This window comes from Bos indicus x Bos taurus, chromosome 13 (assembly GCF_003369695.1).
Source record: "Bos indicus x Bos taurus breed Angus x Brahman F1 hybrid chromosome 13, Bos_hybrid_MaternalHap_v2.0, whole genome shotgun sequence".
NCBI classification, from domain to species: Eukaryota; Metazoa; Chordata; class Mammalia; order Artiodactyla; family Bovidae; genus Bos; species Bos indicus x Bos taurus.
The window spans coordinates 39,320,595-39,392,683 of record NC_040088.1 but is presented as its reverse complement, the minus strand read 5'-3'; the positions used below and the strand labels follow the sequence as shown (position 1 = coordinate 39,392,683).

General features: G+C 38.4%; 1 long non-coding RNA gene across 1 annotated transcript; it reads left to right on the top strand.

Annotated features, from left to right (window-relative positions):
• Positions 1-19,802: 19,802 nt before the first annotated feature.
• LOC113903399 lies at positions 19,803-69,629 on the top strand. Its single transcript, XR_003514098.1, has 3 exons — positions 19,803-20,202; positions 35,761-35,858; positions 66,671-69,629. It is a non-coding gene; the product is annotated as an uncharacterized LOC113903399 (long non-coding RNA).
• The last annotated feature ends 2,460 nt before the right edge of the window (positions 69,630-72,089 follow it).

The following is a 72,089-nucleotide window of genomic DNA, read 5'->3' as shown; positions in this document are numbered from 1 at the left end:
AAAACCAGAATTGAGAAGTAGATATCCCAGCTCTTGTAAAGGATTTGAGTGTGTTATGCTATTTATTGTAGATATGAAATTATATAATCCCAGTACTCTTGCCTGGAGAATCCCATGGATGGAGGAGCCTGGTAGGCTGCAGTCCATGGGGTCACTAAGAGTCGGACGCTACTGAGTGACTTCACTTTCACTTTTTATTTTCGTGCACTGGAAAAGGAAAAGGCAACCCACTCCAGGGTTTTTGCCTGGAGAATCCCAGGGACGGGGAGCCGGGTGGGCTGCCGTCTATGGGGTCGCACAGAGTTGGACATGACTGAAGCAACTTAGCAGCAGCAGCAGCAGCAGCAGAGCTTCCTAAAGCTGCAGCTGTTATAATTTCACACCTCCTGATGGTACTCACTTCAGGATCCCAGGGTGCTTCTTCAGAGAGGTGTCCCCAGAACTGACTCAAACAAAAAAGCTGGAAGGAGAGCAGCTTGACGTTCACCAAATGAGCTGGCAAACTGAGTCAATTAGCAGCCTCATTTAGGATCAAGTTTTCCACACTCCGTGCAATGAGGAGCTCAGTTTTGCAGGGCAGTTTGTGCGAACCGTGGAATCGGTAGTCAGCTGAATTTATTGCACTCGGCCTGGGAAGCCAGAGGACCGGCATCTCATTTAGTGGACCATGAACAGAATCGGGGTGGCTCACATCCAGCTGGTACCATTAATTGTGCTGACTGCCGAGGGACAGTGCCCTGTCCTGTGTCAGGGGCCCCCAACCTCCGGGATCTAATGCCTGCTGATCTGAGGTGGAGCTAATGTGACAATGAGAGACATAAAGTGAACAATTAATGTACCGTTCTTGAATCGTCTCCAAAGCGTCCCCCTAGCGCACTCTCCGTTCATGGAAAAACTGTCTTCCACGACACCTGTCCCTGGTGCCAAAAAGGTTGGGGGCTGCTGCTGTATGTTCATCTTAACACCTTGGAATATTTATATTAAAATCTCCCTTCCACATTCCAACAACTTTAAGTGTAAGCATATCCTTTAATTCTTTGGCTCTTTGTACTCTCACTTTCACACTCCTTCTTCCATTTTTAAGTTCTATTATAGAATGATGTTAAGAGAATTTTTGAAAAAATGATCGTATTATGATCAGAAAGAAGTACATTTATTTAAAGATCCTGATGTCCCAGGCATTATGCTAACCACTGTGTATAATTTGGGACATTATGTGAAGTGGGTGTTACTATTATCTGCATTTTAATAATGAGGAAATAGAGACATAAAATTATTCACTGGTCCAAGTTTTAAAAAACACGAGTTAAACTGTTAACCAGGTCCTTTGTGATCTATCTCTGCTAAACTCTTCAGCCTTGTCTGGAATGGTCTCCCACCTACATTTTAACTGTATGAACTGCCATGATGCAAAAACAAATATACACTATGCAGGAAGGTCACTGAGATTATTCCATCAAGAGATGTCTAGGGGATATTAACTGTATGTCATTTAAAATGGGTCAAGGGACTGCCCTGGTGGTCCAATGGTTAGGACTCCATACTTCCAAGGCCAGGAAGGAACTAAGATCCCTGGTCAAGGAACTAAGATCCCTCATGTCATGCAGCTAGAAAGTTTAAAAAATAAATACATAAAATAAAAATTGGGTCTTTAAAAAATTTTAAAAAATTAAATGGGCCAAATGTCTTGGATATACTCTGATTCAGTCAATTATTTTATATTGATAAATGTAAGAGTAGCACAAGAACTTTTGGTCTGCCACATGAAACCTTGGTCTTTTTGAGTCTCATTTTTATTTAAAGTCTCAAGCTCAGTAACTATCCACTCTCTTGTGTGTGTGGGTGTACACGTGTGCTCAGTCGTGTCTGACTCTTTGTGACCCCATGGACTGTAGCCTGCCAGGCTCCACTGTCCATGGAGTTCTCCAGGCAAGGATACTGGAGTGGGTTGCCCTGCCCTTCTCCAGGGGAACTTCCTGACCCAGGGATTGAACCCATGTCTCTTACGTCTCCTGCATTGGCTGGTGGGTTCTTTATCACTAGCATCATCTGGTAAGCACTTACCAGGATTTTATTTGTTTTCCTGAGACTAATATCACTCTGTATGAATAACTATGCTCAGTATCTTTGCCTCCACTTTCCAATTCCACACCCTATTCATTAAATGTTCACTTCAGATTCCAATTAGATTTCTGTCTTTTTTTCTTTTTTTAACAAATCTCTTTCACCACTAGAAAACACACAAGTATAAAAACACATAGCAAATGCAAAACAAAACAGAACAAAAAGAGCAGAACTGGAATTTGGACTCCTGTTATAGGATGCCAGATACCAAACTCACAATCCATAAACCATATAGTTAATTTTAAACCATATGGATTAGAAATAATTAAACTGTTAAAATGCCAGCAAGAAATAAGATTTTAGGCCTATGCTCAAGCCTCTATTAACAAAAGATCTAAGTATTTAACAAATGCATGGGAATAAATAAGATAATAAATGAGGTATTTTTCAGGATAATTAATGGACAAGTTCAATGATACATACATTATGTTCCAAAATTATGTAAAAAAATTTAAATGTGAAATATATGTTTTGTCTGTTTTAGACATTAATATGTAGATAGCTTCAGGACATATATCTTCAGGTCTTTCTGAATAGTGTAAAGGTACCTCCCTTTGTTCTTTGTAATAGAACAAAGTTGCTATTATGCATGTATATTTTATACACACATGCAACAAAATGTATAAATATGTCTATCCAAAGCTGCTTGCTTTCTCTGGAGGATGCAGCAAAAGACAACAAAGTCGAGATGCCCTCCTGATTCTGAATTTCCCTTCATCCCACAGTGCATCCATCCATCTGACAACGAGCCAGCATTCCTGCTTCAGTGGCCACGTGGGGCGGGGTTACCTGCAAAATTAGAGTACTAAACAGAAGGAAGTTACAGTCAGCATGATAGAAACTCAGATCCTTCTTAAGAGCGTGCGAGGTTTCTCTCATCTTTGTTTCCTGTTTAATATGTGGTTTGGACATTTTGAGGAAGAAATCTAATTCAAAGTTGTCTAAATATGTTTAGTGACAAATATTGTGTTGTTTGAAAGCTCATCACTCTGAGTGACATATGTCTTGTGCACTACTTACTGGTAAGCCCAGAGCTTTATTCGCTAACAATTTTCTTTCTGAAGGAAATATTTTGCTATTTCTGAATAACTAAATAGCAAAGTTATATACTATGGAAGCTATGTACTAGAGAAATGGCATGTTCTAGAAACTATATCACAAGTTTTGGCTCTGAGAATTTATGCAGAGTTAATGACTGACATAAAATAGATAAGTAATAAGGATTTAAAAAATTGTTTTTTGAATTTGTTTATTTAGTTTTGGTTCTGCTGTGTCTTGGAAAAGGCAATGGCAACCCACTCCAGTACTCTTACCTGGAAAATCCCATGTGCGGAGGAGCCTGGTAGGCTGCAGTCCATGGGGTTGTGAAGAGCCGGACACGACTGAGTGACTTCACTTTCACTTTTCACTTTCATGCATTGGAGAAGGAAATGGCAACCCTCTCCAGTGTTCTTGCCTGGAGAATCCCAGGGACGGCGGAGTCTGGTGGGCTGCCATCTATGGGGTCGCACAGAGTCGGACACGACTGAAGCGACTTAGCAGCAGCAGCAGCAGCTGCTGTGTCTTTGTTGTTGCGTGCAGATTTTCTCTAGTTGTGGCAAGTGGAGGGTACTCTCTAGTTGCGGTGTGTGGGCTTCTCCTTGAGGGGGCTTCTCTTGCTGTGGAGCACGGGCTACGTGGGTTCAGTAGATGCAGTGTATGAGCTCCGTAGTTGCAGCTCGTGGGCTCTAGAATGTAGGCTCAGTAGCTGAGGCATAGGGGCTCAGTTGCCTCCCGGGGAATGTGGAATTTTCCCGGACTAGGGACTGAACCTGTGTCCCCTACATTGACAGGCAGATTCTTAACCACTGGACTGACAGGGAAGCCCAGTAACAAGGATTTACTGTATAGCATAGAAAACTATATTCAATATCTTGTAATAACTTATAATGGAAAATAATCTGAAAAAAGTATATCTAGTGAACTTCTATTGCCTTCTCTGAGTGAACCACTACATAGAAGTAAATTATTTTCATGAATTTTGTGAGCATTTATAACCAAATTGGAGAAAGAATGGCAACCCACTCCAGTACTCTTGCCTGGAAAATCCCATGGATGGTGGAGCCTGGTGGGCTGCAGTCCATGGGGTTGCAATGAGTCAGACACAACTGAGCGACTTCACTTTCACTTTTCACTTTCATGCATTGGAGAAGGAAATAGCAACCCACTCCAGTGTTCTTGCCTGGAGAATCCCAGGGATGGAGGAGCCTGGTGGGCTGCTCTATGGGGTCACACAGAGTTCGACACGACTGAAGTGACTTAGCAGTAGCAGCAGCATAACCAAATTATTGAATGTGAGGAAGGGGCTGTGGGGACCCATGGTTTGTAGCCAACTCAGAAGTGTGGGTACCTGGAGACCAGCATCTAAAGTGGGGACAACTCTGTGGGCCCTTAACCAGTGGGGTCTGCACTGACTCTGGGTAGTCGGTGTCAGAAATGAATTAAAATGTAGGACACACCACTGGTGTCTGCAGAGAATGGGAGCACTAGTTGAAGTGGAAAAGCCACACAATTGGTGACAGAAGTGTTTCAGGAAAGTGAATTTTCTAACCTTCGGTTAATACAGAGCTGCCCAGCAAGGCTTGTCAGACTCCTTAAGAGGACCTGTTGTGAGACTTGACCCGGCAGCCTCACTGTGGCTCACACGGGTCCTTACTTGGGCCTAGACTCTCTCTGCACCCGTAACTCAGCATCCTTCACACCCCACTGCCTTCTCTGCACCCCATCTAGACTGCCTGGACTCTCTGCTTTTCTTCCAAACCTACAGAAATAGCGCAGCCTTGGAGCCTCTGCCTGCAGGGCCCTCTGCCTGGAATTCTCCTCCCTGGCCATGTCAGTGCTCACACTATTGCTTCCTTCAGGGTTGGTGGAAACTTGACCTCCATGGAGAACACTCTCCCTCCCTCTCGAACAGCTCCTCTGCCTCCCTCTTCAATTGCTGTCATCTTTCCCACTTCATTTTCCTCCACTGGACTTATGGAAACCTGACTGCACATTTTGTGTCTAATGTTTGCATGATTATTCCTCCTCTACCCCCCTCAACTTGCTACATGCATGATGCCTTGGAGGTCAGACATTCTGGGTTTGCAATGATCTTTATGTAGATCTCCTGCACATAGCCTGCCACCTTCTGGGCTCTCAAAACTATGTGTTGAATGAGTAAACTGCAGGCAAGTAGAAAACTTAAAACACATCCATTGTGTGGTGTGTATTTTCCCAAAATATTTAAATGATCAACATCAGAAAACTTGGCAAACAGTGCTTCTGTCATTGCTTTTCTCATGGTGAGATGCTTATTTGAAGTCTGGGATAAATATAGCAAATCAACCCTTTGAGAACGTCAGCTGGTTTATTCTGGGTGTCTGTTGATCTCAGTGACACTACGTTAAATTCAACCATGAATCTGAAAGAACATTAAGTCGTAGTCTATAACAGAGTATTCTGTTGTTGTTATATGTATTAAGATGATTTTTAAATTGAATCAATCTATTATTGCTGTTGTTCAGTAGCTAAGTCATGTCTGACTCTTTGAGACCCCATGGACTTCAGCAAGCCAGGCTTCCTTGTTCTTCAATATCTCCTGGAGTTTACTCAAACTCATGTCCATTGAGCTGGTGGTGCTATGCAACCATCTCATCTTCTGCCGCCTCCTTCTTCTTATACCTTCAATCTTCCCAAGCATCAGGGTCTTTTCCAGTGAGTCAGCTCTTCTCATCAGACGGCCAAAGTATTGCAGTTTCAGCTTCAGCATCAGTTCTTCCAATAAATATTCAAGGTTTATTTCCTTTCGGATTGACTGGTTTGATCTCCTTGCAGTCCAAGTGACTCTAAAAAGAGTCTTCTCCCACACCACAATTCAAAAGCATCAATTCTTTGGCGCTTAGCCTTCCTTATTAGTATGAAAAATAACTTTTAATTCTTCTCCTGCTCTTCAAGACTGATTTCCCCTGTAATTTCAAAGTCTCGCAACCTGCTGTGTCACTTTCAGTCCTTCCCTCTAGTTGTCTTAACCATCAGAGGTTATTCTTCAATGAAAAACAATCACTTGATAGCAATTTCTGTGAACTGTTTTTCAGTATACTATAAATAGTCACAACTGACTCTGATTCTTTTGTTTTCCTACATTTTTTTATGGAGCTGTAAAAAAAACCTAGCACACCTAGAGATGTTACTGCTTACATTAAAAGGGTATAAAATGTCTTTATGGAATCCCAGGAAATCCTGAAACTAAAATTATACTATTGTATTCATTCATTGACTCAACAAATGTTTATTGTGTCTCTGACATGAGTCATGCACTGTGGTAAGTGATGATGCTTAAAGGTAGATGAGATGCAATCCACTCTATTACAAAGCAAACCATTGTCTTAATGTGGGTGGTGCTCTGTCCTAATTTTCCTTTTTTCCTGTAATGATGCAGTCAGAACAGGTTCAGAGACACAAGCCGACATTAAGTCTGCCCTTTCCTCTTTTTGAGAGCCCCTCAACCAAGAGCTTACATCTCTCATGTGGCCTTGCTGTAACTTTGGATTTTTTTCTTTTTTTTCCCCTGCCCATTACTCATATACACATTTTCAAAGCCCCCCAAGCCCTCATTTCAGCCATGTGTACTGAGTTGCACAAAGAAATCCAGTAACTCTTTCATGAGGTCTTGGCCAAAGATGATTGTGTTGGATGGCTTTGACCATTAGGACAGACTTGCTACAGTACCGTGCTGTGCCCCACGTGGTCCATTTTCATACTGGAAAATTGGAGGCTTCTGGAAGACTATCAAATAAAATAATTTCATATGAGTAGAGCGAGCCCCATCTTAAACACAGTTTATTCCTCAGCTCCATAGTTGTAATCTTCCTTTATGAACCAAAGAATTATATTCTCATTGAAAACCTGAGATAAATGGAAGGTATTGTGTTCCCAATAGTTATTCTTAAAGATACTGTCTAACAACCAATGCCCGCCCCCCAACCCTGTATCGTATCCACAATAATGTCTTATCCTCTCTTCAAGTGAAAGTGAAGTCACTCAGTCGTGTCTGACTCTTTGCGACCCCATGAACTGTAGCCTACCAGGCTCCTCCGTCCATGGGATTTTCCAGGCAAGAATACTGGAGTGGGTTGCCATTTCCTTCTCCAGGAGATCTTCCTGACCCAGGGATTGAACCCGGGTGTTCCCTGGTGGCTCAGATGGCAAAGAGTCTGCCTGCAATGGAGAAGACTCAGGTTTGATCCCTGGATCGGGAAGATCTCCTGGAGAAGAAAATGGCAACCCACTCCAGTATTCTTTTTTTTTTTAATTGAAGCAGAAAAAGACTTTATTAAAATTGTTCAGAATGTGAAAGTAATGGGGGATCTTCCTATTTCTATTCCCCTAGGGATGGAAGCTTTGTCCCCTGTGCTGTAAGCTCTGAGTCTTAACCACTTGGAAAAACCCATGGATGGAGGAGCCTGATAGGCTACAGTCCATGGGGTCGTAAAGAGTTGGACACAACTGAGCAACTTCACTAATGTCTTATCCTCTCTTCAAAGCGTCATATAAAGTCTCTCTTCAGTTTCCAAAAGAGAGAAAGGTTATGAAACTGAAGTGCAATAATAATAATAAGCAAAAACACAAAAGTACATAAGCAGTTTCCCATGCTGAGGCCAAATCCACATGGGGTAAATAAGAGATTAGAGCTTTCGGAAAGAATATTCATGGTTTCTTATTTTCAAAAGAAAGGCTGAATAGAAAGCTTAGTCTATAGGCGAGTGTATAGCCAGACTCTTAGAATAAGTGTGATGATCAGTCAAGGGCTGGGGTGGGTGGGGACGCTAGAAAGCCCCACTGTGTCTCATCTCTACCATGTCCTCTGGTTGAGACCAAAATGCTTTTCTATGCCCCAGGAAGGCACGATGATGTAAGTACCCTTCATGCTTCAGTGTGAATTAAAGAACTGATTAAAATTTTAACAAAAGGGAGATTAGGTATAAGGACACAGGTTATTGTAGTCTAGCAAATTCCTCATAAGAAAGGATTAAGACTATAATGATAAAGAAGGTTCAAGAAAAAACACTCTGGAAAGTTGTTTCAGATTCCTCTAGCATGTTTGAACAACAACTCAGTGAATATATTAAAACGGTGCATGATGCAATTCTAATGCCTTACTCAAATGGAAGCTAAGATGACCCACATTTATATTCTCATACTGCATTATCAAAGTCAAAAAAATATTCTCCTTGTGTTGTCAAGATTTTAGTTCTTAAACTCAAAATGGGCTAATGCACAATGATTACTACCTTAACATAGATGATATACATTTTAGCATACATTATTCAGCTACAATGATTTTTAATCCTCAGGCACTCTGATGATTATCTGATAAAAGTTTAATGGTACATTAGAGTAGATAGGTTAGATTTATTCCTACAAATATCAAAGCAAGCCTTGGTTGAACCTGTCTGTCCATTATCTTTAGGGGACTTATAAAGTTTTCTATTACTTATGTTATTATTTTTGTGTTTTTGTGGTAATCAGAGAAAAACAGTTTCTACTGGAATTTATTATTTTTGTTGTTGGCTTAAAAATGTTTTATTTATGCAATAGGGTGTTGATGTTTAGTTGCTAAGTCTTGTCCAACTCTTCGTGCCCCATGGTCTGTAGCCTGCCCAGCTCCTCTGTCCCTGGAGTTCTCCAGACAAGCATATTGGAGTGCATTGCTATTTCCTTCTCCAGGGGATCTTCCTGACCCAGGGATTGAACCCATGTCTCCTGCATTGCGCTCAGATTATTTACCGCTGAGCCACCAGGGAAGCCTTCACGTAGGGGACAGATAGATAAATGTTCGGCTGTTGAATTGTAATTGCTCACCAATTGTTCTAATGAAGGTTGACTGAAATGAAATGACATATAAAATGAAATATATGAAATGACATATAAAAATATCATTTCACTCACCATTGTTTAAACGAACGTAAAACAAATAATACTGTATACTCAGACATTTTCTTTCAGAAATCAGTCCAAAGCTGTATCTTTCTCAATACTTCCTTATCCCCTTGACTGTTTTTACATCTTTCCTTTCCTAAAACAAATAATTTTAAATGTTTCCTAAAACAAATATTCTCAAATATTCATTACAACGATCATCTAAATAACTAAAATAATGAAATTATCCCCTAAACACCGTCTGACATTGAACAAGTCTAACTCACAGCAGCTATTACTTTATGACCTGCCCTGTGCTGACATGGGAATTCCAACAATGTCAACATGGCCTGGCAGTAGGAGAAATTGCAGTTCATCTGGCAATTATGTTGGTTTTTTTAGTTGGGTTGGTTTCTGTGGATACACATGACAACAGATTTTTTGAATCTTGAGTTTTTAAAAACATTAATTCAAATAACCTATAAACCTTTCAACAGAGAGAATTAAATTTCTAAAGGAAAACCATACAAAAACCTAAGAGTTTTGAAATAGCAGCATATATTCACTTCACTTTAAAAAATCCAACTTGAAGACAAAATAAGGAACTCCTAAATGTTTTAGATGGACATTTTAGGGGAGAGATAGTTTCATAAATTAAGTGAAAATTCACATAGTATTTTTGATGCCTTCATGTCCTCATAAAAAACACTCGGGAGAACCAATGTAGCTTAAGATATTTCTTCTTTTTCAAAGGTATAGTCTTTTTTACAGGTAAATGTAAAGCCCTTGAATCTGATTTTTACTTACACCTCTAGCATGTCCTCGAGACACAATGAGCAATACGCTTTGACCTAAGAAGCAGTGGTAGTAATGGAGTGGGTGTGGGAATAAGGGGTATTAGGAAGGAGGAGAGGGTGGGGGTATGTAATACTTAATGAGGGCATGTTTTCTCACAGTCCTTGTCATAGGTGCCAAGGATGTACTAGCTAATTTAATCCTCTCTACAGTTGTGGGAGACAGGTATTTTTATTCCCAGTTCACAGATGAGGACACAGTTTCATCAGATCTTCTGCCTCATTCACTGTGGCCCAACCTGAACTCCAGTCTCCTAAAGGCTTTGTTTTCTTCTCTCTCTTTCTTAGCTGGTTGTTATATTGAAAAGATAAGGCAAATAATTTACCCTGAGGTAAATAACTGGTGGTGCTAGTGGTAAAGAATCCACCTGCCAATGCAGGAGACACCAGACATGTGGGTTTGATCCCTGGGTCAGGAAGATCCCCTGGAGGAGGAAATGGCAACCCACTCCATATTCTTGCCTGGAGTATCCCATGGACAGAGGAGCCAAGCGGGCTCTAGTCCATGGGATTGCAGAGTCAGACACATCTGAGTGGCTAAGCACACACAAACTATCTAAATCAGGTATGAGTTAAATTTGCTATGCCTCATTCTGGGTCAAAATTTCTTTTCATCCAAAAAAGCTGTGAAACTAGAAAACAAATTATCTGTTTCCACAATACAGTAATGGAACAGGCACAAGATCAACATTCGTATTTCTAAAGGGATAAAATAGAGTTAATAAAGGGGTCAGGTCATCAGTACAAGTTCCATTAGGTTATAAGACAATTCCCTGTGGCTTGATGCTCAATCCTCTGAGTTCTCCAGGATAGTAGCTCTGCCTTCTCCGGACTTTGGGTCCACAGTTCTGCCTTTGGAGTGGTTTCATCCTTCATTTCATCTCATTTCTGTTCCTCTCAGTCCAGGCTGGCTGTGTTTCTGCTCTTATAAAGTTCTCAAAAACATTGTGAGTTTCCCATGGAAGGCAAAGGGATCTACAATGATAAACAAGGGCATTCTACACCAATTGTCCCTGGATCACCCATCTCTATTCCTGATGTCTGCTGAGAAGGTTGTTTGAATCCATGAGTCATGCATCTAGTCTCTTTAGCAAATGGTTTTCCAGTCACACCCTTGGCCCTAGATCCAGAGCACATTATCTGCAAAGACCGAGAATTTTCCAGATCATCAAATGCTGGTTCCTTTTTGCCTAACAGTTCATTGCTCAGTTGATGTCATTCTTCTAGCATTTTACTACAAGCAGCAAGGAGAAACAAGTTCACATCTTCCAGCCTCACTTGGAAATCTCAGCTAAATATCCAAGTGTATTAATTACAAGTTCTTCTTTTTCACTCATTGGTAGAAAACAGTATGGCCAAGTTTTCTGCCGCTTTTAAACAAGGTAGCCTTTCTTCCAGGGTCCAGTAATATATTCTCCATTTCCTCTGGAGACCTTTGTTTGTGTCTCTTGTTTCTATTTCCTCTTCCTTAGGGTGATTTGTTCCTATGTTGTAATTTTTTAAAATTCATCTTCAGTTGCTTTTGTTGTTCAATACATCCTGTGTTGTGGAATATCCAAACAATTTGATTTTTTAATTCTCATATGTGTTTAGTGCTTTACTTTATTATATTCCTCATTTTGCTTTTTTGTTCATTGTATACAATAGTACAATTGATGTGGTATCTTTTTAAATTAAATTTTGAGTTTTGAGATTAGTAGATTCCCTAGAATACTTTGTGTAAACATTCATGTCATTTTCCCCACTGTCTTTCATTGCTCCCTGATGATTTAAATACTTCCCTTTTGTATCATTTTTCTTCAACCTGAGGAATTTACTTTAGCATTTTGTAAGTACAAGTCACTAATGAATATTGTCCTTGTTTTCTTTTATCTGAGATTGTCTTTATTTCAGCTTCATTTTTGACAAATATGTTTGTTGGATGTAGAATTGTGGTTTGACAGTTTTTTTCTTTATCAGTTTGTTATGTTGTTCTATTTTCTTCTGACTTTCAAATTTTCTGATAAAAAATCAGAAGATATTTGAATCACTTTTGGCATATAGATAATGTGTCATATTCTCTGGCTTTAAAAAGATTTTTTCCCTTTGGTTTTTAGCAGTTTGACTATGGCATGCTTACTCATTTTATGCACACCCACACTTGGGATTCACTGAGTCTTTTGATTCTGTAATTTATATCTTTCAGCAAATTGAGAATTTATTATTAATTCTTTCATGTCTAGTTTTCTCTTTTCTCTGCTTCTGGGACCCCAGCTATACATATGCTGGAAATTTAGATACTTTTTCACAAGTCCATAAGGCTTTGTTCACTTTAGTTTTTAAGTTTTTGTTGTTCTTCAGATTGAAAAAGTTCTATTGATCTGTCTCCTTATTTAATGATTCCTTCCTTTGTCAATTCCATTCTGCTGTTAAGTGCATATGTGTTTCATATACTGAATTTTTCCTTCTTGAGTTACCATTTGAGACTTTTCATAGTTTCTATTTTTTGATGAAACTTTTTATATTTTTATTTATTGAGAGCCTATTTTTCTTTTTGGCATTGAAAATAGTAAATATAGTGAAAATAAAATCATGTCTGTTTATTCCTATATACGTTCATTTAGGAATTGGTTTCCATTGATTGATTTTTTTCTTAAGAATGTATTAAATTATCATCTTTTTACCTGTTGGGTGACTTTGTATTGTTTCCTGAATATTCTGAAGGTACAGACTCTAAATTCTATTGTATTCCTAAATAAAATGGTGATTTTCTAAATTTTGGCAAGCATTATCTTGGACTCATAAAGACTGTCTCTCTGGCACAATTCAAAGTTTGCTTTAGTTTGCCCTGTTTGTGCATGGCTCAAAATCAGCCAGTAAGTTGGTAACTTCTTTACATAGGGATTCAAATCTGTACCTCTCTATCACTCTTTCTGAAATATATATGTATACATACACATATATATTTCATGCACAAGTCTTGATTTAGTGTGTAAAAACATTAAATTACACACACAATGATTTTTTTCTGTAAAGCTTAAATAGAATCTTAAAAAAAAAAAATCACTATTCAAGGGACTGGAAAACAAGCTTTTAATAAAATATGGTGGCAATATTTACTCCATACTATGTCCTCTGGTTTTTTAGGTCAGAGAAATAATGAATTTTCCACCAATGTTTTTACTTACAGTGCTGATTTCAGCCTGTTCTCAGGCTTAAGTCATTAAAAAATAGGAAAATCACCATCCACCATTTTGACTTCCAAATAGATTCTCTGCTATAATCTTCCTTTTTTTTTGTCTTCTCTGTTCTAATTCCAGGCAGTTAAAGAAAATCATTCAAGTTTATGACTTTTTTTGTGTGTGTGGGAAAATTGGTTTAGCAGGAACTTCCCTGGCCACACCTAAAGTGGAACACATGCAAAGTGATTTTGCATTTTTCTTTTTTTGCTGGAGCCACCAATAATTCATCTTTCCCAAATATATTTTCTCTTAATTTATCAGCGTGGAATTTCCACAATGCTTTGATAATGTTAGTTTGATCTCTATAGTTGTGAAATTCAAACTAGGATTTAATTTCTCACAAAAAGTATTTTTACTTTAAGTAAATGAGAGTACCAAGCAGATGGCTTAGTTCCCTTGTAGTATTTCTGGTCATTTGGGGGCATGTTTCTAGCACTCTTATTATGAATAGTATTCTTTAAAGAGTCCCAACATTTGCAAGTATCTATTTGAAGTTTGCATAAAATAAGACATTGACTATACTATCCTCTCCTCATATGGATGCTAAAATACCAACCACAATATACACTTTTGTTTTCATATCAAAGAAACTATCTTACACACACTAGACATTCACAATCTTTAGAAACTGGAAGTACTAGAAAACTGTTAATATAGGTATCCAGTTACCTTACACAAGAGACATCTTGATAACAAACAGAAAAAGATAGCCCCTGCCTGATGAAACCACTTAGAAAGTGATACAATGACCTATTTTCTGAGTATATCAGAGCATACACGTTTCTGGATCCACTACAAAGACAAGCCTCAGTCACACAGAGTTTATGGATCTTACAAAAATAGCAGGTCACGTACACTGCCAGAGTCACCACCCTGTGTACAAGTCACTCTCTGAGATAAGAGAAAGGGCCAGCTGGAATCATGGGAAAGTGATAATGTTACTTGTTACGTATTTTGATGTTGTTTAAAAAGAACTTCAATATAATTTTTGTGTAAGAATGTAAAACATCAGTTGATATGAATTTGTTTGAAAAGTCAAAATCCCTATAAGAAAGTACTGCAACATTAAGAAGAAAGTTATCCTAGGACAATGACTCATTTGAGTGCCATGTGCTTAAATGCTGAGAGCATTCCAAGGAAATCTTAGTGGTTTGGAACATTAGTTTTATTACAGGTTTAGCGATATTTTTGAAAATCCAAATATGTAATTAAAATGGCTAAAAGAAATATATTAAAATAAGCAGTTTGGGCACTTGTTGTGAACAGGGTATATTTTGATAACAATGCCTAACAGTCTATTATCTGCCTACAAACTCTAGGCAATATTAACATTCATTTGTGATTCATGTTTTCCTGATAATAATGCATTCTTTATTGAGCTATACTCTGTGACCTGCAGAACAAAGATTTTACTCCTGGTTGTTATCTAAAAAAATCAAGTAGGAAAATAAAATCTGTATACTCTAACTTGGAAAAATCCCTTAAACTATTTTTTTTAATTTTTTTTTAAATTTTATTTTATTTTTAAACTTTACAATATTGTATTAGTTTTGCCAAATATTGAAATGAATCTCCCACAGGTATACCCACGTTCCCCATCCTGAACCCTCCTCCCTCCTCCCTCTCCTACCCTCCCTCTGGGTCGTCCCAGTGCACCAGCCCCAAGCATCCAGTACCGTGCATCGAACCTGGACTGGTGACTCATTTCATACATGATATTATACATGTTTCAATGCTATTCTCCCAAATCTCCCCACCCTCTCCCTCTCCCACAGAGTCCATAAGACTGATCTATACATCGGTGTCTCTTTTGCTGTCTCGTATACAGGGTTATTGTTACCATCTTTCTAAATTCCATATATATGCGTTAGTATACTGTATTGGTGTTTTTCTTTCTCACTTACTTCACTCTGTATAATAGGTTCCAGACGATTTTAAATTTCATGGAAGTTCAAGAAATCAGAAGATGTATTTATCATTAAAGTTATTTTCAAAACCAAAGCCTAATAAAATGAAAAATGAACTTTTTTTTTTTTTTGACTGCACCGAGAGGCTTGTGGAGTTTTAGTTCCCCAACCAAGAACTGAACCCATGCCCTTGTTAGTGAAAGCATGGAGTCTTAACTACCTGGACCACCAGGGACTTCCCAACAGATTGATTTTTGAAGCCTGATTCTATTATTTGCTAGTTGTGTAACATTGGACATCTTATTTAAAGTCTTCATTTTGTAATTTGTAAAACAGGAATTTTTTCTATTCTTTGAAAGATTGTTGGAAGTAACAAATTTACATGACATGTGAAAATTAATCCTAGGCACAGTATCTAGAACATGGTAGTAGATGCTCTAGAGATGCTGCTGCTGCTGCTAAGTCACTTCAGTTGTGTCTGACTCTGTGCAACCCCATAGACGGCAGCCCACCAGGCTCCCCCGTCCCTGGGATTCTCCAGGCAAGAACACTGGAGTGGGTTGCCATTTCCTTCTCCAATGCATGAAAGTGAAAAGTGAAAGTGAAGTCGCTCAGTCGTGTCTGACTCTTCGAGTCCCCATGGACTGTAGCCCACCAGGCTCCTCTGTCCTTTGGATTTTCCAGACAAGAGTACTGGATTGGGGTGCCATTGCCTTCTCCTCTAGAGATGCTAGCTTTTTTTTTTTTTTTTTACCCTTTTCTTTTATATTCATAGTTTACAAATTTAAATTGCATTGTGCTTTCCAAAGTAGACCATGGAATTTTGTAATACATCTGATTCTGCTTTAAATGGATTTTAACCACAAGGTTGTTTGAACTATGTAGCTTCTTCAGATCAATAATCATAATGAAGGATAACAAAATTTGAGTTTGAAATATCATAGTAAAAGGCACTAGCTAGGAATTCAAAGATACAAGGAGAATTCTATTGTGAGAAGTAACAAATTCAGCTCATTTGGTTTAAGCGATATCTGGAAGAGGAAGAGAATAGACTACACTTAGTTGCCCAGATTTATTCTGGAGGATAAATTATATGCTTACATTGAAACCAGGAGTGGTTTGCTCTGCCTGTAATCAATATAGAGATGACTTCCAAAAATGTAGCTTTCCCAAGGTTAAGAATGGAGCTTCTTATTTTATTTCTAGAATAATGCATATGCTACTTAGTCAAATTAAGAACTTAGCATTTTAAGGCTATTTTCTCTAGGTTCTGATGAACTCAAGTAAGGGAATTATTTATTAATTTGAAAAGATATGGCTGCACGATGTCAGGAGGAATGACAGAGTAAGAACTTTTGAAAATTTTCTATGTTATAAAATCAATGAGAATGTTGGCAGAAACGATCAGAATAGACTTTCTCAGATCTCAGAAATTAATCAAAGACAACAATCCAGGGTGTGTTAATTCAAGAAAAGCTACCTAATCTTGGGAAGAAAAGCAAGTCTGTGGAGTCTTATTAGAACTTCTCTCATCTCTCTTCCTCCCCTCCCAGCTCCATGGTAACCTTGGAAACAACATACATCTTGGGGAAAACCAGCAGCCTGGCAGCCACTGATGGTCCAAGCCCAATTCCCAGGGAACTGTCATTATTTTAATTGTCTATGGTTCCCCTTCTCAGCCTTGTCTTTATTAGACTTGACTCAGAGTCCCTCAGAACAGCAGCCTTTTGGCAGGGTATTTGCTGAAAACAAACATTGCTGTAGCAATATTTTAATAATTCAGTGATGAGGAACAGGAGGGAAAACAACAGGCAAATCAAAAATGTGAAAAGGAAAAGTTGGGGTAAAAGATGCTTCAGGGAGATTTATAAAGCTATGACATATCTGAGAGTCATGGAGCCGTGCACATGCCCAGGGCTGTGCTCATGCATAGAGGTAAGCCCTAAGCTGTAAGCCATAAGCTCTCTCTTCTGGCTGACCTTGAAACTCTGCTCAAATAAAAGTAAGGGATAAGGCAGAATTTCCAAATGCCAGCTGAGTCTTGAAGGGACACCTGCATACCAACACAAAACCCAACAATCAAGATGGGAACTCACTGCTTCTAGGCATTTAAGGAAATTTCTTTTGAATCACTAACTAACCAGTGAGCTAACAAAGAAGAGTATTAAAGACATCTAGTCTCATGGACTGGAAGACTCAATATTAATAACAAGATGCTTGGCTACCCAAATTGTTCTACATATTCAATACAATCTCTATCAATATTCCTCTTGGCTTTCATTGCAAAAACTGACATGCCGATACCAAAGTTCCCATGGACATGTAAGAAACGAAGATAGCCAAAACAATCTTGAAAGGGAGAGCAAACTGCTTATCCTCAGTTTTAAAACTTTCCAAGCTATAGTAATCAAGAATGTGTGGTACAGGCATAAGAGTAGACATAGAGATTAATAACAGAATTGAGGCTTTAGAAATAAACCTTGACACACACACACATACATATATATATAATGCCTAATACCCAGACAGCGTATTAAAAAGCAGAGACACCACTTCGCTGAAAAAGGTCTGTACAATCATATATGTATATATGAAGTGACAGTGAAAGCCACTCAGTTGTGTCCCCCTTTCTGTGACCCCATGGACTATACAGTCCACGGAATTCTCTGGGCCAGAATACTGGAGTGAGTAGCCTTTCCCTTCTCCAGGGGATCTTCCCAACCCAGGGATTGAACCAAGGTGTCCCGCTTTGCAGGCCGATTCTTTACCAGCTGAGCCACCAAAAGCGTGAGTAGTAAAAGAAAAATTAGATAAATTGGAATTTATCACAATCCAAAATGATTGTGCACCAAAAGATACTATCAAGAGAGTGAAAGGACAGTCTACAGAATATGAGAAAATATTTGGAATATCCTAAAACATGGATGCACCTTGAAAACATTATGCTAAGAAAAAGAAGCCAGGAATGTTAATACGAAATATTCAGAAAAGGAAAATCCTCAGAGATAAAAACTATCTTAGTGTTTGCCAGGGACTGAGGGGAAGGGGGAAGGAAAGTTAGGGCTAATGGGTGTGTGATTTTTTTTCTTTTTTTGGTTTGAAAATATTTGGGAAATGCATAGTGGTGATTGTGTATATGCTGAAAACTCCTAGAGTATACACTTTAAAAATGTGAATTTCATGATATGTTTTAATCTCACTTTTTAAAATGTATAAGAGAAAACATAGCCATGACAGGGCATCTGGTCCCATCACTTCATGGAAAATAGATGGAGAAAAAGTGGAAAAACAGTGACAGATTTTATTTTCTTGGGCTCCAAAATCACTGCTGACATTGACCGAAGCCATGAAATTAAAAGACACTTGCTCCTTGGAAGGAAAGCTATGACAAACCTAGACAGCATATTAAAAAGCAGAGATATCACTTTGCCAACAGAGGTCTGTTGGCAGTCAAAGCTATAATTTTCCTGGTAGTCGTGTGTGGACGTGAGAGTTGGACCATAAGGAAGGCTGAGCACTGCAGAATCAACACTTTCAAACTGTGGTGGTAGAGAAGACTCTTAGTCCTTTGGACTGCAAAGAGATCGAACTAATCAATCCTAAAGGAAATCAACCCTGAATATTCATTATAAGGACTGATGCTGAAGCTCCAATATTTTGGCCACCTGATGCAAAGAGCCCACTCACTGGAAAAGACCCTGGTGCTGGGAAAGATTGAAGGCAAGAGGAGAAGAGGGCAGCAGAGGACAGATGGTTAGAGAGCATCACTGACTCCATGGACACGAGTTTGAGCAAACTCCAGGAGATAGTGAAGGACAGGGAAACCTGGCATGCTGCTGTCCATGGGGTTACATAGAGTCGGACACAACTTAGTGACTGAACAAGAGCAACAATACAAACTGTTTATGGCTGGAAATGAACATATCTGGACATAGACTTTTTTTTTTTTAATATACAGAAACACTACGAATACTCATTTTCTATATTCCAAGAAACCTTAATTTTGTTACAAAACTCACAGCGACATTTATTAAATAACCATTTAAAAGATACTGATTTAAATGAAGTCACTGTATCTTTAACACCCGTTTATTTATGTGTTAGTCATGAAATCTCACCACAAAACTCTAAGCCTTAATCATAACAGGATTTGACATATTTGGGCAGTTGTTGATATATGTTTCATATCACTTCATTTCAAACTTTTGGCAACCTTTTCACATGGGTTCAGGCTCTTTTGTTCTCCTCTTACATATAAGGAACTCAAAAGAACAGAGCAGTTAAGGGGCGTATTCAAGAATAAATAAATCATGGAGACAGCACCAGTCTTCTGATTCCGATTCTTAAATTATTTCCAAAACACGTGGAAAGGAGAACTCACCCACAGAAAAGTCTCCACTAATTTAAACATTTGGTGAGAGCATTTTTCCTACAGACTTAAAAAACAAAACAAAACTAAACAAGCCACTATATAGTTTCCTCATTGTGAATGAGATATTCCCGCAGCTTTATTTTTAAAGCCATTCTTTTTTGAATGGCTCGAAGAACCTTTAGTAGTTATCAGTTCTACACCATGAAACAGAGTGTTCATAGCATCCTGTTACTCTTTAAAAAGACATTTCGAGTCTGGGAGGGTTCACAGATTGGAATACGTTAACATGCAGGACATGAATCTGTGTACACAAAATACCAGGGCAGATGGTGAAGTCATTGTGAATAAAAATAGGTCTATTTCTCACACAAATTCCTTCACAGAGGCATTCAGAAATCAACAAGGAAACTGAAAACACCCGGTGAAACCTGGCCGGGCGCAGTGACACCCTGCCCTTCGGGGACACACAGGATAGTGACAGGCAAATCTGTTTCAGCCTGCAGCTCTATCTGCCGAGGACTCTCAATAATTTCTATTATCGGTCGTTTTTGTGCCACCTAGCTTCCTTGGCTGTGTTGCTGGAATCTCTGAGTGGAGACTGAATGAAAGCAGCGTTTGTTTGCTGTGATTGGATCAGCTGTGATTGGATCAGTTACTCAGGGAGCCGAGCTGTGCGAAGGGCCCGAAACCCACTCCACCCTGAGTCAGAGGTGGAGCATCCCTGGAGACCTGTTCTCATGACTCACCAGCTGCTATCTGCAAACAGCCTCTGGGGGAAATGCCAAGTAAGTGTTTACTCTCCACGGTTACTTCACCCTGCCACTCTTGCCTTGTTTTGGTTTGAACTGAAGAAACAACAACTAAAGTGAGAACAAAATGTGACCAAGAATGTGTGCTTTCTCCCGATTATGAGGCTCTTTGGAGAGTCGCATGTGACTTCCCTGGGCTGGTATGGGGATTTGCTTTTAGAGGGAATATGACAATCCAGGAAACAAAGATAGAAGTCATCAATGTGAGGGAAGAGCTGGTTGGGATGGTGTGTGGTGTGGTTGATATACTTGTAGTATAAATCATGTTTATTGGTGCCATTCTTAAATAGAAGGCATTATAAATGAAGTCACATGATTTTATCTTTTTTTTTTTTTATACTGCTTTTAGGTTAACTGTTTTTTTAAGATTTTTTTTTTCAGAGTAGTTTTAGATTTGCAGAAAAATTGAGAGGAAGGTATAGAGATTTCCCATATTCCCTCTGTACTCCCCAAAGCCTCCCCATCAATATCCCTACCAGATGGTCCCTGTGTTACAGCTAATGAACCTACATGGACACGTCATCATCACCCGGAGCCTATAGCTGACATGGGTCACTCTCGATGTTGTACGTTCCATGGGTTTGGATAAACATATAATGACATGTATCCACCATTACAGTGTTAAAAAGTAGTTTCACTTCCCTAAGTATACTATGTCTTCTTCCTTGTCCCCCCCTTCCCCACTCTCTAAGCAATCCCTGATACTTTATATTCTCTACATAGTTCTGCCTTTTCCAGAATATCATAGGGTTGGAATCAAATGTTTGTATAGTTTCACTCTACACACTCTTAGAGGGATGGACAGGTTAAATACCAGGCAAGTGTTAAATGAAAAACAAAAATGCTTATGCTTGGAAATGACAAGTTCTTATTTATAAGTGTCACAAAACTTCATCCTATGTATTTCTGAATCATATGTTCTACATATATATGGATTCATTTTAAAGGAATTATCCCAGGTTTTAAAAGCAGATTTAAGAATATGATATGGTATAAAAAAGTCTAGACTAAGTTTTAATATTTGATGATGAAATCTCGTAAAATAACACAACAACTGTTGAGGTTATTAATGCTTGGTTTTCATGCCTCATGGTTCAGAATCTGCCATCAGGAAATACTGTGTAAGCCTGTTTGCTTTCAAATTTAAATTTTTCCCCTTGTTTTCTTTTCAGTCTATTTGGTTCCCTAACTACCACTGTTGAGGCAGATATTTTAATTTGGTTATGGCCAAGGCAAGGCTGTGTTTATCACATTGCCCACATTTTTCCTTCAGACCAGCACATGTAACTGAATTCTATGGGTACTATTGAAAGCATGTCTAAGAAAGGCATTGGGCTTCAATGTCTTTTACTGACTGTAAATAAATTGGTTGTGAGACTGGAGATCTGAAGGCTTTATTATATCAAAGCTGGCTCTGAGGAAATGCTGAATTTCATAAATAATAACAGCCAAAAGAAACTCAGATGTGTCAACTTCTAAAGCAAATTGGGACTTCGAATAACTTCCCAAGGAAGAAATGCTTTTACCAGCTGTAGAATTAAAATGCAGATGTTAGTCACACTTTGGGCTCTTCATTAAAATAAAACACTGACAAATGCAAAATCGTTTGTAAAAGTATGTGTGTGTGTGAATGCTGTGTATATTCTACATAAGTGTTAGTCACTCAGCCGTGTCCAACTCTTTGTGACTGAATGGACTGTAGCCCGCCAGGCTCCTCTGTCCATGGGGCTCTCCAGGCAAGAACAGTGAAGTGGGTAGCCATTCCCTTCTCCAGGGGATTTTCCCAACCCAGGGCTTGAACCCCCTCCATCTCCTGCAGCTCCTGTATTGGCAGGTGGATTCTTTACAGTCTGAGCCACCACATACATACATACATACATATATATATATATATATATCATATATAGTATATACATCATATACAGTATATATACATACTGTGTACTCTTCATATAGAAAACTACATCTATATAAATATATACACAAACATAGACATGCATTTAAAAAGCATAGTACTAGGAAAAGTACATATGTACAAAGCTTATGAAGTATATAAGATATATACAAGTACAGTAAAGTATATATGCAATATAAAAGTACACATGTAACATTAATATTATTAATACATATAGTGTTTTAACACATACAATGTAACATTGTTAATATTAATAGTGTATACTCAGTATATAGACTAATATATTTTAAAATATATTCTATATTAATGTATAATCTTCCAATGCACATCGTACTATATACTAGTATGTTTTTAAAAAATGGAAAGAAACTTAGGTTCTCTGCGTGTCCCTATGTGTGACATCCATATTTTGCCTGGTTTATCTATCTGTGGTCACGATATTCTTTATCTGAGAACACATTTCTCAGTGCAGTCCGAAGGTCCCCAGGCTGGGGATCACTGAGGAGAGGAGGAACCACAGGAGTTTGTGATTTTGTAAACAACAATCTCCTTGGATCTTCCTACTAAGAACGGATGAAAGATCACCAGGTACTTACTGAAGGTGAACAGTAGGGGGCAGAGGTGTCCACAATTCTGTTTTGCCCGCTCTGCTTCTCTGAGGCCAGGAACTCTGACTTCAGACTACTTACCACACAAGAGTTTTCAGGTGAAGATTTCTTGTCTGTTCTCTTTCCAGCCTTGAAACAAATAACTTTTTATCTTGGTGAAGGTAAAACAAGTTCACCGAACAAAATTTGAAAAATATCTAAGGTACAAAAATAGAAACAAAACCAAAAATGACCACTGAAATTTCCATCGTCAAAGAATAAATATTTTGATAATATTGTTTTAGTTGGCCATATACTTGTGTGTGTATATGTACACATATGCAAAATTATAGTATGTACATAATGAAGTGAAAGAAAGTGAAATGAAAGTGTTAGTTGCTCAGTTGTGTCCAACTCTTTGCAACCCCGTGGACTGTATACCACCAGGCTCCTCTGTCCATGGAATTCTCCAGGCAAGAATGCTGGAGTGGGTTGCCATTTCCTTCTCCAGGGAATCTTCCTGACCCAGTGATTGAACCTGGGTCTCCTTCATTGCAGGCAGATTCTTTACCATCTAAGTCACCAGGGAAGCTTATGTACATAATACATACAATAACATATCAAATTACATTTTATATATCCTATTTATATCATATTATATATATCATATTCATTCACACACATACAGTTTTCAAAAATGCAGGTTGCTTTGAAATATTCAATTACATTTTGTTTCCTTTCTCACCTAAATTATACTTTTTCTGTGTCTGGGTGACCAACAGATAAGGTTCCTTACAAAATATACCAGGCTAAGCACTCAACAAAAGGAGTTCAATACTGTAGTGACCTCAGGTCACATGAAGGGAAAAGAAGATGTATTTCCCTTTTCTTTTTTTCAGAATGTCTGGGTCACCGAGACCCAGGCACCAGTTCATTATAAAGTCACATTCTATTATATTTGTTCCAGAAAGCCTCAAGTTGCTTGAGAATGTCAAAATCTTAGCACGTCCTATTGTCTACGAGCTCTGGTGTGATGTTCACTACTCTTGTATGAATTTTGTGCCTTAGAAATGTCTGTCTTGGATATTTTACCCTCCTGAAGAGATGTTTCCTTCAGCTTTTACTTAAAATATTTTTTAATCTTTTTTGTTCCCTATTGAGTAACTAGGAAAGCTTGACTAATATAATTGTTTAGACTGCCAAGAGTCAACAGTCAGAAATTAGATCAGCTAAACTTACTCTTTCTCTTAATAAATATTTTGTGAAATCCTACTACCATCTGATTTGTGGACGAATATTAAACAAGGTGGACTCTGCCAATGTTCTAGCCTGTACCTGAAATGTCAGTCATGGCAACAAAGTGGTGTTTTCCCCATAACTTTTATGTACGCTTAGAAAAACTTTATTCTGAGTTTTACTGACTCAGGGACACAAGCCTTTGAGAATTTGTAGGCCTACAGGGAGGCTGGAGATGTAGTTAGTCCCAGGGTTACACCTCAGAGCACCTGCCTTGTACTCTTGGGGCCCAGTGAAGAGTTGTAAGGCTTTCCCATAAACACCAAGCCAATTAATTTAATCAAAATTAACTTAATTCAGTTAACATCAGATTCTGTGAGAGAATTTGTTAGGTATTCTTGTGGATTAAAAAAAGATCTTCTTCTCATTCAAGAAATGTTACTGGAAATCAGATACCCATGTGCAAAAAGTAAATGATATTAGGAAATAAATCGTACTTTATGTGGAACTGGATGTAAAAAAGCAAAACTTTAAAAATGTAGAAGAAAAATATAAAAATCTCTTTATGTCCAGAAGGGAAAAAACAATTACTTAAACCAACTGTAAAGGAAAAAAAAAATGAATGCAGTCAATTTATCAATAAACAAAAGTTAATATATTAAATGGGCTTCCCTGGTGGCTCAGATGGTAAAGAACCCACCTGCCAATGCAGGAGATGGAAGAGATGCGGGTTCAATCCCTGGGTCAGGAAGATACCCTGGAGAAGGAAATGTCAACCCACTCCAGTATTCTTGCCTGGGAAGTCCCATATGGATAGAGGAGCCTGGCAGGCTATAGTCCACAGGGTCACAAAGAGTCAGACACGACCGAGTGACTGAACAACAACAGCAATATATTAAATATTTGATTAAATGTCCCCAAATAACAAGCCACAAATGGGAAGAATCAATAGATTGACAGTGCATGTAATCTCTAAATAAAACTAGCAGTCAAACTATTTGAAGTTCTCTAACACAGTTCTTAGAAAAAGAACAGGAAAGAGGGGAAAAAGTGAAGAATAAGAAGAGCAATTCACAGAAGAAGAATTTTTATCAGTCAATAAAGTGATTCAGAAGTGTTAAAATAGTGAAAAAAAAAAAGGAAATAAACTGAGTGTTGACTAGCAGAATATATGAGTATAGTTTTGTATTTGTAAACTATGTTATTCCCTGAATTTTTGTGTTCCTGAAATTGTTTATTAAAATAGTCTTGGTTGCCATAAAATTTTTTCATCTTGTTTTATGTCCCTGGATATGTTCTAGTGTTTCTGAGTTTATAGTCTATGGAAACTTGAATATAATTTGTATTCTACTGTGTTTAAAAATTGTATAAATCTTGATTATGTTGAATAGGTTCATAGTGCTTTTCAGGTCTACTATATCCTTCTCCTTTTCTGTATATTCATTCTAATAATTTTTGAGAGTTTGATATAGAAACTTCAACTAAAAATCTTAATTTATCTATTTAAAAAATAATTGTAGTAGAATTAAGTGGAACTATTTGTAACCTTGTTCTATATTTTCCAAGTCTCCTGTAAATGTGTTATCATACTTTCATAGTTTAAAAAATAAAAAAAAGAAAATATAAAAAATTAGTCTTGGTCCTTCTTCCAACAATTTATAAACAGAGCCGCTAAAAGGTTCTGGTGCTAGCCACTTAGGTTAAAATGTATGTGCCAATGGGGAGAAGTGGGTTTAGTATAACTTTGTTTACAATTTCTCAGGGAATATGATTTTAAGAACAAAAGAATTGAACTAAATTTATACAAAAGAAAATGTGTGCTTTTGATCAACAGCCTGATGGCCCTGAAATCTTAGGTATCTTCTGCCCAAGGAGGAGAGATCTAAATGGAAAGTTGCTTTCTAATCATGCATTTGTGTTTGAGTGAACTCTAATCTCAGCGAAGAGTGGAGAGTTCATGGAATATTAAGATCTGAAGAAAGGTAATTCCCAGGAAAAAAAATATGAACCAGAAGGAAGGGACAAGATGATATTAATATACTTGTTTGGAAGATAGGCAAGGTGGCAAGCCCTTTAGTTTAAGGGCTGTGAGGAAGGTGATTAGGGAAAAAAGTCCAGACCACTGAGTGCAGAAGAAAAAAAAAAAATCCAGTTACCATCTTCCAAAAATACAGATCTGATCTTACTTGCCTTCAATAGCTTTGCCCAATTGCTTATATTTTTGGTTTCATACTCTTTCCAGAGCAAGTTTGGTAAGACTGAAAAGTTATTACTGTGACTCCAAAGCTTTGGCATAGATCATTTGTATGACTCTGCCCTTTGCCTCCTCTCTGGACACTTCATGTGCTATTCTAGCATTCACTGAATATAGTGGGCAAAAAGATGATGTTGCTAATGGCTCTGAGATTCCATCTAAATTTAAAAGAGCTCCTTACAATTAACTCATAGGTAAATCTTTTTAATACCTTAAAATTCATATAGGAGGTTCCAGTCCTGGATCCTGTGTATGACTCAGTGTTGTGCAGAGCCTAAAACCTCAGGGTGGGACCCGGGACATGCCAGACCAGTGACGACAGATGGAATTTCCTCATCTTTTAATTATTGCTTGTGAAGCAGATCAGTGGCCGAAGGGAATCGCGTGTGATTTCACAACGCCATTGTGTCCTCGAGCTACCATGCTGCACAGAATTTCACGTGGTGGTAGTGATAGTGCTGAGATTGCTTTTCAGGATTATTTTATTAAATTTATCTAGTCTTCAGATTAAATAACATTAACTTCACAAAAGGATTATTTGGTGCCATTTAGCAATAGGCTCAGAGAAGGCAATGACACCCCACTCCAGTACTCTTGCCTGGAGAATCCCAGGGACGGGGGAGCCTGATGGGCTGCTGTCTATGGGGTCACACAGAGTCGGACACAACTGAAGTGACTTAGCAGCAGCAGCAGCAGCAATAGGCTGTGTTGCATTGAAATGTTTTTATATTACAGGCAAAACAATGTAAAAATTGGACATCTTATCAATCTATGAACCTCTATTGAGTGAGGTACAACCTTAACACTTTACAGAATTCAGAAGCAAAATCTATCGAATCTGTTTGAAAACATATATGCATGTATTAAGCAAGATGTGAGTTTATTTCTCCACTATGTAGCTGCAAATTTCTTTTTCATTTTCTGTATTTAATTTTTATTAATGGAGAACCCTTCACTTTAAATTTTAACTCCACATTTTTACATAGTTCCTAAGAGAAAATCAGTAAATAAAAACTGATGAGAGCAATAGGTGCTTTTCTCCCCAGCAACCTCCGCTACATGGGGGATAGCCAGCCTCCCTTATGTCACAAAAACTGAGCTGAGAGCTTCACGCTTTACTGGCTTGAGAGACCCTTGGTCTGTCAATCCCCAGAGACTGCTTTGTTTCCTAATTTGCATCATAATGGAAACAGAAGACTATTGGATGAAAGTTTGGAGGATAGATTCTAGCTGTATAAGGTAGTGAAAGCTGGCTGACTATGGAGAGCAACATGGAGTTTCTTTGAAAACTAAAAATAGAACTTCCATATGACCTGGTGATTCCACCCCTGAGTATATATCAAAACAAAACAACCAAAACTGCTAACTTGGAAAGACACATGCACCCTAATGTCCATTGCAGAACCATTTACAACAGCAAAGACATGGAATCAACTAAAGTGTCTATCAACAGAGGAACGGATAAAGAAGTTGTGGTACATATACACAATGGCATACTACTCAGCCATACAAAGAATGAAGTAATACCATTTGCATCAACATGGATGGACCTAGAGATTGCAGACTAAGTGAAGTAAGTCAGATAAAGACAAATATCATATGATATCACTCACCTGTGGAATCTAAAAAAAATTGTTTAAATGAGCTTATATACAAATCAGAAATAAACTCACAGACATGGAAAGCAAACTTAGGGTAACCAAAAGGGAAGAGGGAGGAGGGATAAATTAGAAGTTTGGAATGGACAGATACATACTGTTGCTGCTACTGCTAAGTCGATTCAGTCGTGTCTGACTCTGTGTGACCCCATAGACGGCAGCCCACCAGGCTCCCCCGTCCCTGGGATTCTCCAGGCAAGAACACTGGAGTGGGTTGTCATTTCCTTCTCCAATGCATGAAAATGAAAAGTGAAAGTGAAGTCACTCAGTCATGCCCGACTCTTAGCAACCTCATGGATTGCAGCCTACCAGGCTCCTCCGTCCATGGGATTTTCCAGGCAAGAGTACTGGAGTGGGGTGCCATTGCCTTCTCTGATACATACTACTATGTATAAAATAGATAACCAGCAAGGACCTACTGTAGAGCACAGGGAACTATATTCACTATATTGTAATAAACTATAATGGAAAAGAATCTGAAAAAGAAATATTTGTATAACTGAATCACTTTGCTTTTCGCTTGAAATTAACACAAAAATTATACTGCAATTAAAGGAAGAAAAAAAAAACCTCTCTGTCTAGAGGAAGCAGGTAAGCAAGGGAATATTCAGCAGAGGTACACATCTCAGTGGCCTGGGTGATGGGCATTGATAAAAGGTGAAGTCAGACAGTCAAGATGCTGCGTTTAGGGAACACTAGTCATGCCCAAGTATTGCTCAGGTGGAAATACCTTCCTGCTCATAAACAAGCCCTGCCTTCCTGAGGAAGGAGGAGGTCCTGGGAAATCAGTGTCGGGAAAATAAAATGAAAACATAAGCTGAAATGGAGCTTTTGGATGGTGTAGTATATTGAGAACATTAGAAAGCAGAAGAGAGTGGTGATCCAGGGAGCTGCTTACCCATGAATAAATGAATATTTATTGAGCAGGTTAATCGTCCCCTGTCTATTGAGGCAGAATCCGGATTAGTCATACACTTCAGGTGACAGTCTTGCCAAAATACCCTCTAGATTAGCCAAGGGGGTGCACAGCCTTGCAAAGCAAATTCAAATATTACAGCAAACATCTTTCCAGAAGGCACTGTCTTTCCCCTGACAAGCCTGCTGCCTTCTGTTTTCACCTGAAGCATTATGCTTGAGATGGAAAGCGACAGTGTGCACAGCCCTGCTACGTTCACGTCAGGGGACTGATTACAGTGACAGACAGGTTTAGAATGTGTCATGCTTCCCAACATAAAAGTCACATTTCTCCTAAAATCATTTAATATTTCATTCCTAGAATACTCAGTGATGCCAACAATCTGAGCCCTTTTACTTTGTGTTGTATAAAAAAAGAAACAGAAAACATTAATATCCATCAAAATCCCACAGCTGTCACTTAAAATCAAGTAGCAGATAATAGCGCCTGGCAGCCACCAGAATGCTCAGTATTTTTATGATTCAGAAAACATCACAATAAGGTTAAACAAATAGTATTTTTTATTAAATGTCACTCAATCCTAGGGCTGCTTATTCATCTGTTCATCTGTGTTCCACTCAAGTGACTCAAAGATGGTAGTTGCAATCAAAAGGCATCTTGAGCAGATACCTGAGAATTCTATCTGTCAGTCTTACTTAGGAAGTAAAAGAATAATAATAAAAAAATCCCAGGGGCAGGTGCAAAAAATGGCCTGATGAGATAGAAGGTGAAAACTTTGAGTCGTGCATTGAAGTAAAGCAAATACTTTTTAAAGGTTAAAATTAGTTGGCAAAGAAACTTAGGAGTCCTACATAGCTCTTTCCTTTCTGAATCCATGCATTTTCTAACTATTATATATAGAATAAATAAACAACAAAGTCCTACCGTATAGCATGGGGAACTATATTCAATATTTTGTGAAAAACCATAATGGAAAAGGATATGAAAAAAAAATATATATGTATTTATAACTGAATCACTTTGCTGTACAGCAGAAATAGCACAACATTGTAAATCAACTCTGCATCAATAATATTTAAAAAAAGAATCCATGCATTTTCTGCATAAAGAAAAACACAGGTAGTGTTTCTTTGACTGTACTTTGCAGATATTGCCTTTTTTTTTTTTTCCCCCACAAATTGAGGGTTGGTGACAACTCTGCATCCAGCAAGTAATCAGCACCATTCTCCCAAGAGCATCTGTTCCCTTCGTGTCTCTGTTGCATTTGTGAGAGTCATTCATTCGTGTCTGACTCTTTGCTACCACATGGACTATACAGTCCATGGAATTCTCCAGGCCAGAATACTGGAGTGGTAGCTGTTTCCTTCTCCAGTGGATCTTCCCCACCCAGGAATCAAACCAGGGTCTCTTGCATTGCAGGCAGATTCTTTACCAGCTGAGCTACTAGCGAAGCCTGGTATTTTGTAATTCCAGATATACTTCAAACTTTTTCATCATTATCATATTTGCTATGATGACCTATTATCAGTGATCTTTGCTCTTTTATGATTGTTTGAGGGGCCATGAAGTGAAGTGAAAGTCAGTCATGTCTGACTCTTTGTGACCCCATGGACTATACAGTCCATGGAAATCTCCAGGCCAGAATATTGGAGTGGGTAGCCTATCTTTCTCCAGGGGATCTTCCCAACTCAAGAATCGAACTGGGGTCTCCTGCATTGCAGGCAGATTCTTTACCAACTGAGCTATCAGGGAAGTCCAAGGGGCCATGAACTACATCCTTAAATGATGGTTAACTTGCTGAATTGCTGAAATGATCACAAGTGACTTAGATTACCACATGAACTTTGTTGATAAAGCAGCAGTCCTCTGACAGTCCTTGAGTAAGCTGTACCTTTCCAATCTGGTGATCTACATTTTAAGCTTAGACATTATGCCCTTTGTGAAATCTTCCTTGATTCACAGACATGCCTCCTCCATCAACTATCAGGATCCAGTATTATAAGGATCAATTCACTGGTTTCCACTGCTAGACTTCCCAGGTGGCTCCTAAAGAATCCGCCTGCAGTGCAGGAGACACGAAGTCTCAATCCCTGGGTCAGGAAGATCTGCTGGAGGAGAAGATGGCAACCCATTCCACTACTCTTGGGAAAATCCCACAGATAGAGGACCCTGGCGGGCTACAATCCGTGGGGTCACAAAAGAGTCAGATACAACTTAGTGGCTAAACAACAACAACAATAACAACAACTCTTAGACTGCACTCCTGGTTTGGGATTCAATGGTGTTTGATAAATAGCCTTTCAGTGAGGGAATATGTCTACATGGTACCTTGAAAGGAATTTGATTTTGTTGTTTTTAATCCTGGGGGCATAGTTGGTACAGTGAGAACTACAGACAGCTCCCTGTAAACCACGACTCATGAGTCAGCATTACCATTCTTAAACATCCACTTGTGTTCCTAATTCCAAATTAAATAAAGACCAGACTCTGGGGAAACCCCGTTCCTTAAAACAATAGCACAAGGATACATGTACATATCCATGTAAAGCTAGAGACTTCCAGGAGTAGAAATAAGTTGTGTATGTTTGGTTACAAAATCTGGGAAAAAGTCTGTGTACTAGGGTCTGAACTATAGTTTGAAAGTGTTTAATGGCAATCCACTCAGGTATTCTTGCCTGAAAAATTCCATGGGCAGAGGAGCCCCCTGTCCATGGAGTCATGAAGAGTGGGACACGACAGAGCACAACACAGCAGAACATTTATGGTTGGGATAGGTATCTCTAATTTGAATTTCTATATTTGAAACACAGGCAGTACCTCTACCACATTTCTTGTAAAGCATCCAGATTTGGAAAGTTCGCGTCGAGAGTTTCCAGATCCTCCGTGGAGCTGGCTTCTAGCTGACCCAGGGAGGGGCTGACTGTCCTTCTTAGGCCTCAGAGAGGAGGCGGGATGCCGGCGTCACTTAGAATCCCCACCACCATCTGTCCACTCATGTTCTCGCTTCCAGAACAGCAGCCATGGTCAGTTCTTTAGACTAAGATATATTGGAATTGGAATGTTTGGAAATGGGCAGAAAATAATTATTCTACCAAATCTTAAGTGGTCATGATCCTACCCCTGAAGAAATTCCAGGAAACCAACTTTGGGTGAAACAAAATACCACAAGGTGTGTGATGATATGTTGGGATGCTGTTCCATTTTCAAATGTTCTCACTTTCAAGTAGCTTTTCACCTCTGCTGTGCTGCATTCAAACATGTCGGCCAGTTCTTTGATCGTCTTTCCATCAAGAGTTGGGATCTGATTCCCTTTTTCTTGAATATGATCTGGGCTTTGGATGAAAACGATGAAGCTGGGATGGTACTGAGTGATTTCTGACACCAGCTCCTAGAGGGCAGTCATCTCTCTCTCCCTTTCTCTTTCTGTCTCTCTTTCTCTGTCTCTCTCTGTGTCTCTCTGTCTCGCCCTCTCTCCCAGAATGCTTACTCTTAGAGACTGGCCACTATTCATTGAGGGAGCCCCGGCCAATGTGGAATGGACAAGGGCAAAGTTAATAATAATGTTAATTTTTACATGATTTGTCCCAACAATAAAATATAAATGGGGGAGGGGGATGTTTCTTTTTTGAGTAAAACAATGAAACCCCTTCCTCTCCCTTTTCCTCCAGCGAACAGGGGGTGCAGCTGGGGAGCTCCCAGATGGTGGAGTTCCCACCTGTCTGGGTTCTTGAAAAGAAAGAAGCCAACACATGTTCAAGACCTTGACCCTTTAATCCTTTCTAAAGGAAACGCAAGAAAAGGCAGAGGAATGCATGAAATAAGAAATGCAGTCAGAATAAAAGTCTAGAGATTTTCTTCCTGCTCGAGTCATCTGGCCACTCCCTTCTCACAGACAACAATCTTGTACGTTTGCTGGGAAAAAAAAAATGCTGGCACCAAAAGCCATCGAAGAAATTGATTTTTCTTCATGAGCAAATTTTTCTTTTTATATCTTATTTTCATTTTTAAGCCTCTACAGAAGATCCATTCTATGTTAGACAGGTTTTCCATCTTTTGGTTCATCTAAGTGGAGGATAAAAAAAATTGAACAACTGGAATGACTTTCCATTGCCAGGAATGGAATGCATTAACATTTAAAATTCACTAATTCCATTGATCCGCTGCTGGAGGACATTGTTTAAATTGTTCTGATTCTATCTCAGACTTGTGGGCAAGTGGGAAGCAAACCAGACCTGCAGGGGAATGAAACACTCTCTGTGTTTAGGATGGAAGGAAAGGGCAGCGGGGAGAGCCAGTGTTGCCTTATTCCTTTCATTTCAAGTTCTTCTTTTTCTTTGTTTTTGCCTTTTTGTCTTTGCTAAGGAAGGGGTTATTCTGAATTCACCCTCTGCCCATCTTGCCTGTAGCGTAGATCAGCGGCAGAGACGGTTCGTTTGCCCTAAACTATGTTCCTGCCAGGAGAATCCAGACAGGCTTTGCGTTGCTTCTCATTTCTATGGGGACTCGCTTTTTAGCTCCAGGAAGACTGATGACAAAGGAACTATTTTTGGCACCTCTAGGAAAGAAACATGCTGCAGCCTGTTATTTTCTATAATCCTGCTGTTTGGAGAGAAAAGTGCCCACAAAGCCACACTTTATCAGATAGCACTAAACTCTCTCTGCGGGTTTGTTCACTCTTCTATCCACTTGGCCGCAGTGCATCACATCAAGGGTGAACCAGTCCCACTGGTCCTCTGGCCCCACAGAGGGACCCAGGGTACACTGTTCCTTTTCTCACATCCCAGATTATACATCCTTCAGATATTGAAAAAAGAAGTTTTCAAGTGTTGAACAAGGATATCTTTTTTCCTTTTTCCTTCTGTAGTTTTAAAACTACATTTAAACTTTTAAAAATACTTTATTTAGGGCTTCCCAGGTGGTACAGGGGAAAAGAATTCTCCTGCCAATGCAGGAGACCCAGGAGACGCAGATTTGATCCCTGGGTCGGGAAGATGCCCTGCAGAAGGAAACGGCAACCCACGGCAGTATTCTTGCCTGGAAAATTCCATGAACAGAGGAGCCTGGTGGGCTAGTCTGTGAGGTTGCAGAGTCGGACACGACTGAGTGACAGCACACAGACACAAATATTTTATTTACATTTTAATATATCCCATGTTTCCACATGAATTCAATTTCTTTTTCTTAAACTCTATTTAAATTTATTTTTTAGTTGGAGGATAATTGCTTTACAATGTTGTGTTGGTTTCTGTCATGTAACCACCCAAATCAGGCATGGCTCAGTTCAGTTCAGTTCAGTCGCTCAGTCGTGTCTGACTCTTTGCAATCCCATGAATCGAAGCACGCCAGGCCTCCCTGTCCATCACCAACTCCCGGAGTTCACTCAGACTCACGTCCTTCGAGTCAGTGATGCCATCCAGCCATTGAATCCTCTGTCGTCCCCTTTTCCTCCTGCCCCCAATCCCTCCCAGCATCAGAGTCAGGCTATAACCACCCAAGTCAGTCATGGCTATATATATATATATATATATATATCCCCTCCCTCCTCAGCCTCACTCCCACCCAAGCTCCTGCCATCCCTCCCTACTAGGTCATCACAGAGCACCAGACTGGGCTCCTGTGTTATACAGCAGCTTCCCACTAGCTATCTGGTTTATACATGGTGGTGTATATATGTCGATGCTGCCTTCTCAGCTCATCTCACCCTCTCCTTCCCCTGCTGTGTCCGCAAGTTTATTCTCTACATCTGCCTTTCCATTCCTTCCTCACAAATAGGTTCATCAGCACCTTTTTCCTAGATCCCCCATATATGTGTTACTATACAGCATTTGTTTTTCTCTTTGGATGTCATTTTTGTATCTTATCATGGGAAGTCATTTGGGAATGTTATCCCTGTAGTCTTTTCAACCTCTGCTCCCACAAATATAACGCACCCTTGCATAGCCAAATTCAGGTTCGGCTAACGTCACCAAGTGGGGAAATCCCCCTGTGATTCCAGAGTGGTACGGTTGTCATAATCTCTCCTTGCATGGCCATAATTCAGCCACGTGTACCTGGTAATAGTCGTGGGCACCACTCATGTCAGCTATTAATGAAGACTATTCAAGAAAGAGGATGCTTGGGCATAGTAACCTGCCAAGAAAAAATAAACTTGATGAGAACAGCCAGTGAGAACAGAGTGGATTTACATGAAATCTCAAGCCCTGTACTACAGGATGAGAGCATGAGAGGCACGTGGGGACATAATTAAGATAATTTGGAGAATAATTTATGTCCATGCTGAGAACAGAAATTAAAATAACTGCAAGGCTTTAAACTTAGATGACTAATAGAATGTGGTGCCTTCAAATTAAAAAAAAAAAAACTAATGGAAAGAGATTTAGAAAGATACAGTATACGTAAAGAAAACTGGGATGTGTTAGATTCAGTTCAGTTCAGTCTCTCAGTCGTATCCGACTCTTTGCGACCCCATGGATTTGTAGCAAGCCAAGCCTCCCTGTCCATCACCAACATCCTGCAGCCTACTCAAACTCACGTCCATCAAGTTGGTTATGCCATCCAACCATCTCATCCTCTGTCATCCCCTTCTCCTCCCACCTTCAATCTTTCCCAGCATTGGGGTCTTTTCCAGTGAGTCAGTTCTTTTTCTTAAGAAGAAAAAACTGGTGATAAAGGATAATTAGCTTTCAAAATATTTAACACTAATGGAAGAGAAGGCTTCCCTGGTGGCTCAGTGGTAAAGAATCTACCTGTCAATGCAGGAGACATGGGTTGGATCCCTGGGTTGGAAAGATCTCCGGGAGAGGGAATGGCAACCCACTCTGGTATTTTTGCCTGGAAAATACCAAGAATAGAGGAGACTGCAAGGCTACATATAGTCCATAAAGTTGCAAAAATCAAACATGACTGGGCACACATACACAGGAAGGAGGAGAGGGTGAAAGCAGATATTTTTGTGTCTGTTTCTACAGGAGAATTGTTTAAGAAGAATCATAACAATGAGAGACGATGGATCAAAAACTTTAAGGAACATATCTGTTCTAGCCCAACGATGAATTAGGAAGCCTCGGTGAGTAGTGAGCACTTGTGATTTTCCAGTTTGAGGTTTGAGGTCCCTGAAGGTGTGGGGAGAATTCTTGCCTAGGATGGGAAGCTTGTGTCATTCTCAAATCCTCCCAGCCCCTCCTTCCTGCCACTTGATGCCCACATCCAATCTATGACTATTTACCATTGATTCTACATTGTTGTCTATTAAGCTGGTATTTATTATGTGCTGCATACAAAGTTAAGATACTTGGATGAGGTTGGTGAGAAGCACAGAGATGCTTCCTGTTCATAGGGGCTTATGCTTGAGTGGTAATGAGAGAGTGACTTCTTGGTCCATATTAGATGTTACAGACCTGGGCAAAACTTTGTTTATTTGTCCCTCCGGAAATTAACTTAATAATTATGACAGCTTGTGTACTTATTTGTTCTATCCACACTTTGAAAGCAGGATTGTATGTTATTTGCTCCTGAACATCCAAAGGTTAACTGCTGCTGCTGCTGCTAAGTTGCTTCAGTCGTGTCGGACTCTGTGCGACCCCATAGACGGCAGCCCACCAGGCTCCTCTGTCCCTGGGATTCTCCAGGCAAGAACACTGGAGTGGGTTGCCATTTCCTCCTCCAATGCATGAAAGTGAAAAGACAAAGTGAAGTCACTCAGTCGTGTCTGACTCTTTGCGACCCCATGGACTGCAGCCTACCAGGTTACTCCGTCCATGGAATTTTCCAGGCAAGAGTACTGGAGTGGGGTGCCATTGCCTTCTCCTAGGTTTCCCCAAATGGTAGGTTCTCCTTTCTAATTCAGAGCCAATGTTTACTAAAATTAGAACACACTGATAAATTCTAAAAGTATAATGTGATGTGTGTGAGTTTCTGTGGAGTTCTACTTAAATTGAACTTATTTGTGTTAGCTAAATAATTTGTCTTGCTTTAATGAAGATTCAATTTGTCAATTTTGTCAAGGGGGCTCTATCACAAACTGGAATGCTCCTTCTGTAGCCATATTCTGTTTGTCGTTTTAAGTAGGGCTTCCTTAATATCGTATAAATAATTACATTCCTCCAATATGGGTCTGGTCAGACTGTCTCATTCACTGTAAGAGAATCAGATTACATGTGGTGGGACAAAAAAAAAAAAAAAATGGCGTAACATTTTGAGTATTAGTTTTACAAAGCATGCAAAGTGTCTATTTTTGTGGTTTTAAAAAAATATTATTGAGCCAAATTTGATCTCAGAAATGTAAATGATACTAACAGCAATGCCCATAAACTTTAGGTAAATTTGCGTTTCACTGCATTACCAATTCTACTCTCATAACCATTTCAGCAACAATTGGTAAAAATATCTAGAAATAGACTGTACAAAAAATGAAAGCAAATTCATTTTTGTCGTGTGGTGAACTCATAATCCAAAGTTCCTATCTATAATTTCCTGTGCTGTTTGCACATTGATCTCAACAGGATTATTGTCAGTGAAACGATAGCAATGTTAAAAAATAGAATTTCTCACTGAGACAAAGAAATACCATTGAATAACTGAAAGGTGATACCTACTCTGAAGTTTATTATAAATATGTATGTCAGTTGGATTTTTTTCTCCCTTGCTCTGTGGCCCTGCTTTTCATGGGGTCATATATGTGAAGCCTGTAGACTTTCAGTATTACCAGCACAGGTTCAAGTGCAGTAGAAACTTGGAAACTGCCGCAGTGGTGCACACAGCAGGGACTTAACAAATAGGTACACACACGTCCCAATCTATATTTATGCTCACATTGTTCCTCTGTGTCCCAATCGAATGATTTCATTCCTTTATAAATTGGTTTACCCAAGAAGAATCTGTGTTTGTTCTTTCAATTATTCTCTCCTTAGCATTTACATTTATGTTTATTTAAAAAAAATACTTCAGCTTTTTCTACAGCAGTTTTAGACTCACAGTAAAAATTAAGAGGAAGGTATGGAGATTTCCCACTTACCCTACCCCTATCACAACATGCACACCCTCCCCCATCATCAACATCCCCACCAGGTGGTTCATTTGTTACAACTGATGACCTTATACTGACACGTCATCGTCACCTAAAGTTCACAGCTTATATCAGAGGTCACTCTTGGTGTTGTAGAGTCTATGAAGTGAAATGAAGTGAAGTGAAAGTCGTTTATTCGTGTCCCTCTCTTTGCGACGCCATGGACTGTCATGGAATTCTTCAGGCCAGAATATTGGAGTGGGTAGCTTTTCCCTTCTCCAGGGGATCTTCCCAACCCGGGAATCAAACCTAGGTCTCCCGCATTGCAGGCAGATTCTTTACCAGTTGAGCCACAAGGGAAGCCCATACATTCTATGGGTTGGACAAATGAATAATGACATATAGTCACCACAATGATATTTTCTTTCATTTTTTAAATGATTTTTTTAATGTGGACCATTTTTAAAGTCTCTATTAAATTTGTTGTGCTATAGCTTCTGTTGTATGTTTTGATTTTTTGGCCACAAGACATGTGGGATCTTAGCTCCCGACCAGGGATCAAATCCATATCCCCTGCATTGGAAAATAAAGTCTTAACCTCTGCATAGCCAGGGAAGTTCCTATGGTATTTACAGAGTATTTTCATTGTCCTAAAAATCCTCTGTGCTCTGCCTGGACATCCTTTACTGCTTTAACCTTTGGCAACCACTAATCTTTTTGCTGTCTCCATAATTTTGCCTTTTCCAGAATGGCATAGAATTGGAATCATGCAGTACGTAGACTTTTCAAACTGGCTTCTTTCACTTAGTAACATGCATTTAAGTTTCCTCCATGTTTTTTCATGGCTTGATGGCTCATTTCTTTTTAGCACAAAGTAATTATCCATTGTCTAGATGGACCACGGTTTATTTATGCATTACCTACTAAAGGACATCTTGGTTGCTTTTAAGTTTTGGATATTTTGAATAAAACTGCTATAAATATTAGTGTGCAGATTTTTGTGTGGACATTAGTGCTCAAGGCCCTTGAGTCTAACAGTTGAAGAGTTGTCCCCCTTCCTTTCTGAAGTCAGTTTTGACTTTCTCATTTATTTAAGGTACACTAAGTGCTTCCAAAGCATTCCATGTTTTCTTGCTAACCAAGTTTCTTCTTGTTTCCTGCCATCAGAGAACTCTAATAGGACAGGCCCTATAGTTGGGCCAGAGCCAGTCAGCATGATTTATAGAGAGTTTTGTAAACAAACTGATTTCAGTTGTGCAATTCCAAGCTCAGAGCTTTGCTTGGACTGCATGCAGTATCAGCCTGGGAGGTGAGCATGATACATGAGAAAAGTCAGTTCTTACCTGCTCGTACATTATCAATTCTGTGTGCTACCTTTCTGCTGGAGCCATTCTCATGTTGTGTGAGTGTATATCGGTGACTCTCAACTGGCCTTGGTATTGTGCTCCCTGGCATGTGCCCATGCTACACACTTACATGAAGAACCAGTGGCCTCAGACTGTATGTGTGTATATATATATCATCATGTATAGATCTGAAGGGAGAAAGTTGATTTTCCATAAGATGCCATGTGTTATTTGTTTACTCAGACATGGTCATTATGGTACATGCATAACTGTAATTTCTGGTGGTGATTTGGGGGTCTGGAAGCTTGAACCTCTGTTCTTAGGTAAGTACTGGTTGTTCCACCTGCTGTTGCTGCCAGCTGCTGACTTCTGTATGATTTCCGTAGCTGGGTTGTAGTCAGTCTAGGCCAACTGGTAACTTATCAATCCAGTAGTTGAGAATTCATAAACTTGATGTTTATGTTGCTGTTCAGTCACTAAGTTGTGTCTGACTCTTTGCGACCCCATGGACTGCAGCACACCAGGCCTCCCTGTCCTTCCCTATCTCCCAGACTTTGCTCAAACTCATGTCCATTGGTTGATGATGTCATCCAAACATCTCATCCTCTGTCGCCCAGTGTAATTCTAAGTAATCTTCTCATAATTTTCTGTTATGCAGTATTTCCTACATTTGAACATAATTGTCTTGGAACAAGTAATCCAAGTGTTTAAATGTGAAAGATGTGAAAAAGAAAATGCTCTTCTCATGTTTGTTATTATTGTTAATTTGATTATTTTTGTTTTCTAATAGAGTTGGTTTCCTAGAAGAACTGAATTTTAAATATAGCCTTTCCCATGACCTTGTGGCCCTTAATATTCAAACTCAGTTATTGTTTAAATAGATACCAAAGAAAATTTGTTGTGTTAACTTTATGAGTTGTTTTAGAAATTGAATGATACAGAACCTATGACTTCTGTGCATAGAAGCAAATTTAGACTAGCATAGTTCAAATCTTTTCACTATGTAAAGTGATGTAAAATGGAGGTCCAGAGAGTGTGAGTAAATTTCCAGGATTGTGTGCATGTTAGGTTGCTTCAGTCGTGTCTGACTCTTTGTGACCCTATGGACTGTAGCTTGCCAAGGTCCTCTGTCCATGGAATTCTTCAAGCAAGAATACTGGAGTAGGGTGCAATGCCCTCCTCTAGGGGATCTTCCTGACCCAGGAATGAAAACTGGGTCTCTTGCATTACAGGCAGATTCTTCACTATCTGAGCCACAGTAGCCCTAATGGAAAACCTAACTAAAAACTTTGCAAAGAACATAACATATTTTCTAAATGTAATGTGCAAAATGAGCAAGCAAAAAAAAACCCCTAGAAACTGTTATGTGATGTAAAAAGGAGGATAATATTTTTATTTCCTGGAACTGTTTGTTCCCAATATAATGTACAGAGCAATTGAAGACTGAAAGCAAAATGGAAGATTGTCTCTGTTTGAGGTAAGATGACCAAACTGTGAATCCACTCTTACAGAACTATACAAATGGGAAGAAAATCTTTCTGAATGCTGTTTATATTTGCCATCATTTATTTTTTCTTCTCTATAAAATAATAAAATCTTTTGAAGTCAAAATAGTGATAAAGAAAAAGGGACTTCTTGGTAAACTCAGGAGTTTTTGCATTTGTTTTTATCTTCATTCCCTCCCAGGAGGAAAAATATAGATAGATTGTCTAATGTGTTTGACCTTATTAAGGGGTGTTTTGCATTTATATTGAAGAGTTTGAAAAGAATTAGAGATCAATGCTTAGGAAAGTAAAAACATTTATTCATATTTTAGTTCTTCCCTTCAGCAGATATTGATCAAGCTTATGCCCAGGGCACTGTTCTCGATGCTGGAAATACAGTAGTGACCAAAGGACAAAGGTGAAGTGGGGACAAGGATGTGGCTGGTATTCTGGGGAACCGCAAGGAAGCCAGAGGCTGGGGCAGAAGGCCCAGAGGGGAAGCGTGCCGGATGAGGTGGAAGGAGGTCAGGAGGGTAACAGATGGGCAGGTGGGACTCAGACTTCAGTCACTGAAGGGCTTGGTGTTTATGCTACTGGAGAAGGGAAGCCTTTTTAAGGCTTTGGACAGACACTTGTATGCCAACAGACTCCACTGGGGTTGTTCTGAGAATGGACTCTAGGGGACAAGAACAGATGCAGTGTGATTGCTTAGGAAGATTATTTGTGAAGTGCAGGCATGGACTATCGTGTCTTGAGTAAGGTGAGAGCATGGGGTGGAGTGAGATGAACCTGCAGGGGCCACATCTTGGTGTTGCACCTGGTAGGCTTTGAACTTGGCTTGGGTACTGGATAATGGGTGAGTTGAAGGAGAATCCAAAGGTTTGGACCTGAGCAACAGGAAGGATGGAGTTCCCACTTACAAATATGGAAAATTTTGTGCAAAGAGGCATTTTAGGGCTTGAGCTGGGTCTATGGAAGTGGTGTGTTGATATACCCCCATTCTAAGTAAAGGATTCTAAGTATTCTTTCTTGAATTGCTGATAATTAGCTATGTTTAAAAATGAATCATTAAACATCTAACAATTTATTTAAATTAAGTTTATTATTAGAGTGAGTTTTCTGGAATAGAAGGGGCAAGTGTTTTTCACTTTTGCTTTATAAAACAAGCACCGCTTACAATCACGTTTGTTGAACTGTTGGATTCTGTTTGCTTACATTTTATTTAAGATTATTTCCCATCAATATTCACAAGTGTAATTATCATGAGATTTTCTTCAATGCAATTTTTGTGAAGTTTTTGGATCAGTGTTTAACTTGATTTATAAAACAATTTGGGCGTTTTCTTTCCTTTTCCATGATCTGGCATAGGTCCGCGTTGGGGACATTAACTACGTCCAAAAATGCAATGTGACTTTTAGGGGTCTGGGACTCAAACCACTGGGCAGGTCAATGTCAACTCCCTTTTCCATCATCTTCCAGTTTAGAAGCCATAACCCGTAAAGTTGCTGTGGCCCACTTACAGATCCCACGTACAGAGGAACATGGCTGCAGGTAAAAGATAAGACTTAAGACTTATTAGTACTTACAGCAGACTGTCCCTCCTGGAGGAGGCAGGTGGGGGTGGCCCTGAAGTCTTTGGAGATGACAGCAGGCAATATGAGGATGACAAATCCTTTTGTAGGAACTGCCTCCAGTGATGGGACTTGAGATTTGCTCCTTCAGTTGGTGATCACATTACCAGACTGTTTACCCATATGAATAATTAATTCTCATGAAATTGCTTCCATTATTAACAAAAATATTTGCTACCCCGCACCCCACCCCCCCAAAAAAAAGCAAACAGGTGGCACAGTGGTAAAGAATTCACCTGCTATAGCAGGAGATGCAGGAGACACAGGTTCAATCTCTGGGTCAAGAAGATCCCCTGGAGGAGAGCATGACAATCCACTCCAGTATACTTGCCTGAAAAATACCATTTTGGGGATCTTCCTTCTATAGGGATCCTTCAAAAATCTCTGTAGCCACCAGACGAGCCTGGTAAACTATAGTCCATGGGGTCTCAGAGTAGGGTTACAACTGAACAGAGCAGACACACACACCTCAAAACATTAAAATTTAAAACAATTTATGTTCTTTACCTCAACTTCATTTATCATTTAAGTCAAGGCATATTTGGGATGGGTTGGGAGGTGAAAGAGGAAGAAAAATAACAGGTTTAACAATAAACCATGATGGTGACATAGCATGAAGTATATTATCTGTGAGTACATTTTTGTTAAGTTGTCACAATTATACAAAACACATTTTCAATGTCTAGGTTTATTGGACATTCCTGGATACGTATAGCGCCACTATGGGGCAAGTGAAATCTTAAATTCTATTTACTTACAAACCACATTTTTTTCTACATTTTTAAATGCAATTTACGAAACAATAGAAACTTGTTTACTGAGCCTCTGTCTGTAGTCACTGGGAAGTAAACTGTGCATGGGAAGGGGGTGGTTTAAATAATGAAGACAGAGTGGACTTCCACTTTTCTACTAATTTGCATTTTCACAAGGAAGATTAGACAGAGCACAAATTATAGGCAAACGTTTGCCTAGACAGTTACTTTAGGTTTATAATTAACATGTATTTGAAGTTTCCAGAAAACATGTTCTCTATGGCTTAAGGCTTTTTTTTTTTTTTAATTACAGACTTAAGAAATTGCAAAAGAGACATGAATAAGAATTAAAATTTTAATTTATCAGATATACTAAGAATTTGTTTATTCATCTGATAAAGCCCTTGAATCATGAGGGTCAATTCTTGTATTGCTTTTCACATGAGATGGTGTTAAAACAACTTGATACCACAGCGTTCAAAAGGCCTTAACCATGCATTCAGCATTAGAGTGGAACTGTTCATAAACTCAAAACCATTGAAGAAGAGGAAGCTGTCTGTTGAATATAAACTGCCCTAAAGTCACACAGAACACACACAGAAGTTGCTCAGTCGTGTCCGACTCTTTGCGACCCCATGGATTGTAGCCCACCAGGGCCCTCGGTCCATGGGATTTTCCAGGCATGAATACTGGAGTGGGTTGCCGAAGTCACAGTATCCGGGAAACATGATTGCAGAATGAGGAGTGTCGCTCTGTAAGACTGTCCTCTGACAGTGAGACACCACTGCCAGGCTCAGGGCCAGCGCTGAGCCTCCCGCAGCCCACGCCTCACTCCCAGCAGGTGAGCATCTTTAGCAAATGTGCAGGAAGCTCCTCCTTTACGGTGACCTCAGACATGGGCTGTTAGAAACAGCGTGATGCTTTGGACAGATCCCTAACCAGAGTTTAAAAATGTCCAGTTGTCTTAGTGCTAAGATGGCCTGCTGCCTGGTTCGTAGAGTAACCTCATTGACTTAAAGCTAAGGGTACAATTGCCAAATGCCAGGCTTGATGCTAGGTGCACAGTCGTGCATTTATCCATTGAGGAATAGCGATCACAGGAACTTTATATTTCACTGACATTATCTACATTTTACAGACAGGAAAGCTGAGGCTCAGAGAGGTTACAGACAGAAATGTGGAGATCTCAACTAGGAAGTGAAGGAACTGGCCAGCAGAGTCTTTTCAGTACATCTGCTGGTTTCATGAAAACTGTGTAATACCTACATGAGAATTTCAAGAATTTGCTCCATTGGATAAGGAATCTGTAAAAATCTTTAACTGTCTCTTTGCTACCATGTACCCAAAGACACATAGCACTGTCCTCTGAGCTAGCCACATCCTCTAAGTGACCTGGAGCCAACATTAGTTCTCAAAACCACGTGCGTTTCCTCTATCTCTGTCTATCCATCTTTTTCAAAGCGCTCTGTGGTACTCCTGTTCCATATATTATCAGCAGGCAGACCAGAATCACATTCAGCAGGAGCTCAGCTTGGATTACAGATGTGCTGACTCAATCAAAACTCTCAAACTCAACAGCTTCCCTTTAAAAGAAAGTGTATAACACTTCAAGGAAAGTGCAATTTCAGCCATCGCTTCATCTAGTACAATATGAAGCTGTAGTAATGTCCAGTTGGATTAAGAAAAGGGAATACTCTGTTTAATTTTCCAAGCAAGTGACCTGTGATCCTGCTTTATATTAAAGTTTCTAGAAGGTATTTTCTTGTTTATAAGTGCTTAAGACTCACTTTTTTCCCCCTTTGGGAAATCTTCTACCAAACATAATTACTAACATTATATGCTAGACTGAAATGATGAAATAAAAATCAATTATGCAATTCAAAATGAATGTTCTGCTACTTTTACAAGAGGAATTTTTTGTAGCAATGTTCCCTATTCAGTGAGGAGGAGAGAGAGAACAAATAAAGACCCATCCTTCAATTTACCAATTAGAAGGGCACAGTCTTGACTATTTCCAACAGTAAAGCTCATTGCTTAGAAAACTATACTGTGCAAATAAGAGGAGCTAAGAAAGTCAGTGGGAGGTAACTCTAAAGCTTATTTCAGTTCAGTTCAGTTCATTTCAGTCGCTCAGTTGTGTCCAACTCTTTGTGACCCCTTGAATCACAGCACTCCAGGCCTCCCTGTCCATCACCAACTCCCGGAGTTCACTCAAACTCACGTCCATCGAGTCAGTGATGCCATCCAGCCATCTCATCCTCTGTCGTCCCCTTCTCCTCCTGCCCCCAATCCCTCCCAGCATCAGAGTCTTTTCCAATGAGTCAACTCTTTGCATGAGGTGGCCAAAATATTGGAGTTTCAGCTTTAGCATCAGTCCTTCCAAAGAACACCCAGGACTGATCTCCTTTATAATGGACCGGTTGGATCTCCTTGCAGTCCAAGGGACTCTCAAGAGTCTTCTCCAACACCACAGTTCAAAAGCATCAATTCTTTGGCACTCAGCCTTCTTCATAGTCCAACTCTCATATCCATACATGACCACTGGAAAAAATATAGCTTTGACTAGACAGATCCTTGTTAACAAAGTAATGTCTCTGCTTTCTAACATGCTATCAAGGTTGGTCATAACTTTCCTTCCAAGGAGTAAGCATCTTTTAATTTCATGGCTGCAATCACCATCTGCAGTGATTTTGGAGCCCAGAAAAATAAAGTCTGACACTGTTTCCACTGTTTCCACATCTATTTCCCATGAAGTGATGGGACCAGACGCTATGATCTTCGTTTTCTGAATGTTGAGCTTTAAGCCAACTTTTTCACTCTCCTCTTTCACTTTCATCAAGAGGCTTTTTAGTTCCTCTTCACTTTCTGCCATAAGGGTGGTGTCACCTGCATATCTGAGGTTATTGATATTTCTCTGGGAAATCTTGATTCCAGCTTGTGTTTCTTCTAGTCCAACATTTCTCATGATGTGCTCTGCATATAAGTTAGATAAGCAGGGTGACAATATACAGCCTTGACATACTCCTTTTCCTATTTGGAACCAGTCTGTTGTTCCATGTCCAGTTCTAACTGTTGCTTCCTGACCTGCATACAGATTTCTCAAGAGGCAGGTCAGGTGGTCTGGTATTCCCATCTCTTTCAGAATTTCCCACAGTTTATTGTGATCTACACAGTCAAAGGCTTTGGCATAGTCAATAAAGCAGAAATAGATGTTTTTCTGGAACTCTCTTGCTTTTTCCATGATACAGCGGATGTTGGCAATTTGATCTCTGGTTCCTTTGCCTTTTCTAAAACCAGCTTGAACATCAGGAAGTTCACGGTTCACATATTGCTGAAACCTGGCTTGGAGAATTTTGAGCATTACTTTATTAGCATGTGAGAAAGCTTATTTAGAATATGCTATTGTTATTTTTGGGTTTCCGTAGTGGCTCAGTGGTAAAGAATTCACTTGCAGTGCAGGATATGAGGGTTTGATCCCTGGGTAGGAAAGATCCCCTGGAAAAGGAAATGGCAACTCACTCCAATATTCTTGCCTGGGGAATCCCATGGTCAGAGGAGCCTGGCATGCTACAGTCGATGGGGTTGCAAAAGAGTTGGACATGACTTAGTGACTAAACAACAACAACATTGTTATTTTTATTACTCTATCGCCACCACCATCCCTAGTGAAACCTACAGACAGCTGTTACCGAGTGCAAGCTTGTACTGTTTGCCACGCAGCAGGTCAGTAAGTCAAGAGAATAGTGACTATATTCAAAAAGCCTCCTGAGAAGATGATGGCCTGGTGTCCCAGAGAACCAGCTCACCTGTGCTACGATACAAGCTTCTTTTATACTAAAAGGAGAGGGGGTGTGGTTGGTTGCTGGTGCGGGAATCCTTTGTTTTTACAACCATCCAGGGAGATATGATCACAATATTCCTATAAACCTCCAAAACAAGTGAGTCTCCCTTCTGTAACTTTTTATATATGTATGCATGGAAAGCTCTTATACCTTTAAAGGTCAGAGCCTTGAGAATGGGCTACCTTGTATATTTCAAGCTATAGGCAACATTCTTAACTTGTAGCAAAAACAATAAAGTACAAAGCTTTAAGTAAAAGAAACAGATCCAATATGGAGTCAGACTTGTTCCTCTCTATTACACAACCAGTCACAAGCTCCAACTAAGCTTTTCCAAATGAGGCAACAGCTTAAGCTACAATAATTGTTTTGCTTTGCTTCAGTATCTTCTGTATAAAAACCTCTCCCCAAGTCTTTCCTATGGAGTTCTCCTAAACACCTTTGGTTTGGTGCTGCACAATTTGAACTGATGCAAGCTCAAACTCTTGAAAAAAATTGTAATATGCCTTATCTCTTAATGCTATTAATCGACCACTTTCCAAAACAGTGATTTCACACTTTCTGAATGGCAGCCCACTAACAAGGAGCAAAACTTTCCATATTGCAAAATCCAGATTCTCTAATTTTCCCTAGAAAAAGACGTCAGTGAAGCACAAGAAAATATCAAGTCAAAGACATTTTGGGTAGATAATGCTAAGATGTTTATTTTATAACAAGATAAGGAGGATGAATAATTTTTGCCTTACATGTGCACGTTAATTGGGCAGTTAATTAAAACTGATAAAACATGATGAAAAAATGCAAGATGACACCCCACAATACGGATTAACCAAGTCACAACAATTAACTTGAAAATGATGAATGTACATTATTTAGCGCAAAAAGAGAGCCATCATTTCAAACTCTCACTCAAGACATTATTGATACAAACACAACCACAGTGTATTTTCTGTTGATATCCTGCAGATGCATCTGTAGGTATTCCTCCATGCTCTTGACAAAGAAACACTGAATTCTCTCCCAATTGGTGAAGTAGCCAGATTTTCCAGTAGACCAGTTCATTGAAATCCTCTAAAATTCCAGAAATGTGCTAATTTTGGTTCAATAATAATACATTTTAACAAACTTTAATAACTTGGTGATTAAGTTCTGAATGAAAAGACCTCATTCTATTTGTTTAGAATAGGAACACCCTTTAGAAAGATCATGAGTCAAATTAGGTTATTTGCTGACAATCATACAAGATGGGAGTGTTTGGCACAGCTATTTCACCATATGTTTTATAATTCTTAAAATGTCATCCAAGGAAGAAAGAAATTGTGTAGACTGCCATGAGATGATAATTGCCTTTTTGGAGGAGAATGCATAGTCAAGAACCAGATCCATATCAAAAAATGAAACATGGTTTATATTACCCCCCTACATTGATCACATCTACCAAATTATTTTGTGAAGTCACAATCAGGAAATAAGTTTTTAATACAAAAGTCATAGCCATCCAATTGCTTTAAAAAAATCATGTGTTTTTTTTTTTTTTTTTTCTGGACAGAGAAGGGAAGTGGGTGACAGGCTTTCCCTTGCTTCTACATTACCTATTGGGACCCCTGGTGACTGGGCTTTTCTCTTGTCTTAGGTATTCTCTGCTTGTTCAAAGGCCTTGGAAAAGTTTGATTTACAGGAAGAGCTGTGCAGCAATCAGAAAAGAGGACAAAACAAGTTACGTCTCAGTGTTAGAGTAAGCCAGTAAAAGGCACAGGAAGAAAAGCCTAGGAGATTGGGAGTTGGAGAAGGTGTTTGCTCCCAGAACAGTTACAGAATAGCAACCTCCAGGACCACTCAAAGAAATGTTGACTCAGGTCAGTCATTCCCTAGGATTTCAGTAGCTTAGTGCCCAGGTTATAGGAAATGGAAAAGAAAAGGGCACAGAATTGACAGAATAGTCCCAATGATCACAAGTAACATTGTCTTTTTTCGGTGCAAAAATTTCCAGCACAGATGTGCCCATGAGAAAATTCATCTAAGTAAGAAAATTAGACAGTTCCCAGACACTAGTGAGATAAGGTGTCACTTGTCAGAGCAGGAGCCCTTTGTGAGTGGTGTGGGGGCAGGGGTGTCAAGAAAGAACAAGAAAACATAAGCATTTTTAAAGCAAAGAAACCAGAAGTAGGGGAAGAAAATTTAACAGCTGCTGTTAAATTTCACACTTAAGTGTGAAACGTGGGGGAGAGTGAGAGATGTCTGAAGAATAATTTTGGAAATTTTGGATGTGTGAATGACTATGTCACCCCCTGATTCACCACTTCAGGAAGATCTACAGTAAATAGATGATTTTTCAAGGATATTGGTCTTAGAATATGATTTCTTTTGAATGTGATGTTGGGCTGAGGCTGATTTTGTCTGGGTTACATATATGTTTATTGGGAAAGTGTCTGTAAAGAAACATTTCCAGGTACGGTAAGGACCACAGTCACCTAAACATAAACTCATCAAATCCTTGCCCCAGGTCAACCAATCATTTCACGTGCCCTTATTTTGTTAATGGTGACACTAATTTCCCAGCAACAGAACAGTGTCAATAGCCTCCTTGTATTCTCCTGAGATTGCTAGTTTATTAGTATTATTATGAGCAGTGAATGGAGAACTGCTGATGGTTTAGCGTTGAATAAGTATGACATTTGAGTCCAAGTTCTATTATAACCAACATTAGCTGGTCAGCAATGACGTGCAGTATGCAAGTTCTTCCAGTAACTGCTTTCATGGAACACTGCTATGGCATCATTTTCATACCCTTAGTATATAGCAATATTAGTGAATTTAATTTGTATTGAAGATCACTTATTAATTATTATATAATAAGTGAAATGTTAAATAAATGCTTCAAAGCTTTTATGCCAAGGCTAAACAGATTGGTTCAAAATTGGGAAAGGAGTACGTCAAGGCTGTATATTGTCACCCTGTTCAGAAATGTGCTGTTAGATATTTCTAGAATGCACGGTTCCTAATCAATCAATTACTGCTTCATAATCTTGGTTATTGGTTCCTGTTGGAACCTACCTGATGTAAAAGTAGAGAAGCCAGGAGTGATACAGGAGCTGCAAAGAGGAAATTAACTCAATATATATTTGGCAGATTGGTCACAAACGTCATGTTCAGACATAAAAGCAATATATATAAAACATGAAAAAAAGAAGAAAGGTTAAAATCAATGGGTAGATAAGAGATACACACTTTCCTACATGAGGATAAATAAAACTGTTTTAGTTAGAAAAGTTCATGATTGTAGTAAAAGTGATGTAAATTGGTAGCCATTTCCTTCTCCATGGGATCTTCCTGACCCAGGGATTGAATCTGTGTCTCCCAGGTTGCAGGCAAATTCCTTACAGTCTGAGTCACCAGAGAAGTCAACTTTTATTAAAAAATATACAAGCAAGAAAATCAGTTGGTCTTCATATAAATAAGGATCCAAAGACTTCTTGCGTTTTTAAAAGACTAGTTTGATTCCTAAAGCACGTGTGTGTGTGTGTGTGTGTATGTGTGTGTGTGTTAGTTGCTCAGTTGTGTCTGATCTTTGCGACCTCATCGACTGTAGCCCACCAGGCTCCACTGTCCATGGACTCCTCCAGACAAGAATAGTAAGGTAGGTTTCCATTTCCTTCTCCGGGGGATCTTACCCACCAGGGATCAAACTTGGGTCTCTCGCATTGCAGACAGATTCTTTACTATCTGAGCCACCAAAATATCCTAAAGCATATTCTACTTCAAAGCATATTTGCTTTTTTTCCAACCTATAAACTCACTGATCCAATGTAATCATTCTTACAGAATAATGATGTGAAAATAGTTTTTATAAAAGAACAGGTATAAAATTATCAGGAATGGCAATTTCTTTTGAGGGATTAATACATTGATTTCATAATGGCATGTTATGGAGAAAGAAAGAGGGAAAGATAGAGTTAGATAGGTTGAAGGATAGATAGACAAAGAGAGACAGAAAGATGCGTGGTGGAGAGAGAGAGAAAAAAAGAGAGAGAGAGACAGAGGCAGAGTCTTAATGGTTCTCATTAAATCCAAAATCAGAACAAAGACTGAAAAATTGACAATAATGCACGTTGGTTGATTTCTGCTCTGAAATTAGCAGAACTGGCAGCTGACACGTCATCTATTTCAAAGTCATTGCAGGCAGAGAGGTTCTTAACTTCAGTGAAGGTAAGGCTTTTAGCAAATCTCTTGCATATGATCAATGATTGTTTAAGAATTACAGGCTGAAGATAATCACCCTGTACGATCCATTAGAGTTGGGGCCTTTTTTCCCTAAATGCTTTTAGAAATAGGAAGGGCATCATATTAATTCTCCTTGATATTTCATTAGTTTCATGTCACTTGTTTCATTAGTTATATGCTATTTCACATTGGTGTCAATGACACAATGCTAATTTCTTGACATGTACTTTTTTATGGTCTTCATGAATTGTGCTCATTATGGAAAATGGGCTGAATTTTTTATCGGTTTATCCTGAATGAATGATTATAGTGAAATAATTCACTTTGGAATTGTTGCCAAGAAGATACTTTTGCAAAAGTGTGTATATTGCTGTAGAAATTGTTTGTTGAGTATAAAAATTTACAGTATTTGACAGACAATAAATACTAATGACATAGTCACCATCTTCACTGAAATTTTCTTCCCTGACTACTGTCTTAGAAAATAAAAGCAATTTTTACAATCTGATCTATTCAAAAGACTCTTACTTTTAAAAATTGCTAACATCAGTGACATTTTAGAAGGTGGAAGAAAGGCTTTGAAGAATTTAGTATAACTTTGCTTATAAAATATATGAACAAAATTTGGCATCAGTATTTAGAAGGATATAAAATTGTTACAGTGCATTAAAACCTTGGAATAGTAACTATACTGGAAAACATTTTGGCTGTTTAATAAAATATTAAAGAGTTGTTATATGACTTAATCCATAGAATTGAAACTATAAGCCCATACAAAAGCTAATAATGCATGTGAATTGCATTATGCTTAATCACCAAAGAGTAAAAACAACACTAGCAGTTATCAGTGAGTGAATGGAAAATCAGAAAATGGTGTGTCAATATGATGAAATATTATGCAGCTATAAAAAGGAATGAAGTACTCATACATGGGACAACATGGACAGACCTTGAAAATGTTATGCTAAGTGAACACAGTCAAGCGCTGATAGCTATACATTGTTTTATTCCATTTTTATGAAATATCCAGAGCAGGCAAATCTATGAAGGTAGAAGTATACTCGTGACTTCCAGCTACTGGGGAGGGAGGTGAACAGGGCTTGACTAACTGCCAGTGGGCATGTAGTTTCTGTTTTGGGCAATAAAAATAATCTTACATTTGACAGTGGTGTTGACTGCAAAATCCACAGAATTTAATGCCTAAAAGGGTGAATTTTACAGTATATAAATTTGGCCTTAAAAGTATAGGAACAAGTGAAAATGACTGAAGATTGATTAATGTAAAATAGCTAGAGTTAGGATTCCACTGATATCTTGGTCTGGCATGTTTCCCATTAGATTGTGTTAAAACAAAACTAAGATTGGGATAGGAGGAAGATTTTTTTTAGGTCCATACTTGGGCATGCCTCTGTCCGTCTGGGTTTGTAGAAGTCTGGGAGACACAGAATGTGCAGAAATAGAGGGAGTGAAAATGAAGCAGAACTAGATATTTAGCAGAATGAAATAGATTTTGTTCTTTAATGTTTGAAAAACACCCCAGATTCCTATTTCTATTTTCCTTTTCTAGACTTCATACCTTTCTGGTAATTAATTAGAAAAGACACATTTCTCCATTTGAAAGAAAATACCCCCAAATCCCAGAGTCATTTCTATATTAAGGGTAAGTACATAGATTGTCAAAGAATAGCCATTATATTGTTATGAGTTGCCAACTGAACTTAAAAGCTATTGGGTTTTGAATTTTGTTTGTGCTTGGCAGAAGCCAGCTTCTTTCTTCAAAGAAAAAAAACATCTATAAGGGGTTTATGAGGTTGTCTGAACATCAAACAGCTCTCATAAAAATATCTTTGGATGATTTAAATATAAACAAATAAAAAAGATTTTAGTTTTCTTCTAATTATTCATGAATTTAACATTTCAAAAGCAAGGCTGGTGGAGAGGGTAAAGTGGAAAACTACTACATGAAGATTTATTTAGAATATTTTGCAAACCTTTGATGGGATAATGAAGAAAAACAATTTTCTTTAAAAGATAAGCATTGCAATGATCAATATGGCTACAATTTCTTTACAGATAAGGACCACTGGAAAGATAATTTTCAATTTGACAGCTGAATAAATTTCAACTTGTTGAATTTGAGTTTGAATACTTGTTTTCTTGCTTTTATTTGGAACAGACATAATTAAACTTGAATCCATGCAGCGGTCAAAGTTTTCATGCACGAAGTAAAAATATGACACATCACTTTCCTCATCCTAAATTTTCCTAATAGTTTAGGTAGGAAAATGTGATTTTTTTTCTGAATACATTTGGAAAGCTCTATATGGAATTAGAATTTTGTAAACAATATAGTGAACTTTAGTTTGCATTATTGCTGTTGTGTAGTCACTAAGTCGTGCCCAACTCTTTTGTGACTCCATGGAATGTAGTTCTCCAGGCTCCTCTGTCCATGGGATTTCCTAGGAAAGAATACTGGAGTGGGTTGCCATTTCCTTTGCTAGGGGATCTTCCTGACCCAGGGATCGAACCCTGGTCTCTTGCATTGGTAGGTGGATTCTTTACCACTGAGCTACCAGGGAAGCTCAGTTTGTAATATTATGCTACACCGAAAGAACACACTTATTAGATAAACCATATGTTTGATTCAAATACATTCTACTCAATATGACTTTTTTTTTTGTTAAGTGTGAAAGGAGGGAAAAGAATATATTAGTCCATTTAGAAAAAGAAAAACAAATACCATATATTAATGAATATATATGGAATCTTGGAAAAGGGGACCAATGAGCCTATTTGCAGAGCTGGAATAGAGACACAAAAGCAGAGAACAGACTTGTAAACACAGCAGAGAAAGGAGAGGGTGGGACAAGCTGAGAGAGTAGCACTCATATATATACACTGCCATGCGTAACACAGATAGCCAATGCGAAGTTCCTTATAGCACAGGGAGCTCAGCTCGGTGCCCTGTGACCACCTAGAAGGGTGGGATGGAGCGGGGGTGGGAGGGAGGTTCAAGGGGAAGGGGATATATGTATACTTATGGCTGATTCATGTTGTCATACAGCAGAAACTAACACAACCTTGTAAAAGCAATTATCCTCCAATTAAAAATGAAAATAAAATAAAAACAAGTGCATCAGTTAGTTTAATGAATCGGCACATTATGCGAATTCTACATGTCGGCCTCAGAGGTCCTTCTGCTTCTGAACCAGCAGCTATCTGGCACAGTCTGCATCTGCTGAATGCATCAAGCAAATAACAGATACATAATTAGTCATTAAAAGTGTGCTTGCATCAGATTGTAATTGCATTTGTTTTGAGTCAAATGTCCTAAGTGAGAAAATGTTTATGTGGAAAAATCACTGAAAATGATAAGGGTTGCAGGTAGCAGGAATCTAAGTTGTCTACCATTTGGATAATTCATGGATACAAGCAGGATCAAAACCAATAGCAAAAATGTATCTTTGTTGAATATTGGTAAAAAACAGAGATTAGATGCAAAATCGCTGGAGTGCACTCTCTCTGTAATCTGAGGGTCTGTGATTAGCCTTGTGTATTTGCTGAGTGTCCTGCAGAACATTTAATGTATACAATGCATTCTTGCCTCAACCAGAAAGCACATGTGTCAGACTTCGCTCCTCCTCAATATTCCCAAATCATCTCCTGCACCGAATCAATGAGGGTAACAAAATTACACAATACATGTAAAGGAATGCACGTGTCCAGGCTATTTCTGTTGACTTTACAGGACAGTACAGTACTTCCTTAGAATTATTTTTGCTCAATTTTTCATTCTCACCAAATTCATAGGGAAAGAACATGTGGTTGATTAGAATATGTCCCTTAACATATACACAACACTATATATAAAATAACCAACAAGTACCTACTGTATAGCACAGGGAACTACTCTACTCAATATTTTGTAATAACCTATCATGGAAAGTAATCTGAAAAAAATATATATGTCTGAATCACTTTGCTGTACACTTAAAACTAGCACAACTTTGTAAATCAACTAAACTTGAATAAAATTAAAAAAATATATATGCCCCTTGCCTCCACCTCCTCCAGCATTTTTGTCAAGCTTCTGGGGATTTAGAACAATAGGAAACTAATTGCAATTGTCAATAACATATAAAATATGTCTTTTGATATGATGTGGAATTATATTTTTTATTTGTTTTTGGCTGTGTCTTAGTTGCCCCACACCATGTGGGATTTTAGCTCCCAGACCAGAGATCAAACCTGTGTCCCCTGCATTTAAGGCAGAGTTTTAACCACTTCCTGGGGAAGTGCCAGGAATTGCATTTTTATGAAGAAAGGAAACATTGTGATTTTAAAATTTTATTGTTGTAATGACTATCTAAGTACATTTTTAACTTAGTGTACATAAATCCCAAATTATCAGTTCTCAAGAAAAGAAAAAAATATATATATGTGTGTGTGTGTTTAATTTCCTTAATAATAAATGAAAGTGGAGCAACGAATTTTAAGCCAGATAGAAATAAAGGGTGATTTTGCAACTGGGGAGCTTATGACCTTAATATGTCACTGTTAATTAACCAAAAAAAAGTCTTATAAGTTTTAGTTAAGTGGTTTCTGCTTATTCTTTTTGAATTTCATCATGGAGCTAACAGTGTCATTAATCATGTAATTTTAAGTGAGCATAAACTCAGAAACTTTGAGAATGAAAAATGAAGAGAAAATACCCCCAAATCCAATGGCAACAATGACTTCTACAAAAAAAATTTACTAGAAAGGAAGCCTTTACACATGCATATTGAAATTGACAATATGAGGCAATTTAGGGAGCTAAATTAAATCAACTTCATCAGTCTGCGAGAGTGAACCAACAGCCTTCTTTGACAAATCCAGCTATTATTAAACCAGGCAGTGTACTCAGCCAGTTACCAGCTCAACTCTCAGAATGCTGGTGCCATGAAGATAGAGAGAAAATGTATTCTGTGAGCATCAGAAATTCAAATTTAAATTCTTATGTATAATCGGGTAGCAACTCAAATATTCCAGTTACTTGATTATCAGAGGTGAAGGCAGTTCAAATGCCTTTTGGTATGTTTTATCAATTCACATAAAGCTAGTACCTGCTTCCATCAATAAAAAAGGTGAAATCTTGAACCTAAACTATTGTCTTATCCTTCCTGGTACTGTCATTAAAGGCATCAATTCAATAATGGGGAAAAACAGTAGGCTTGGACTTTGGTTAAATGTAAATTTTGGGGATTATTTGATTTATTCATTGTATTTGTTTCATTCAAAGGGAAAAGAGTTGAAGATGGTAAATCTTAATTTCATGCTGCTGCTGCTGCTGCTAAGTCGCTTCAGTCGTGTCCCACTCTGTGACCCCAGAGATAGCAGCTCACCAGGCTCCCCTGTCCCTGGGATTCTCCAGGCAAGAACACTGGAGTGCCAGCACCCCACTCCAGTACTCTTGCCTGGAAAATCCCATGGACGGAGGAGCCTGGTAGGCTGCAATCCATGGGGTTGCTAAGAGTCAGACACGACTGAGCGACTTCACTTTCACTTTTCACTTTCATGCATTGGAGAAGGAAATGGTAACCCACTCCAGTGTTCTTGCCTGGAGAATCCCAGGGACAGCGGGGCCTGGTGGGCTGCCGTCTATGGGGTCGCACAGAGTCGGACACGACTGAAGCCACTTAGCAGCAGCAGCAACAATGGTAATAGAGGTAACTGATTACAAAGATGTCTTTTTGGCTGTGACCGAAAGGAACATTTCAATTCTAATTGTAGACAAATTAAATACACCAGGGATTTGGCACCTGACATTTCAGCCTGAGGAAGAAACAATGTATAATTTTCTCTTGGCAGACTAATTCTGAAGAGGCCTCTGTGTGTGTGTGTGTGTGTGTGCATGTCTGTTAAACAGGAGGTAAATGCCTTTAGAGCATGAGATAAACATCTTTAGAGCATGAGATAAACACATAGCACAGCACCTTCCACCAAAAAAAAAAAGCGAACTGCAAAGGAAAGCCACATATTTAATCTTAGATTTTCTATTAGCCACATGAATGAAAGGGAAAAAGATAAATGGGTGATATGAATTGTAATGATAACGTTTACTTATCCCAATATATCCAAAATAGAGCATTTCAAGAAACAACCAAAAAACCTTATGAGAAAATCCAGTGTGTGTTTTACACTTATTATTCAGTTTGGTCCAGCCCGTGTTTCTAGATTTCAACAGGTAGTGATGCCTAATTAGATGGCACAGGGACACAGGTGAGCAACTCTAGGTTTATTTGTGGCTTTGACACCATCTCAACCTACACTCATCCCTGAACAAATCACCCAAACATTATCCCTTCTTTATTCCACCTGTCAAAAGCGGGATTACATTTCCAACTATATAAAGTAGATTATGACCTAGAGCAATAGTAACAATAAACCTTTGCAAGGTTTTCAGACCTGACCTATAGTTATAATAGTTCTCCCAAGACCTGATGATCATTACTCATTACTAAATGTCTTTAATATTGTGATTAAAATTTGTTTTTTTAGGGCTGTGGGGTATAACTTTGTCAGGAATAAACCCAATTAGCTTTTACTATTTGTTTTCTTTGTGACTATGCCATGTGGCATGTGGGATCTTAGTTCCTTGACCAAGGATCAAATTAGTGACCCCTGGAGTCTTAACCACTGGACTGCCAGCAAGTCCTATCGATTAGCTTTTAGAAAAATGTCAGATATTTGTTGTTTACCTCCAATTCATTTTTGCATTGTTCTTTACTGACAGAACACTGCTTAAGAATTTGTGGAAGTGACTTAATCCCCTTCTTAGGGGTAAATCCTGTGATCCCCTGTGAGGTTGGGGTTCCCCAGTGAAGAGGCTGAGAGGGGGAGCCCTGTCTCTGCAGGATTTATTGGGAAGGTCACTCTTGGTGACCCTCTCTCAGGCACTGATAAAACAGGTGTGAGTCCCACAGGTGTAATTTGCTGAATGAGAGTGACAGACAGGCAGACAGAAACACACACACACACACACAGGACAGAAGGCAAACAAACTAGGGTACATAGTACTGATAGCATGTTCTGAAGCCCTGAGAATATCTAATTACAGTGTGTTTTCAAAACTGCCAGGTCTGTAAGAGACTAAAAAGTGATGAACAGTCAAGGTGCTGGTATAGCAATGGCTTTTATTGTCATTTCTTTTGCTGTTATTAAAGTTGAACAATGGTCTTTAGCAGCATGCCTGTAAGGTTGAGAATTTTAATCCCCTTTTAAGATGAGAAGAATGAATGAGAGGGAAATAGTTCAATCCTTTCAACAGATTAGTAGAATAGATTAGAGAGCAGGTAAGTGAAATGGCTCAAATTGCCTTGTAAGTCAGTGGCAGGACTTAAACTTTAGAGCCTGAGCAGGTATTTTTTATCACTTGGGTACCAACCTCTGAGCTGTGAGCATCTACATTAATTGATAGAGACTCTAGCGCAGGGATCAGACCAGGCTTTGGGAGTCAAACACATCATATTTGTTTCCCCGCTATTCCAAAAAGTTTAACTTTTATATTTCAGTAAGGGACAAAATGGGGAAATAAGGTAAAATGCTATAAACCTTTGTTTTTGTTTGTTTTGTCACTTTTTTTAAAAAAAAGGTAAATACGTGCTCTATTTTGTTGCCATGATGCTGGTCTTGGGTTTAACTCCTACTTGTTTCAGCAAAGATGGATTCTCCTCTCCAGGTTTATTACTTAAATAGTTATTCACTTGAGTAGCTGTGTTTCTGAAGCAATTTTGGTCATGTCACTGGACATGGTTAAAGTCAGACAGGCTGACAGGGGCCTTTCCATGTTCCTTACTACGGGTAATTGCTATTTCTACAAATGTCAAAAAGCACCATGTTTTCAAAGAGCTGTGAACACTGTTGTCAATTCAAGGACAGAAAATGTGCAAACTATTTCAACGCTTTATGGGTATTGATTTAGGAATAAACAATAGGAATCCATAGTTAATACTCAGGCCTCTTGCTTATAAATCCAGTGGCTATAAGCTGTAGACATCCATTAATTGGAAGGATCTAGAAAATGGCTAGGAGAGCATTGCCACCCTTCTTCCAGAGAAGAGTCATGATTTCTTTTAATCGTTCATTATCAAGCCTGCCAAATCGTAAGCAAACAAGAAAATATCCTAAACGGAAGCCATATTTCTAGTGGGCTCCTGTGTTAACATTTTTTGCTCAGAATGTGCTAATGTAATAAAGAAAGCTTGAGTGGCAGTTACGTCCACAAGAGAATTATAATACAGGCCAGAAGCTGAGACTCAGTGGCTGTTGGTGGAGACGTGGATTTCTTCCTGTGGTTTAATGCTCCGACCAGCCACTATTCAACCAGCAAAGACTTAAAGCAAAATACTGCTATGTGCTCACAAGGGATAGATTTCGTTTCCCCCACTACTCAGGGGAAGATAAGAAACCCATCTTCCAGGCTAGAAGGGGAGGTGACCATTTCTGTGCACAGGCGTGGAGGGAGCTGCTTTGGAGATTTTCACTCCTGGAAGGCAGGTGCCGGGCAGGCTCCATCATGGGCCACACTGGTTCCTGCTTCCTGAAGGCAGGCACTGAGGCCTCTGCGATCTCCGAGGACCACTGATGACACCTGGAGCAAGGGGATGCTGCCCAGGTCAGGGCCAAGCCTGCCCAAGGCCTCATATCACAGAGGGAAACACATCATGCTCAAAACAGAACACTTCCAATTACAGTGAGCAGACCTTTTGGTCTGGAGGTGACCGCTGCCCAGACCTCTCCATTTAAAGGGGAGCAAAGCCAGGATCCACCTTCCCTGAGCCGGCAGGTTCCTCCTGTGAGGCTCATAATTTGGGATGTGCATCCTGAGGAGGTAGAAAAGCCCTGGAGAGCTGAATCCATTTACCTCAGACTCTGATTGGTGTGTGTGCTTTGGGCCCCTACTGGTTTTGACAACTGAAGTGCAAACAAAATGATACAGAACCTGGATCATTATTTTCATCAATCATAAAACCTATACTGGATTCTATAGCCTGGTCTGGTTCAGACTTTGCAGTAAAAATGAAGTAGGAGGAAATGAACTCTGCAAGGAGAATCCACAAACCCCACTGTGTCTCTGGCTGTGGTAGGGAATGATTAAAAAAAAAAAAAGGTAGACAAAACTTCATACTTTCTTCTATTGCTTGAAAGTCTTCACTGTCTTGCCCTATTGTTTCAAGCATAATGTACAGTGTAAATTTCATGATTTTCTGTAAAAGTAAATTTTGCAGATTTTTTGTGACATCTTGGATCAACTCCATGGCCCATTTTTATACTGGTTTAATCTTTTCTTTATTAATTTTAAATAAGAGCATTAGCTCTTTGCCTAAGAATTATATTGCATTTATTACAATTTTTGTTTCTCTTATGACTTTGAGATATTTTAAAGTTAAAATGTTTCTATAATTTAAGTTATATATTTTGTCTATGGCATGTGTATTAATGTCAAGCTGAGAAAGTGCTTCACTCCATCTTTTTATTTAGAGATAAAATGATACCACATTTTCTTCTAAAACCTTTGTGGTTTTATTTTTAAAACTGTGCTACTTAATTCTCCTGAAATCTATTTTCATATAAAAAATGAACTATAAATCCAATTATGTGTTTTTTTAAAGAAAAGGTGAGACTGTTTCTCAACCACATTTATTGAATATGGGATTCAATATAAGATAAATATGCACCTAAATAAATCCAATTGCTTGCACTAAACAAAACAAAAACATATTGTCAAGCAAGACCATGCAATGGGGAAGGAGGAAAAATGATATAATTATGGGAACTTAAAGTTTTGCACTCAGAGAATATTATCATTACTATTATATATTATTAATTAATATTGAATGTTAATTTTTAAATGGGGAGCTGATAAATAGGAGGAGGATGAAGAGGTCAAAAAAGGAGGTGAGAAGTCAGCCTTAAACCTCTAACAATAATTTGGGATTAAAAGCTGTATGTAAAAAATCCATTAAATCTATTGAATAAAAATATACAGGATCCTAGGGCTTCCCAGGTGACACTAGTGGTAAAGAACCCACCTGCCAAAGCAGGACATGTAGAGCCATGGGTTCGATCCCTGGGTCAGGAAGATCTTCTGGAAAAGGGAATGGCAACCCACTCCAGTATTCTTGCATGGACAACCCCATGGACAGAGGAGCCTAGTGGCCTAGAGTCCATAGGGTCACAAAGAGTCAGACACGACTGAAGCAACTCAGCACATGTATACAGGATCCTGATAGTTTTGGGGTAGAAAAGAATGAAAATAATTTATTTCAAAAGAGTGAAAATAGAAAATTCAAATGGTTTTTAAAAGTTAAAACAACAGATAAGAAGATACATTGTATATCAGAGGAAAGTTTATTATCTATTGGAAATATGCTGAGTTTTTAGTGCAATGCCTGACTTGGATAAGTGTGCAAGAGGTAATTGACAGTGTCATGGTCGCTGTTGTTACTGTTCAAAGTGTACACTTTTAGCTTTATTTTTTAAATAAAATATTCACATTTACTTTATTAATTTATCACTTGATAGACACTTTAACTGTACTATTTTGCTATAATGAATAACACTGTTTTGAATATTCATGTACAAATTTTCACGTAGACATGTTTTTAGTTCTGTTGGATATGTACCTAGGGGTGGAACTACTGGGCCATATGGTGACTCTATGTTTAACTATCTGAAGAACTGAAAAACTGTCTTTCCAAAATGACAGGACCATTTTATGTTCCCATCAGCAATGTATGAAGTTTCAATTTTCTCACGTCCCTGCTAACATTTGTTACTGTCTTTTTTACTTATATATTATTATATATAAGTATTATATATTATATATATATTATATATTATTATATATTATATATTATATATATATTATATATAAGTATATAAGTATATACTTATATATAATATATATTATATATAAGTATATATATATATTATATATAAGTATATATATATAATATATATATTATTATATATACTTATATATTATTATAATTATAAGTAATTATAATAATTACTTATTACTTATTATTATTTACTTATTACTAAATTACTTATCGATAATAAGTAAAAAAGAATATGCCCGACAATGCAGGAAATGCGGGTTCAATACCTGGGTTGGGAAGATCCTCTGGAGAAGGTCGTGGCAGCCCACTCCAGTATTCTTGCTGGAGAATCCCATGGTCAGAGGAGCCTGGCAGGTTACAGACCACAGGGTTGCAAAGAGTCAGACATGACTGAGCAAGTAAGCACAGTGAGTGTAAAGTAGTAGCTCACTGTGGTTTTGGTTTTCATTTCTCCAACAAATAATAATACTAAATGTTTTTTTTTCAGATGTTTATTGGTCATTTATATATTGACTTTTAAAAATGTATTTTCAAATCCTTTGTCCATTTAAAAAATTGGGTTATTTGTCTTTTTTACTGATAAATTATAATAGTTGCAAATTCTAAGATTTATTAGTATTTCATCCCATTCTGTGAGTTGTCTTTTTGCTTTCTTGACAGTATTTTTGATGCACAAGCATTGTTAATTATTATGAAATCTAATTAATCTATTTTCCTTTTGTTGCTTGTGCTGTTGGTATTGTATCTAAGAAACCCTTGATTAATACAAAGTCACAAAAATTAACATCTGTGCTTTCTTTTAAGAATTTTATAGTTTCAGCTCTTACATTTATGTCCTTGATTCATTTAAGGATTTTTTTTAATATGATGTAAGGCAAGGGTCCAATTTCATTATTTTATATGCAGATATCCGTTTATTCCAGCACTGTTTGCCGGAGAGGCTCTTGTTTCCCTATTGAATTGTCTTGGCTCCCTTGTTGAAATTAACCATGAATGTAAAGATTTATTCATAGACTTGTGAGTCCATTCCATTTATGTGTATGGATATCCTTTTGCCAGCTCCAACCTTCTTAATTGCTATAGTTTGTTTGAAATCAAGAAATGAGTTCTTCAACTTAGTTCTCCTTTTCCACCATGGTTTTAGTTATTTGGAGTTCCTTGTGTTTTCTTCACTTCATATTAATAAATGTTTTATTTGGATTATCTTAATTTACCACCAAACAAATACATGTTCTCCAGCTGGAGGGATGTATGTAAGTATCTCACATTGCTTGAGAATGGAATGTGAAGTCAAGTGGGCCTTAGGAAGAATCACTACAAACAAAGCTAGTGGAGGTGATGGAATTTCAGTTGAGCTGTTTCAAATTCTAAGAGATGATGCTGTGAAAGTGCTGCACTCAATATGCCAGCAAATTGAAGACTCAGCAGTGGCCATAGGACTCGAAAAGGTCAGTTTTCATTCTAATCCCAAAGAAAGGCAATGCCAAAGAATGCTCAAACTACCGCACAATTACACTCATCTCACAAGCTAGTAAAGTAATGCTCAAAATTCTCAAAGCCAGGCTTCAGCAATATGTGAAGCATGAACTTACAGATGTTCAAGCTGGATTTAGAAAAGGTAGAGGAACCAGAGGTCAAATTGCTAACATCTGTTGGAACATCAAAAAAGCAAAAGTGTTCCAGAAAAATATCTACTTCTGCTTTATTGATTATGCCAAATCCTTTGACTGTGTGGATCACAATAAACTGTGGAAAATTCTGAAAGAGATGGGAATACCAGACTACCTGACCTGCCTCTTGAGAAATCTGCATGCAGATTAGGAAGCAACAGTTAGAACTGGACATGGAACAACAGACTGGTTCCAAATAGGAAAAGGAGTACATCAAGGCTGTATATCATCACTCTGGTTATTTAACTTATATGCAAAGTACATCATTCGAAATACTGGGATGGATGAGGCACAAGCTGACATCAAGATTGCCGGGAGAAATATCAATAACCTCAGATATGCAGATGATACCACCCTTATGGCAGAAAGTGAAGAGGAACTAAAGAGAAGAACAAATAAACAGCCTCTTGATGAAAGTGAAAGAGAAGAGTGAAAAGTTGGCTTAAAACTCAACATTCAGAAAACTAAGGTCATGGCATCTGGTCCCATCACTTCATGGCAAATAGATGGGGAAACAGTGACAGACTTTACTTTTTTGGGCTCCCAAATCACTGTATATGGTGACTGTAGCCATGAAATTAAGACACTTGCTCCTTGGAAGAAAAGTTATGACTAACCTAGACAATATATTAAAAAGCAGAGACATTACTTTGCCAACAAGGGTCAGTCTAGTCAAAGCTATGGTATTTCCCAGTAGTCATGTATGGATGTGAGAGTTGGACTATAAAGAAAGCTGAGCTCCAAAGAATTGATGCTTTTGAACTGTGGTGTTGAAGAAGACTCTTGAGAGTCCCTTGGACTGCAAGGAGATCCAACCAGTCCATCCTAAAGGAGATCAGGCCTGGGTGTTCATTGGAAGGACTGATTCTGAAGCTGAAACTCCAATCCTTTGACCACCTGATGTGAATAACTGACTCATCTGAAAAGACCCTGATGCTGAGAAAGATTGAAAGCAGGAGGAAAAGGGGATGACAGAGGATGAGATGGTTGGATGGCATCACCGACTCAATGGACATGAGTTTGAGTAATCTCTGGGAGTTGCTGATGAACAGGGAGGCCTGGCATACCACAGTCCATGGGATCACAAAGAGTTGGACATGACTGAGCAACTGAACGGACTGACTGACTGATCTCACATTGTCTGAGACAATCTGCACTGATGCTCAGTATCTTAGTATAATTAGGTGTCTTCCTTTTTATCCCCAAGGAGTCCTATTTTGAAAAGCAAATACTTGGGCAACCTCATTTTAGGTCACATCGGAGCTGCAGTTCTTTCAATATCCAAGTAGGGAATTGAGTATGTTAGAGAAGTAGGCACAATCCATTATCCACTCCAATTCCATGGCTTTTGAACCTATCCTTACTTCAGCTTTTTGAGATAAACTTATCAATCATTTATAATGTCAATTCATCTCTCATAGGATATCCTCTGAGTTAAAGTAAAAATCGATCTTTTAACTGACTCTCTCCCTTAGGACAAAGCATGGAGAAAATGTTTATTTAATTTCTCATTTTTATCTCCCTAAGATTATTACATTTGGAAATGCTTTAGAATGTGTGTTAGTTGCTTAGTCGTGTCTATTTGCAACCCCATAGACTGCAGTCCATGGGATTCTCCAGGCAAGAACACTCGAGTGGGTTGCCATTTCCTCCTCCAAAAGAAACTATAGAAAGAAAGAATGTGAAGTCACTCAGTCGTGTCTGACTCTTTGTGACCCCATGGACTGCAGCCCACCAGGCTCCTCCATCCATGGAGTTTTCCAGGCAAGAGTACTGGAGTGAGTTGCCATTTCCTTCCCTGTGCTTTAGAATAGTATTAATATTTAAATATTTTCTTATTATGGCCATAAGAATTTACATAAAATATTTACACTTAGCAAATAAGCTTTTTAAAATCATACTCAACAATGTGCTATGCTGTGCTTGCTTGCTTGGTCGTGTCTGACTCTTTGCTACCCCATGGACTATAGCCCGCCAGGCACCTCCTCCAGGGGATTCTCCAGGCAAGAATATTGGAGTAAGATTTCATGCCCTCCTCCAGGGGATCTTCCCAACCTGGGGATCAAACCCAGGTTTCCCGCTTTGCAGGTGGATTCTTTACCAACTGAGCCACCAGGGAGGCCCATACTCAACAATACCCAGCAATAAATAACAGTCAATTAAATTTTAGCATTGCATTCATCAAGTATGATACAGTAACATAGACAATAAAGATAAATTTGGCAAAGACTTTAACCATGTAATCGACCTTTTAAAGTGAGTAAAGGGTGGAAAAACACCCAAGGCGAAGTATAAGAAGAGCAGTTTAATACTGTAGAGCAAATAAGATGAGGAATTTATAGCTACAGGAATTTGTGTATAGGTTGTTTGGTTTTACTTTTTACTTGGAAAATTAAAAATTATGGAGGCCTGGAAAAATATATGAATACATAGTTTTCTAATCCAATAATTGTGAGAAGAATGTTTGTGAAATAGAAATCAAGGAAGAAATATTAGAAATTTCTATTAAATATTTTAATTGTATTGGGTTTTGGTTTCCTATCTGTCTTTGGACATTGACTTAGAGAAGCGTCCTTCAACATAAAAAAAAAGTAGCTAAATAACAAGACATTATACAGCAACTTACAAGGGGCACTGGCATGTCCTGTGATATGAAGAAATAAAAAAGTGAAAGTGAAAGTTGGTCAATTGTGTTGGACTCTCTGCAACCCCATGGACTATATATTCTTTACCAACTGAGCTATGAGGGAAGCCCTTAGGTTAAATAATATTGAACCTGTTTTCCTGTGTGTGGGGGGAGAGAATTTATGAAATAAACAACCACCAATGTTGAGTACCTGAGGCACATTCAACAAGATTTTGGATCACTGTGTCATTTTAAAACTCTAAAACTTATTTGCTTATTGCAAAAGTCTTGTTTTATTTAAGGGGACAAGTGTTTTTATATGAAAGAGAAAAGATGAAGAAGGAGAAGAGAGAACGAGGATGCATGGCTCTTTTGTGTCTTTTCTTTTCTGTTGGGAATATTTTGCTTCTGTATTTCAGACAATTCACCAGTGGATTCTCAACAAGGTCAAGAATGAAAGGAACGTAGGTGCCCACTGTTAGAGAAACCCGGAAGAAGCCTCAGGATCAAGTCATGAACTTAGTAAACACTTACGTTTGCTTTTGAAGACTGTGTTAGTGGAAGTGTGAATTGAATATGTATTGAGTTCCACAGTTTTTCAAGTTAAAGGTCACTTCTAAAGCAAAAGATTTCTCCCTGACTCTCCCCACTCTACACACATTCTCTCTCTCTCTCCCTCCTGTAAGGTGACATTTGTAGATAGACAAAAAGATTTAGTTTCCAGAATTTATGTCATGTACTGAATGTCTTAAAGAAATGCATTGCAGGCCATCTAATTTCACATCAGTGATGATATTAGGAAGAAATGGCAAAGACTGATAAGGATTGAAGGATGGTGTATAAATAACCTGACCTGAATTACCAAAGAGATATTCTGAGGTCATTTATACAGTAGAATAAAAACTAGTGTATTATACTGGGTTGGATAGAGTGTCTTGCTCACAAAGAATTAAAATTCACTTTATTACTCTATGTATTTTGAGAAGTATGACATTTCTCTTAAGTAAAATCTACCTTGCTCTAAAATATATCATTGAAAAATTATTATTATATAGCTAATATATTTAGAATAAATGCCTATCTTGATCAAACTATAGAAACAACTCAACTAAAACAAAAATATTCTATTCAAGCAACCAAATGGTCATTTATCCTATATAAGCCAACGCATAGAGACACAGTCATGTTAAAAGTGTAGCCCTTATCCACCTGCAATTAGCTTTGTGGTAAAAATGACACCCTACTCAGTTATTCATTCATGATGGAAAATGCACACAAAAGAAATTTGGGAGCTAGAGATAGCTATTTCTTTTTATTATGGCACTTGAGTCTACTGGTTAATTGTTAGATATAATACCATTCACTGCCCCTGGAAACAATGACAACTTTCTTTTCCACCTCTGCAATTGCCTCATGAATCAAAGAGCTCTGGTAGGCTGCAAAAGTAATAATAATAAAAATGCACCATAAATCTCTCTAAGCAATTATCATATTTCATGCCTTATTATTAAATGGAACTTTGAATTTTTCAACTTAGGTAGAATGATGATTTTATGTTGCGTAAAATGTCTTTCATGCAAATGTATTGCAATATGATATTTGGGGGGAGGGCACAGGAATTCATAAGGGGACTCACCTCATTTGTGATAAAGAAGGCTGAAGGCAGGTGTGTATACTGGTCCTTCAGTATACATTCCACCTACATTCCATCATGCCTGGGCAAGCAGTATTATCCCAAAGGAGGCAAGTCCTTGACTTCCCCATCAGCTCGTCTAAACCATTGTCTTGGAGAAACGTATTCAGGACTATTTTACTATTCTGCATCAAGACTGAAAACAATATGAAAATATACTGCTCATTTCCTTTTTTATAGCAACCCTAAGGTAATCCTTAAGAATCACAACTTGTAGAGAGGGAAAATTACCCTTTCATGAAGCAAAATAAAACTTTTGACAGTTGATTTTGAAACACATCTTTCTTATGGGAAATTAGAGTGGGGACATTGTGAGATACAATAGACAGTGCTCTTAATAACATCATGAAGCAGCAGCAAGATGGGCATCTACAGTAGTAGATTGGTTCTTGTATTTTGAATAATTTCCCCTTGTATATATAATGCTTGCCAAAGTCTGAAAAGCGCTGCAACAGATGTTAATAAATGCTTTTGGGTTGACTAAATTTTAAAAATTTTTGCATGATTATTCACACATGACAAATTAGAAACTACATGAGATAACACTATATATATGGTCCCTTTTCTCTTAAGCATTCAAATCTAAGACCAAATTCTGAAAACAAAATAACCAGCGGAGGTCATATTTCAGTCTAGAGTAGATACATTTGAAGAATTCTAGACAAAGCTTTATACAAATAAAGATTCATACTGTGTGAGTCATGGTGTCTGCCAATATGCTACTTCATATGGATAACAACAGTAATATCACAAAGGCTTTGGAAAATCTTGAAGGGTGTGGTGGGTATTACTGCCCACTGAAATTGTGTGTGTGCTTGTGTGTGTGAGAGACACAGAGAGAACTAGAGACAGAGAGACGGAGAGAAAGAGAGAGACCTCCACCCTTAATAAATGTATACAGTCAATGTTATTTAGTTTATGGAAATCCATTCTTCTACTAGCATGGTAGAACTGAGACTCAAATTTTACATGAGGATAATTCTCATTATATTTAATGGGCAATTTTAAAGATTGGAAAGTATCATTTAACGTTATAAAATTCCAATTAAATGACTTCAAAAGAGTTGTTATTCTTGTAAATTTGGTTGAAGGATATTGTGCTATAACAGCTTTACATGAATGTGATTGTATTTAATTCCTACCACTGCTTTGTAATATATGCACAATCATCCTTACATAAGGAAATTAAGAGGTAATGAATTCTAATACCTATTACTTGCCAAAGAAAACACTGTCTGACTTTGTAAAGGTACACAATTTTCTTAAAAACATCAATAATACTTTGAATAGGCAACTTACATATTATATCTGTATATGTGACTTATAAATATATATGAAGTACTCAAATCACCCATAAATGCATGTTTGTTATTATTGGTCTCCTCTTTTATGTTCTTAATGATATATCATGAAATTCAGTACCAAAGCAGAATAATACAAACTGTGACACACAGGAATACAGTTCTTTATCAGATTCTCGATGCCAGGAGGTTAATTTGGAGGGCACTGAAACTTTTAAAAGAACTAGACTGAACCGTTACCTTATGAAGTGAATGCACACTGGTTTGTCATTTGAACAGATGCTGTTTGTCTCTGAGTCTCTGCCTGACCAGTAGAAGCTGTTGGTCAAATTAATGAACCAGGCTTCTCTGGTGACTCAGATGGTAAAGAATCTGCCTGCTATGCGGGACACCTGGGTTTGATCCCTGGGTTGGGAAGATCCCCTGGAGAAGGGAATGGCTACCCACCCCGGCATTCTTGCCTGGAGAATCCCATGGATAGAGGAGCCTTGTGGGCTACAGTCCAGGAGGTTGCAAAGAGTTGGACACGACTAATGATGCTAAAGCTAAAACTCCAGTACTTTGGCCACCTCATGTGAAGAGTTGACTCATTGGAAAAGACTCTGATGCTGGGAGGGATTGGGGGCAGAAGGAGAAGGGGACAACAGAGGATGAGATGGCTGGATGGCATCACTGACTCAATGGACGTGAGTCTGAGTGAACTCCAGGAGTTGGTGATGGACAGGGAGGTCTGGCGTGCTGCAATTCATGGGGTTGCAAAGAGTCGGACATGACTGAACAACTGAACTGAACTGAACTGAAGCTGCTAACACACAGTTAATGAATCACTCCTGCAGGCTAGCAAAGCACCTTCCATGTTTATTTTATATAATGCTCGTCACTATAGGGAAACTACTTACTCACCCCAATTAGACATTAGCTACAGGTATTGGTCTTCTTAAACATCTTCCCTAATAAGGATTTATTGCAAGATGAATACTATAGAAATTAAAATAATTGTTATGCTTGAGACAGACTCCCTAAGCCTGCAAAATTCTTACTATACTAACCCACTTCTTGAAAGAAATTTGTGTGCATATTCTACTCAGTTATTAAGATAATGTATGTTTATTATGAAATGCTAAACATGTGAGGAGAAAGGAAAGCAACCTGTAATTTCCCCGCCCAGAGATAACATTAATAGAATGAACACCTGTGTACAGACTTTAAAACTAGGATTCTACATTCCATTCTGTTATTACTTGAACATTTGTCCTTGCTAATACATGTTGTATGTCCTCTAAATTCTCATTTTTCTGACTTTATCATCATTTATATGGCAGTTTTCAGCTGTTAGACATTTAGCTTATTGTTTATTTTCCACTCATATTATAAAATGTGATAAACATATTTTGATGTAAATCATTACATTTATTTCTTATTTCTTTAGGGCATATTCCTAATGGTATTGCTGGGTCCAAAGATATAAATATTTACTGTTTTGATCTATATTGACAATTGCCTTCCATAATGTTTGCAGAACTTTGCAGCTTTGTCATCAGTATAAAGATGCCCATTTTCCAACATTCTTACTAACAAGGAATATTGCCCTTTTCAATCACGTTGGTTTGGAAGCAAAACTCATGTTTTGCTGCTTTTAAAATTAGAATCTTTTATTGTTAAAATGATACAATATTTTCATGTGTTTGCTTTTCCCTGTATGTATCATCTGTTCATACTTTGCCCCTTTTTCTATTGTAGTGTTGACACTTTTCTCATTGACTTACATGGAAGTTAAATAAAGGAAGAATAAGGACAATGGTATTGTGTGCATTTTAGACTTTGTATTGTGAGCATTCACTCAGGGGCAAGCTACACATACTAAAGATCAGGAAGTAGCCGATTGGTAGAGTCTGTGCACAAGTAACTGAGATAAAAATTTAGATTCTTTTATTTAGGAAAAAATCCCAATCCTTGAAATACACTTGAGAAGTGAAGGCACAGCCTGTTTTAAACCATCTTGTCCAGGGTATTTTAAAGGATAAAATAGCTTCATAATAATAATGATAATGTAAATAATAGCTAACATTTACTCTGAGTGTATGTATGAGGTACTTACCAAGTTCTTCACATTCTCAGAACCATCCAATAAGCAGGCAGTCTTTCTATTTAAATTTTATAAACAAAAAAGCTGACCCTTGTAAGGTTGCCTGAATCTTGTATTAAATTTAACTCATGTACTTTGGAGAAGGCAATGGCACCCCACTCCAGTACTCTTGCCTGGAAAATCCCATGGACGGAGGAGCCTGGTAGGCTACAGTCCATGGGATTGCTAAGAGTCAGACATGACTGAGTGACTTCACTTTCACTTTTCACTTTCATGCATTGGAGAAGGAAATGGCAACCCACTCCAGTGTTCTTGCCTGGAGAATCCCAGGGATGGGGAAGCCTGGTGGGCTGCTGTCTATGGGATTGCACAGAGTTGGGCACGACTGAAGCAACTTAGCAGCAGCAGCAGCAGCATGTACTTTACGATTTTTATGCTACCCTAAGTCACAATTTTTAAAAATCCCTCTATATCTGCATTCATTTTTCCACATTTTTGATGCTATAGTACAGAAACTCAATTGCTTTGTCTTTTGATCAGGCATCATACTATTATGATTTATTAGTTCTCATAGCCATTTTGTAGGTTTCTAAGGATTGTGTTTATTAATATAAAGGGTAAGGATTACTGAGAATAAGCACAGTTTTACCTCCATGTCTGGAACCCATTTCTCTCATGTGGCCTGTGGATGAGTTCTGAAGTAGAGGTCAGGTCTGCATGTTGATTCATTCAGTTTGACTGGAAAGAAAAGCATTGTG